The 72089-nt window shown below is 37.1% G+C and overlaps 5 protein-coding genes across 5 annotated transcripts; all 5 read right to left on the reverse strand.

Annotated features, from left to right (window-relative positions):
* Positions 1 to 1961: 1961 nt before the first annotated feature.
* On the reverse strand, positions 1962 to 3098 carry LOC139723352 (allatostatin-A receptor-like). The gene has a single exon (XM_071634609.1). It carries the CDS (start codon positions 3096 to 3098, stop codon positions 1962 to 1964), a length of 1137 nt encoding a protein of 378 aa, XP_071490710.1.
* An 11047-nt stretch (positions 3099 to 14145) lies between these two features.
* Positions 14146 to 15210, reverse strand: LOC139723353 (tachykinin-like peptides receptor 86C). Its single transcript, XM_071634610.1, has one exon. It carries the CDS (start codon positions 15208 to 15210, stop codon positions 14146 to 14148), a length of 1065 nt encoding a protein of 354 aa, XP_071490711.1.
* A 10400-nt stretch (positions 15211 to 25610) lies between these two features.
* LOC139723354 (cholecystokinin receptor-like) lies at positions 25611 to 34830 on the reverse strand. The gene is made up of 2 exons (XM_071634611.1): positions 34030 to 34830; positions 25611 to 26000 (listed from the first exon to the last, which is right to left on the reverse strand). Exons 1-2 carry the CDS (start codon positions 34828 to 34830, stop codon positions 25611 to 25613), a joined length of 1191 nt encoding a protein of 396 aa, XP_071490712.1.
* A 7876-nt stretch (positions 34831 to 42706) lies between these two features.
* LOC139723355 (allatostatin-A receptor-like) lies at positions 42707 to 43777 on the reverse strand. The gene has a single exon (XM_071634612.1). The coding sequence runs from the start codon at positions 43775 to 43777 to the stop codon at positions 42707 to 42709; it is 1071 nt and encodes a 356-aa protein (XP_071490713.1).
* Positions 43778 to 66724: 22947 nt separating this feature from the next.
* Positions 66725 to 67777, reverse strand: LOC139723356 (allatostatin-A receptor-like). The gene has a single exon (XM_071634613.1). It carries the CDS (start codon positions 67775 to 67777, stop codon positions 66725 to 66727), a length of 1053 nt encoding a protein of 350 aa, XP_071490714.1.
* Positions 67778 to 72089: the final 4312 nt, after the last annotated feature.

The raw sequence follows: 72089 nt of genomic DNA on the forward strand, positions 1-72089 counted from the left end.
AATAGGTGAAACAAAGAGATCCTAATAAGAGGCGTGGCCTGTCGCCTTTTATTATTATAACTCTTTTTGATATCTCAGCTATTTGAATACCAATTTTCGCCAAACAAACGTTGAATCCTTCTTAAAAATTACATGTTCTGTCATATTTTATAAGAGGTTTCTCATTATCTCACTTCGGAATGTTTAAAACATGAATCCCCACCTTAACCAGTACTGTACAGTCCCTCTAACTATAGCATAATTCCTCATAGTTAGAAAAAAGAAATAAGATTACAAAAAAAATAACCTCATTATTGCTAAGGAGTCAGTGACATAGATACGTCATATTGCTGTTTTATCTCATGAAAGTAACATTTTAAAGATCAATGATTTGTCGGGCCTACATTTTGCGCTTAAGGAAACTTATGTACAAACTTACAACCATTTCTCCCTCTTGTATTCCATCCCATGTTAATAAAAAGAAAAACAATGTCCATCACCTGGCAATGTAATCAATTTCACTTGCCTTTGAATGGAGCAATGTTTTGGCCTGATTTGCATTTCTGGCCCTACTTTTGGAGTTCCCCTGATAGCAGAATAAAAAGAAGCTTGAAGTTTTAATACTTTCACTTTCGAGTTTAGAGATTTTTTTTTCTTCAGAAATTTCCTTATAACAGTATCAATTATACCCTTGTTAGCCCTGATTTCATCTCTTTTAAATCATAATCGTTCATTGCCTTTTAGTAAAATGTATGTTCTATACCTCGATGAACCAATGCATCTCGTGCAACCCCTCGTCATTCGTTCCTTTTCTTCGTCCTCTTCCCATTATTCCTTCGACACTATTATTTGCTCTCTTTCTTTTTTTCAGTACAAAGCTGCCTTTCGTTTGTTTGTGTGTGTAATCCTTTTGGCCTTTTTGTTCTTTCTTTTACTAATCCTGTTTCAGCAATTAGATATCAATTATTGTTTATGAGGAAATTGCAAAGTACAACCCTCAATCCTCAATCAATTTTGGTTCGGCATTTGTCTTAAAGTCACAGCATGCATTCTGTTTCAGTTCACAGCACATTATTTTCCTTGATTACAATGTTGTAAAACTGATTTTTTTTTCTTATTAAGAGTACTAACATGTTACGGATTTAAGAATTTAGAAGTTATGAAGATTCTGCAACTGACCCCCCCCCCCCCCCATGCCCCCCCCCCATCCATATATGTGTGTATATAGACATATGTGATAAATTGCAAGAAAGCCTATTTATATAACGGATAATACCAACATTTCTAAGCGTTTTACAATAGATATGCATACACCTACTTAAACTTAACTGCAGTAAATTTGATACTCCAAGTCAATAAGCATGGATAACTTTGACGCTATGAAAATGCTTTAACAACTGAACAAGCACTACGAAAATCAGAATTACTTACTGAAAATCAAACTGATAAGTGGTGGAGTAAAGCAGAAAAGGTTACAGACATTATTTGACTGTTTCAAACGATGTGGATTTACGAACTGTATTTGGCAAATATTTCCAAACCTTGAGGCATACATCTACGGACAATAAAGATGAGTGCTGGCAGGCGATATAAACAAGAAAGGTCTTTCAAAGAATTACTCTTTCAAAACGCTGAAAGGGAATATTGATAACCAAATAAAAGGACAAAGCACCGAAAACCTGAAATGTGGTTTTAAAAAGCTGACGACTTGCAAGTCTTGTCATACGATGACTTCTAACCGTTTAACATTCTTTTGCGCCGCGATGGTCAATCCGCTTCATTCCGCCGCATTCACAGACCCGGGCGTATTGATTTAAATATATTTTAATCTGCTCTCAAAGACTCCGATGTTTAAAATAATGAAAACTAAATTGAAACCAGACGTGAAAAAAATAAAGTGCAAGGATCAGTCTGGTGCATTGTATCTCCTGCCAGTATTTGCTGCTCATAGATGTATGCTGCTTGTGGAGGTCTGCGTAGTTTTAATCAGCTGATCCCACGTTGGCGTGTTGGCATATCGACAACTCGATCGCGTGTGGCAAACGAAGATTTGATTTTTGCCGATGCTTTAAATGACTTTTCTCGAGTCGGTGTTGCAATTCCAAATCCTCAAATATTGGTGTATTCCTTTTGCTTTTGTTTCTGAAGAAGTGCCTCACGGCCTCACGGAATTGCGGGTGTCGAAGGGTATACACTATCGGGTTCACGCAGGAGTTACAAATGGCGAGGGCGATGACCACGCGTGCGAGAGTACTACGCACAAAGGAAGGAGTGAGACCTAGGTTGAAGGAGAGGAATGCTATTTGGTCTGGGGCCCAGCAGATGACGTAGATAAGGACAACCGTCAATGTTAGCGTGAGGACTCGAGAACGAGCGATTTGATGGAACGATGCCGTGGACTCATTCGACACGAAGCGGGCGGCTTCTCTTCGGAGAGAACGTGCAATGGCTATCTGGGTCACTACCATGAGGACGGTCGGGAGAGCGAAATGAACCACGAAGACATAAATCCCGAAGACGGTTTCGAGGCTTCGTGGCTGTCGTTGATACACGCACTTTCCCACTATGACGTCCGTAGTGTTGGTCCAGAAGATTCGAACCATAAAGACACAGGATCCTGCCCAAATAAGACAAACGATGCGATTGACGAGCCGACGAGTTGCGAATCGCATAAAATGGATTGGATAAATGACAGCGAAGAAGCGATCGAAAGACACTGCCACTAGGCTGTAGATCGATGCCGTAACCGCAGTCCACATGACATATTCGCCTTCCATGACTTTACAAAATAATGAACCCGTCCACGTATTTGGAATCGAGTTGACTGTTGGGTGCGGAATCAAGAAGACGGAGGTGACAAAATCAGCGATCGCCAGATTTCCGACGAGGATATCCGTTGAGCGATTCATGGAGCGACGGCCGAATACGACAACGATGACGAGAGCGTTGCCAGTGATCCCAAGAATTGCGATGACGAGCTCGCAGATCACATACCAAGACCATGCCATAGCTTCCCAAGACCACGAGATTAGTTCCTGCCCAACCACAGACGAAAGCATTTCGGTCACCACCACATCTATATCTACTTTTGCCGACATTCCAATAGGTGCTGCACTCATCGCTTTCAAAATGAATTTCTTGTATAGCCTGTCACTACTGGCAAGAGAAAGAAAAAAAAAACAAAGCAAGAAACAAAGTGAAATAAAATGAAATAAAAGATACAACTATGTCTTATCATTTAATGTCTTTCGGATCAAAAGAACATTGTGACGATAACAAAAAAGTAAAGTAAAATATTCAGTCTGATGATTACATTCCATCATTATTCAGATATATCATTATCAAGAGTATGTGTATATAGTTACCTTAAATTTATGTGATTTAACATTGTGCTTCATTATAGCTGCGTTTTCCGGACCTTTACATTTACCGCCATTGATAACAAGAACATTATAGTGAATCTTTTCTATTCAATGAGGATGTCCTTATACCTGCTTTCTCATTTCTATTGTTTTGAATAAATATTGAAGATTTGTCATGTTGTAAAGCAGAGACAAAGATTAGGACAAAACTATGATATATTCCAAAATTATAGACGTCTGAGTATTATAATTGTACAAAGGATTGAAATTTGGTATCTTAGATAACCATGGTCTTATTAGGTGAAAGTACAATTTCATGTTTTAATGAAATTGCGATTATTAAAAAAAAAGTGTCTTTAAGCTATTCTTGAAAACAAACCTTTGAAAAAAATGTATGTATATTATAAGTTGTTATTTTGAAAAGCCTTTCACACTTACACGCAGGACGCTTCATGCCACTTTAATTTTCGTTTCTTGCTGAAAGGTTGAAATGGGTAAACTTTAGACAGAAAAAATAGATACGCATATCAACACACAGTTCTTTACACTAGTAATCTCTTTATTTGGGACCCTGCATGACAAGACCCAACAAAAAGTCAGGATTTTTTTAGTTGAAAGGGTTGAAACAGCAGACTTTAAGTTTCAAAACGATGTATAACTCAATTAAAAAATATTCTCCAAACCTATCTGAACAAGGGACATGAAGCCACACTCGGGGGAAGTGTGTACATACTGGGAAAAGAGGCTTTGAAGTATAGCTTCTATTCAAGCACTTAATCTTACCAAGCCGTGCTAGCTGGGCCATGACTGGGACAGAAAAGTCCCCTGCGTATATGGCTAGAATTTACGTTTATCATCAGGTTTCCCATTTTCTTGAAAAGGACTGTCAGAACATTAATTGTAAGATAGTCAGAATTAAGGGCTACTATACAAAAGCAAGAGATGGAAGAAATAGTGCGAACCTGCCTTCGGATTTCTAAAGAAATAATCATGTTGACGATATTAGCCTGTTTTGATAGTAGAACACTGTTTCCATGATTGCTCAATTTATAACAACACTAGCGCTGACACAAACACCCACACACAGAGAGACCAACACACTTACCTCATGAAGAAGATCCGGTCTATCTCGCAGTGAACATCCAGAACGACGTAGTGGAACTTCGGAAAACTTCGACACTACTTTTATAGGAAAAGATCATTTGGGGAGTGCACTCCGAAAATACTAGAACGCTACAAAAGCAGAAACGGTTGAATGGGATTTCTGATCTAGTCTTGCAGCCACTTTGGAGTTCATGCAAAGTCAACTTGAACTCATCTCTCCCTATCTCTCTCCCTCTCTTTCATTTGTCATATTTTCAAGTTTTAAGAAGGGAATTCAAGAAGATTTCCTCAGGTGAAGATGACAAAGAAACGCATCAACATTTTTTTTTTTCGCTAATGAAATGCAATATCACGTTTATAACGGGCATTAATCCATGCATGAATTGCAGTGCCCAACGCTGGATGTGCAATACTATTTTTCCTTTGCGACAGAAAGGGATATCGATGTTTGGGTCTTTGTGAGGAACAGATCAATGGTGTAACAGAGTTCCTGTGGGCATTAGCTTATGAGGACATTGCATGTCTGTTTTTCTCTCTCTCTCTCTCTCTCTCTGACGTAAGTATGCGAGGAAATGTTCTCATGTCTATCTCAATTGTTCCCTGTACTGTTTATTCGATTTTTTTTCTATACATTTTCCTTGATACTTCGGTTTTCAGTGCAGGCCCGATGTACTTCTCAATTTTCTTCTGGTGTTTTGTACATGTCTACCAGTGTGTGAAGTGATCTTCTTTGCTTTCAAACTTGCGCTTCTTAAAAGGATATTGAGGGTTAACTTTGTATATTATACCTTCCCCGGAATTCTTGTTTCGTTTCCATACTTAAAGCAACATTTATTATGAGAAGAAGAAAATGAGGAAGAAGAGGGGAGGAAGAAGAAGCAGAAGATAAAGAAATGAGGAGAGCATAGACATAGGATCCAACGTAGGATCAAACTTTCCTGTTTTAGAATGAAAAACACATGTTCTTTTAAAGAAAATAATTTGTTGCCTTGGTAACGGCTGAAGACATCATTTAGAAAAGTGGCCATAGGTGGATTCCTTTTCAGCATCCCCAAAAGAGTAAAAAAAAAAGGGCCGACAAATTAAACTGTACAAAAATTGATTATTTATTTATCTAGTTTTTCTTTTACTGGGGTACTTCTCCTTTCTAGGGAAAAAAGTTGTTGCCATAGCAACGATAATAATGTGGCATGAACGTAGGGGAAAAAGCTGATAATTATCATAGCAATTTGTAATGAGTATGCTACTCAAACTTTTCATCTTTTCATGCTTTTTGATGAAAAAAAATCATTTTCTTTTAAAAATTAGCTGTTACCATGGCAACCGTTATTGCTATGACGTTGCTGTGACAGTCGGAAATTGTGAGTTTTAATTTGATTGAAGCGTGATATGTTTATAGTGACTTATTTTGGTGTTTTTAGCATGCTTTTGTGATGTTTAATGAAAAATACATGTTATTTCAACGAAAATAATTTGATGCCATGGCAACGGCTAAAGATGTCATTTAGAAATATGGCAATAGGTCGATTCGTGTTTGGCACCGACAAAATAAAGGAAATAGCTCAAAAAATCTCACTATACAGAAGTTTATCATCTATGGACGTATTCTTGCTTTTCTTTCAATCGCCGTTTGTAGCTATATTTTTTCGCTTTGAAAATTAAGGAAGGGGATTGAGCAGGAGAGCCCGTAACTATGAAAAAAAAAAGGAAAAGGGAAGATATTCTGAGGTGTTATTATGACCTTTGATCGTCTATTAGTGCATGCAATACGTTATTACCATGATGACTCATGGAAGGTACCAAATACTATTAGGGGAGATTTGTTATTGTTATGGATTATGACTTTAGCCATTATACTGCTAGTCAAAGAATGTCATGACAGGGGGGGGGGGGAGGGGGATTGAGCAGGAGAGCTTTTACTATGAAAAAAGAAAAGAAAAAGGGAAGATATCCTGAGGTGTTATTATGACCATTGATTGCCTAGTAGTGCAGGCAATACGTTATTACCATGATGACTCATGGAAGGTACCAAATACTATTAGGGGAGATTTGTTATTGTTATGGATTATGACTTTACCCATTATACTGCACCTTAGCTAGTCAAAGAATGTCATGACGGAGGGGGGGGGGGGGATTGAGCAGGTCATGGAGAGCCCGTACTATAACGAAAGAAAGAAAAAGGGAAGATATCCTGAGGTGTTATTATGACCATTGATTGTCTATTAGTGCAGGCAATACGTTATAACCATGATGACTCATGGAAGGTACCAAATGCGACCGTCCGGCTCAAAACAAAAACAAAAACAAAAACGGCAAAATAAGGTTCTCTGTATGAGAGAAATATATTATTCAGAGGGGTGAAGGTTCAGGTGCGAGTTTCTTCACTTTGTCTCCCTCTACAGATTAAATTTGTTAAGATTTCAACTGCTGATCTGTAAATTAACAAACATGTCGGAAAAAAAGAGCCAAATTAACAAATTTAATTTGTAGAGCGAGACAAAGTGAAGAAACTCGCACCTGAAGGTTCTCTGTAATCGAACAAATCATGCACTTTGGGTTGACCGAATCAAATCGTTGAAGGTTGTCATTAATACTAGGGGAACTAATCTTTTCTCTTCCTATACTGTCGAAATTTGAGGGCTTAACAAAACTGAAAATGACAAGTGAGCCGTTCTTTCTGGAGCAATATAATTTGTTTTCCTTGTTGTTGTTGATGTTCTTGTTGTTGTTTTTGGACATGCACTGCTTTCAATGTGAAATACTCTTCTGCAAAGCACGCCTGGGTGAACCTAATTCTATTTTTAAATCATCTTTTGTCCCTTTCTTTAAATGAAACTGCACCTCCTAACTGTCTTTATTATGCCAGTCGTTTTTATTGCTTAGGATAGTCCAATTTTAACAAGTTATTATCATTTTAAGTCCATTCACTTTTGGTTTTGGGGGCTTTTTTTTTTTAGCTGGGTGGTCTCAAATGCAAGATAAGATAAAATCAGCCAACCAGCAAACAAAAGCAGAATGTGAAGCAGACTAAAGTCTCCAAATTAGCACGAAATCAGAAAGAGTCTTTTGTTTCTTCATCCCACTGTAAGAAAGAAACAATTATATTATTCAACTTGTATAATTTTTTTCAGAATCAAGTGTTTATCCTAGGATTAATTTTTTTTCGGGTCGGTACTGTGATTCTAGATGCTCAAATATTGGTGTATTTCTTTTGCCTGTGTTCATGAAGAAATCCTTAACTGCTTCATGACATTGTTGGTGGCGAAGGGTGTACACTATTGGGTTCACACAGGAGTTACAAATGGCGAGTGCGACGAGAAAGCGTGCAAATGGACTGCGCACATATGAAGGAGTGAGTCCCAGGTTAAATGGCATATGCAATATATGATCTGGGGCCCAGCATATGATATAGATAAGGACAACCATTAATGTTAGCGTCAGAACTCGTGATCGGGCAACATTGTGGAATAATGCTGTGGACTCATTCGACATGAAGCAAGCGGCCTCCCGTCGAAGGGAACCCGCAATGTCTGCCTGGGTCATAATCATAAGAGCGGTCGGGATAGCAAACAGGATAACAAAGATGAAAATCCCTTAGACAACTTCAAGGATTCGTGGTGGTCGTTGATACACGCACTTTCCCACTACGACGTCTGTAGTGTTGGTTCAGATGATCTGAACCATCAAGATACATGATACCGCCCAAATAAGACAAATCGTGATATTCACGAATCGGCGATTGATCAAGCGCTTAAAATGGATCGGATAAACGACTGCGAAGAAGCGATCGAAGGACAGTGCCACCAGGCTGTATATCGACGCCGTAATTGTGGTCCACATCAAATATTCTCCTTCCAAGACTTTACAATATAATTCTCCCGTCCATGAATTGGGAATAGACTTGACGTTTGGGTACGGAATCAAGAAGATTGAAGTAAGAAAATAAGCTACCGCCAAATTTCCTACGAAGATATCCATTGAGCGACTCTTTCCGCGACTCTTCGATCGACGGCCGAACACCACGGCGATGACAAGGGCGTTGCCAGTGATCCCAAGAATTGAGATGACAAGCTCGCAGATCACATACGAAGACCACGTCATAACTTCCCATGACCATGTGATCAGGGGTGGCTCAGCTGCGGACGAAAAATTGCTATATTTCTCTTTGGCATTTAATTCGAAGGAGACTGTCAGCATTTCGGCCCCTACCTTTTTCAAGCATAGTTTTGGGGACACTCCAGTAAGCGTTGTATTCATTGTTTCGAAAATCGATTCCTTTTTCCCTGTAACATCAAATGAAAAAAAGTATTAATGAATAATTCAAAACAAGTGAATAAAAAAGTCTCACTATGTTGAGCCCCTGGGGTTAAGTCAACATAAGGTAGGTCACCGAAAATTGTTCACTTTCATACATAGAACAATTAATTATCCTTAGCCTTTTTTTTTTCATTATCATAATGATGTTGATAAGCAGTTATATAATCATTACAGAAAATGATTATGTTAATTTAACATTCTGCTTCGGTAAATCTTTGTGTTCGGAAACATTACATTTACCGCCAATGATAAGAAGAGCATAATGAATCTTCACTATTCAGTATGGGTGTTCCTTTATTAGTTCTCTCGTATTCGTTCCTTTGACACCATGTTACTTTTTGTATGAAGGACATAAAGTTCAGATCCTGAATGTGATATCTTCCGCAATTTCCAAAATTAATGATTCAGATTATGGTAAGCTAATAAAAACTGAATAAGCTAATCTGGTAGATAACCTTGTTGCTATCGAACATAATAAAGGGCATGCTGTTTGCATGAAATTGCGACAAAAAATGAGAATTGGTACTTTTTTGTCTTTAATAAAAGACTTCGATAAAGATACATATAAAAGACACAAATAAAATGGGAATATGCTTTATGATTGTACTACTTTATATCTTCTTGTCTGTATGGACACGATGTGTGCATGTGTGTGTGTTTTTGTACAATACACTTGCTATTTTGTAAAGCCTGTCCCAAGTTCATGCAAAAGCCTGGCATTAATTTTTGTTTGTGATTTAACGGTTCAGATGAATAACCTTGATAGAAAGCCAAATATACGTGTATACATGTATTTGTGCTCTATTTCATACACATGGCAGCCACATTCTGAAGTTTCATGTTAAAGTAAACTCGACTAGGAGTGGATTTTATTTCTAATAAAAACAAATTATCCGCTATAAAAATACTACGATTTTCTATTCCTCATGCTTCACTTCTGAAACCACTACAGGAACATTTTGTACGAGAGTAAAATGAGTTGTCCATAATAATGCAAAGCTCTGATTTTTAGTGGACCCCTCTCTCTTGAGATAGAGGATGGATAATCTATCATGTTACGTTGTATTTCTTTTAAATTCATAGTTACTTATAATTTTCATGGTACAGTTACATTTCTTGTCAGTTCTTTTCTTGGATATAATAATGATTATCTTCTGTTGAAGAAGCAACTGAAATATCAAGATTGAATTGAATTGAATTGAATTGAAATAATAAGGTCAACAAGAAACCAGAGAAGAAAACTGTCGAAGGAGCTCTTATTTAATAAGTTTAGTTTGAGCCTTCGTTTGGATTTCCAAAGTCAAACTTGCTGATGATAGCTATCTTCTGTAGTAGACGATAATAAAATTTCTTCAGGCCACTTTGATTGCCTGCAAACTCAGCTTGAATTCATTTGTTATGTATAATAGTATTCTAAGAAAGTTCCACTATTTTGCATAGAATTCAAGAAGATCTTTCTAATGGGCATAACAAAGAGACGCATTAACTTTGCAGTTTCTGCGCAAGCATACCACAATATCACGTCAGTAATCCATATATGGATTATATTAACGCTGATAGATGTGCAATAATCTTTTTATAGTATTTTTATTTATTCATTTATTCATTTCTGCCGAGGAAATCGAAAATCGATCATTCGGGTTTTTTCCCCCTCTTTGTTAGGAAAAGATCTATGGTATGACAGAGTTCGTAGGTGCACTGACTCATGCAAAGATTGCATCTCTGTCTTGTTGTCTTTCTTTTTCTCTCTCTCTCCTGCTCACTGACATGCGCACAGAAATATCCAACTGTCTTTCTCACTCGTTCTCTCTGCTCTTTGTCCGTTTTTTTCTCTCCCCCATTACAGATCTGAATGGTTTCAGTCCTTTTCTATTAGTGTGTAGTCGTCTTCTTTGCTTTCAGATTTGTGCTCCTAACTAGGCTACTATAAAATTGTACTATGCTCTCTGAAATTCTTGTTCTTTTAAAGCAACAATAAAAGCAACAATTATGATAAGACGAAGAAAAAGAGAAGAAGAAAATAGAAAAAAATCATAATAAAAGATTATAGATCATGCGCATGCGATAAATTCAAAGAATACCTGCGTGATTTTGTTTTTGTTTTTGGCTTTTCACTCTCTGCAATAAGCATTATACCGGTATCTACAAAAACGTTTGTTATAGAAAGCTAATTTCTACTTGTACATGTTTAACCATGGTTAAATGCAGTACCTATAGTCTTATATTTTCAACTCTTTTAGAACATTCAGTGGTTTGTGTGGATTATATTGAAATTTATGTTGCCAGTAGACCAAGTGCATTACATATGGCCAAACTATTCAATTCAGCTAATGCTTGCCATTTAAAAAAAAACAAAAACAAAAACAAAAAAACTAGCCAAATTGTTCAGGATAATGTTTCAATTTTCTTCAGATCCAAAGAAGAAAGACAATAGTTTTGGAGAAAGTAAAGTAGATGTGAATGTGTATGCATGTAGTGGTAGAGTAGTTAAACGTCCTTTACGCCTTGTTTTGTAAACACATTTATTTATATCTGTTATTTTCACATGTACATGTAAATTATCACTTACACTTTTGTATTCATATACTGTAAATATGTTTGTTCTCTCATACCCCGAGAGGGGGTCGATAGAGTCAATAAAATCTTACAAATCTTACAAATCTTACAAATCTTACAAATCTTACAAATCTTACTTAATCTTTGACACACAAGAAGCAAAGTTCAGGTAACATGACCTTAATATGATTGAATTGGATTTAATCAATTTTGATTTAATGACTTTTATTAAAATGTATTTTCATTTAAAAAATTTAATTTCACAATGAAATTGATTTTATTATCCATTCTGAATATGTTTGTATAGCCTAAAACACGTTTGTTGGGTCCCGTGTCTCTGTTATTATTGTTATGCAAGTCGAAGTTAATGTTCCTGTCAATGGTCGATGTCACTGCCCGTGTGCCTCTGTCTTTGTTTCTGTTCTTGTCTATGTCTATTGTGTCTGTCTTTGTCTTGTCCTTACCTCGGTTTTGCATTTCTACATAACATTTACTATAATACTTCATAGGGTCTATTCTGGAATCAAACACTCATTTATGTAAAGGGTGCACTCGTCAAGAGTTCCTGTACTTCTAGAGATGCGCCCCAGCGTTTTCAAATTGGCCGCATATTACTTGTACTTCCCATATTCAATGAAAATAAATGTCATTGAACCTGAACCTAATCTATCACTGAAGGGGTTCACCAAAATGTTTTTTTTTTTACAGTTTTCACAAAGGGAAGAAAATCGAATTCAGAGTGTCACATTAAGTCTAGCTTTTGGTTTTCCTTTCCTGAACATGATTATGGTATTGAAATGGTGCTTAATGATTCCACGAAGATTTTCTACTAATAAACAATGCGTTGGTTTTTCAGAGGATCAGCAAAGAGTCCGGGTAAAACGCAAATCTCACTTTTTCTCTGCTCAGTAATAGTTAAGATATTAATGATTTTCTTTTTTTTTTCTTTTTCTTTTTTGCAGGGGAGGGGCACAAAATTCGTTCATTTTTTTGCTTTTATTTATTGTTTTATGGTGCAATGCTGGTGCTTTTTTTTTTAAATGGTGCTTCTTTTAAAGGAGAAATGTGTGGAGGATAAAGACTGCGGGGGAAGAGCGCAAATATGTGTCATTGTTCATCACGTAGTCACGTGCTCATACATGCACGAGTATTATCCAGTCACAATTTATAATTTTGTTCTTAAACAACAACATTTCAAATACCTGACGTAAACGTTTTATCTTTATGGAGACAACAATAAGAAACAAAGAGACAAAAAAAAAGAAACAAAGAAAGATAAATATATGATAGTTATTATGATTTATGACATGTAATATAATATATGATATATTATATATATAGCCCTTGCCCCCTTCAAACAACACATTTGTTATCAATTGTTGATGATTCATTTTTTTTTTTCAAAGATGCAGTAAATTCAGAATTGACAATAGATTATCAGAATAAATTAACGCGACTAACGTATCATGAATCGAAATTAAACAAAAGGTATGTTTTTTGTTTTTTTGTCTTCAGTAATATACTATCAATTACTATGCCTGTTAATATGCTCCATGATAGAGTTATAAAAGAGGTAAATTAATTAAGATTTCTATGTTTGATTTTGGATGAACAGCTTTTGATGGCAGCCGCACATTGATAGCTAATGCCAAACAATTTCCCGCGAGATAGGTATTCTCAACAAATCAAAACTTGTTTTACTACGCATTTCAAGACGAATTTTTTCTCTAACGAAAGAAAATACATCCTATTATCTGTAATATTCCGTCTAAAACACACACTAATGCATTATTTTCTGAAAAAAAAATCTTAAAAGCGAAATAATTTATATTTATGTCAGGTGAGTCAATTCATGCATAGATTAAACTATAACATAATATCCACATGTATTTGACACTACTATGTTAAAAGAAACAAACAAATCCATCCACATTAAATACCAAGCATTTCATTTAAGTTTGACAAGCAAGGAGAAGATAAAAGGAATCAGAGGAGAGATATCCTGTGTGTGAGTGTTTTTTTTTAACTGTGGTATTGTCATAACGAGTGTCTATTAGTGCAGGCTATACGTTGTTGACGATTAATGTAAAATTAGCAAACGCAAAATATAATGAAACAAACAAGAAAACAAATACAAAAAGATTGAACAGGTTATATTCTGCAATTTATTCGAAATCAGAACAAAAAAAAAAAAGAGGGGCTTTTTATCATAATCCCATTCCCAAGAGTATACAGACATTGTTTACCTTCTAGATTTTTTTTGACAATCAGTTTAATTGACATAGAGTTGATAGAACTGTTTAGAATTTAGAGGCGTCGAAAATTCTTCGACCTAGACAAAGAATAACCATATACAAACATGAATAAGGCTTTAATGAAGACTTCTTACTGCTTTGAAACTCTGCCAATCAATATAAGGATCAAGATGTAAAAAGACAGCAGAAAAACAGAAATCAGGTTTCTAGAAATTGAAGGGTTGTAAAGGTCTTGTAATAGAAAGGTTTCTAATAGAAACTTTTGTGACAAAAGTATGTGCCATGGTGGTAACGTCCAATATTTCCACCGCAGTCATAAACTGCAACACATGTATGAAAAACAACAACAAAAGAATGTTGAAAGGTTGATATCTAAACGTACGCTTGCGTCATAAAGCAACATGTAAAACGACAAATGCACTACGAAGATTTTGTCTGGTGCCAATAATTCACAAACTTGGGGTTCATCCGTCCATAGAGCAGACGGTGCGGCTTATGACGCGGTTTTAAAGAGATGATTCCATACTTCTATTAGCATGCTAGTAAATTGACAACATGTGGCAATCAAAGAGTTACGCAATGTTTATCCTAGGATTACTTTTCTCGGGTCGGTATTGTGATTCCAGATCCTCAAATATTGGTGTATTTCTTTTGCCTCTGTTCATGAAGAAATCCTTAACGGCTTCACGGAATTGTTGGTGGCGAAGTGTGTACACTATTGGGTTCACACAGGAGTTACAAATGGCGAGTGCGACGAGAAAGCGTGCAAAAGGACTACGCACAAAGGAAGGAGTAAGCCCCAGGTTGAAAGTAAAATACGCTATTTGGTCTGGGGCCCAACAGATGACGTAGATGAGGACAACCGTTAATGTTAGTGTGAGGACTCGAGATCGAGCGACATTGTGGAACGATGCTGTGGACTCATTCGACACGAAGCGAGCGGCCTCCCGTCGAAGGGAACGCGCAATGGCTGTCTGGGTCCCAATCATAAGAGCAGTCGGGATAGTAAACAGGATAACAAAGATGTAAATCCCATAGACAACTTCAAGGATTCGTGGTGGTCGCTGATACACGCACTTTCCCACTACGACGTCTGTAGTGTTGGTTAAGATGATCTGAACCATCAAAATACATGATACCGCCCAAAGAAGACATATGATGATATTTACGAGTCGGCGATTGACCAAACGCTTAAAATGGATCGGATAAACGACAGCGAAGAAACGATCGAAGGACACTGCCACCAGGCTGTAGATCGACGCCGTAATCGTGGTCCACATCAAATATTCTCCTTCCAAGACTTTACAATATAATGCTCCTGCCCATGAATTGGGAATAGACTTGATGTTTGGGTACGGAATCAAAAGGATTGAAGTGAGAAAATCAGCTATCGCCAAATTTCCTACGAAGATATCCATTGAGCGACTCTTTCCGCGAGTCTTCGAGCGACGGCCAAACACCACGGCGATGACGAGAGCGTTGCCAGCGATCCCAAGAATTGCGATGACGAGCTCGCAGATCACATACGAAGACCACGTCATAACTTCCCATGACCATGTGACCAGGGGTTGCTCAGCTGCGGACGAAAAATCGCTATATTTCTCTTCGGCATCTAATTCGTAGGAGGCTGTTAGCATTTCGGTCCCTACCTCCTTTAAGTATAGTTTTGAGGACACTCCAGTAAGAGTTGCATTCATTGTTTAAAAAATCGATTCCTTTTTCCCTGTAATATCAAATGAGAAGAGTATATATGAATGGTTTAATACAAGAAAATTAAAAAAAAAGTCTCACTAAGTTGAGCCTCTATAGGGGTAAATCAACGTAATGGAGGTCACGGAAAATTGTTCACTTTCATATATACGATAATTCATTATCCTTAGCTTAATGTGTGTTGGGTTTTTTTTTTATTATCATGACGATGTTGATAATCGGTTATATAACTATTACCGAAAATGATTCAGTTGATTTAACATTCTGCTTCGGTAAATCTTTGTGTTCGGAAATTTACCGCCAAGATAAGAGGAACATAATGAATCTTCACTATTCAGTTTCGTTATTAGTTCTCTAATATTTGTCCTTTGACACCATGTTACTTTTTGTATGAAGGACATGGATGTGATATATTCCTGAATTTCCAACATTATTGATATCAGAATATTGTGAGGTGATGAAGACTGAATGAACCAGTCTGGCAGATAACCTCGCTGCTATCGAACAAAGATAGGGCATGCTGTTTGCATGAAATTGTGAAAGAAAGAAAAAAGAGAATTGGTACTTTTTTATCATTCAAAACAGACTTCTAAACGATGAATAAAAAAGTTATAATAGAATTGGAACAAGCTTTAAAATTGTACTTTATATTTTGTTGTTTTTTGTTTTTGTTTGTTTGTTTGTTTGTTTGTGTGTTTGTTTGTTTGTTTGTTTGTTTGTTTTGGGGGGGATACAATATGTGTATGTGCAAATACACTTGTTCTTTTTTAAAGCCTGCCACAAGTGTTTGCAAAAGCCTATAGGTGACATTATTTTTCGCTTGTGACTAAAAGGTTCAGATAACCTTAATAGAAAGCCAAATATATGTGTATACATACTTGTCTTTGTACTCTGTCTATCTGACACACATGGCAAATACATTACTGAGTATCATGTTCCAGTAGACCTGGTTAGGCGTGGGTCTTAACCGTTTTGTATATTACTAGGTCTTTCCCTGATTTTCTGGTTTTCAATTTTGCATGCTTCACTTTGGAAAGCACTACAGGAACATTCTGTACGAGACTGCAATGAGTTCTCCACGATATACAAGCTCTGACTTTTAGTGGACCCCTCTTTCCTTTAGATAGAGGATGGCTAATTTAACATGTAACAAGGTTTATATGTAACTATGTATTGCTTTTAAATCAAAAATTTCCTGTAATTTTCATGGTACAGTCAAGTATCTTTTGTCAGTTTTTTTTTTGTATGTGTGACCTGCACCTCAAAACAAACAAAAAGTCGCCAGACATGATTTTTTTTGTAAAGACTATATTCTGAAAGAGTAGACTTTAAGCATCAAATGGACTCTCCTAACCTATCTAAATATTGGAAAGAAAGCACAAACTCAGGAAAAGTGGGAACTGAGAAAAGAGGCTCTGAAGTATAGTGTCTATTCAAGCGCTTAGTCTTTACCAAACCGTGCTGGCTGTGCGATGAATGGGACAAAAAACAGGAAGTAAACCACCAGAGTAACAACACAAAAGGGATTATTAGATTAAACTGAAATTAGGCATGCCTCATTATCACATTCTGTCCATAATCAATGCCAACTTTCAAAGCAGCACCATTATCCTTTCAAAAGTTACTAGAGTTGAAAGTGAAGAGTGTGGTCAAAGTTTTTCAGAAATGAAAAAGGGATTCTAAAGACACACCTTATCACACTATTCTACCAAAAATGTTCGAGATAAACTGCTACAAAAACACACTTTCCTGCCCGTGTTATGATACCAAATTTTAGCATAATGTAAAAGAAGACCCGCTCTTTCAGAAAATATGAAAAAGTGAAGTTAGGCTAGGTTGACCCATTTCACTTATTTTCAGTCCTCACGCAAAATCAGTAAGCGCGACTTTATGTTCGTTTTGAGGTGAACGGTCACATATTATATTATCTCCTGTAGAAGAAGGAACTAAAATATCACTATTGAATTGAATTGAATTGAAACATTGAAACATAAGGTCAACAAGAAACAAGAGAAGAAAACTGTCGAAGGAGCTCATATAATACATTTAGTGTGAGCCTTCGTTTTGATTTCCAAAGTAAAATTTGCTGATGATAGCTACCTTGTTTATAAGTATGATATTCTTATGACTGATTGCTTAATTGTATCACCATACGAGTAAATACAAACACACACACACACACACACACACACACACACATAGCCTTACCTCATGAAGAAGATCACGTTGGTATCGCAGTGAGCTTCTTCCCGAACGACGTAGTGGAACTTCGGGAAACTTCGACACTACTTTTATATGAAAGCACATCGCTAGATCGTTTTGATAACGAGTGCACTCTGAAAGTAATCGAATGTCACAATTCAGAAAGGGTTGAGTGGAATCTATGAAATGACCTTCGAGTCGCTTTTGATTTTCATCAAACTCAGCTTGAACTCATTTGTTATTCTTATTTGTATTATTCTAAAGAAAGTTCCACTATTTTACAGCGAAACCAATCAAAGAATTTTCTCCTATAGACATAACAAAGAAACCCATTAACGTCGCAGTTTTCTGCCCAAGCATACCATAATGTTACATCTAAAGCGGTCATTACTCCGTGCATGGATTGAAGTAACGTCGGTGAAATTGCAATGTCGTTTTCTTTTTTTCTTCTCCTTCTTTTTTAGGAAAACAAAAATCGATCATTCGAGTTTTTTCCCCGCTTTTTTGTTAGGAAAAGATCAATTTTATGACAGAGTTCCTAGGTGCACTGATTCATGCAAAGATTGCATCTCTGTCTTGTTGACTTTCTCTCCTTCTCTCTCTCTCCTGCTCTCACTCTCTCTCTCTCTATTTCTTTCTCTCTCTCCTGCTCTCTGACATGCGCACAAAAATATCTAACTGTCTATGTCACTCGTTCTCTCTGCTCTTTGTCCGTTTTTATTTCTCTCCTCCATTACAGAATGCTCGCCAGTCTCTGTACTTCGGCATTTTATTGGTTTCCGGCCTTTTCTAGCAGTGTGAAGTCATCTTCTTTGCTTTCAGATTTGTACTTCTCCCTTGGCTATCATAAAATTGCATTACGCTCTCTGCAATTCTTGTTTCATTTCCTATATTTAAAGCAACAATTATGATAACAAGAAAAAAAAAAGAAGAAGCAGAAGATAAAGTAACGATTTATCATGATATAAAATAGTACTATAGATCGTGCGCATACGATGATACATTGAAAACCTGTTTTTCTCTCCCCCCCCCCTTTCTGCAATAAGCGGTATTCCGCTATCTACAAAAAGCATAGTAAGCTAGCTTCTTCATGTGTTGGTATGGGAAATGCAGTACCTATAGTCTTATATTTTCAACCCTTTTAGAACATTCAATTGTTTATATGAAATATATAAGAATTCATGTTGCTTTCTACCTAATCTTTGGCACATATGAAGCAAAGTTCTGGTTACATGAACTTAATTTGATTTAATTGGATTTAATCAATTTGATTTAATTACTTTTATTAACATGTATTTCCAATGTAATGAATTTAAAGAGTGTTTTCAGTTCTGGTCGAGGTGAGGATGTAGCTTTTAACGTTTTACGAGATATTCAGAAACCTCTCTATGAGATGTCAAAGAGCATGCAATTATAAGGGGTATCAAACGTTTATTTGATGAAATCGGTTTTGAAATGGCTGAGATATCCAAATACAAGGTGAAACAAAGAGATCCTAATAAAAGGCATAGCCTGTCTCCTTTTATTATCATCACTTTTTTGGATATCTCAGCCATTTTGGAAACCAATTTTCATCAAATAAACCTTGAATCCTTCTTAAAATTACATGCTCCGTTTTCATATTTCATAAGAGGTTTCTCATTATCCAGTACTGTACAGTCCCTTTAATTTTAGATTGGAATTAGTTTTATTGTCCACTTTGTATACTGTATAGCCTTTAGCACGTTTGTTGGTTCCCATGTCCCTCTTATTATTGTTATACAAGTCGAAGTTAGTGTTCCTGTCAATGTCACTGTCCGTATGTTCCTATCCGTATGTCCCTGTCTTTGTTTCTTTTGTTGTCTATGTTTCTGTTTCTGTCGTTGTTTTGTCCTTACCTTGGTTTTTTATTTTTTATATATTTACTCTGATGCTGCATAGTGCCCATTATGGAATTAAATACTCATTTTTGCTGAGGGCACACTCGTCAAAATTTTTTGTACTTCTAGAGATGTGCCTCCAGCATGTTACTTGTACTATTTCTATTCATATTCGCTGAAAATAAATGTCATTAAACCTCAACCAAATTTTTCACTAAAGTGTTCACCGAAATGTTTCAGTGATGTTGACAAAGTTCTTTCAAAGGAGAGAAAATAAAATTGAATTCAGAGTTTTATATTAGTAAAGACTAGCTTTTGTGTGTCCTTTGCTGAACATGGGCGATACCACGAAGACTTTCTATTAGTAAACATTACACTGATTTGTTTTTCTCTTTTTAGTATTGAATAGTGAAGATATCGTTGTTCTCGCTGTTGCGTTTTGTTTCGTTTTTGTTTTTGTGTTGTTGGTTTTTTTAAGGGGGAATACAGAATTCGCTAAATTTATTGTTTGTTTGTTTGTTTGTTTGTTTGTTTGTTTGTTTTTTGTCTTGTACAATTTGGAGCTTATCTAATTGGCTCTTGAAGGAGATACCTGTAGAGGATGAAGACGGCGCGGGATAAAAGCGGCTAATTCGCACCATTACATAACCCTATCACGCAATCACGTGACCAAATAAAAGCAGACAGTCATGCACGGGGACAATACAGTCACAACTTTTTAAAGACAATAAAGTTTCAAATACGTAACGTATACGTGACGTATTATGTTTTATCTCTACGAAGATTACAGTGAGATCAGAGAGACATTAAGCAATAAATAAAGATAAAGCATGCACTGTTCACACTAAACACACACATATGTATATAATGTATATTATATAGTATTATTCTATATGGTGTATGTTATATAATATATAAGAAAAAATGCAGGGTATTACCAATATGATATATAATATGTGACCGCGCCTCGCGAAACCAACTTAGAACTGAAAATAAGTGAAATGGGTCAACCAGCCAATTTTAGTTTCTCATATCTTATGAAAGAGCAATTCTTTTTCTTCATTGTTTTTAAGTTTGGGGTCTTGAAACGAATGGAAAATTGTGTTTTTAGCAGTTTCTCTGAACACTTTTTTTTGTAGAATGATGTGTTTTGGTGTGTCTTACAGAGGCCCCTTTCCATTTCTTAAAAACCCTTTGCAAAGTCTTCACTGTCAATTCTAATAACTTTTGAAAGGATAATGCCGCTGCTTTAAAACTTGGCATTAGTCATGAATAGAATGCGTTAATGTAGTATGTCTAATTTCAGCTAATTCGAATAATATCTTCATTGATTTTGCTATGGAGTTTTACATCCTATTTTTTTTTTTTTTTTTGTCCCATTCATTCATTTGCACAGAGAACGGCTTGGTAACCATTATGCACTTGAACGCACCCGCTACTTTACAGCATCTTTTCATAGGATATACTTTTCCAGACTGTGTGCTTTGTTTTCTATATTCAGATAGGTTAGGACAGTTTATTTGAATATTTTGAATATTTATCATAATGTATAATATGTAATATATAATATATTACAATATGTTAAAATAAACAATGCATAATACATTATATTAGATGGCTTAGACAGTTTCTGGTATGTGATTGGTCGAGAGTTCATCACGTGATGCTGTTTGCGAGGATCGCAAATGTTATATTTTCCCAGCTCGTTATATTGACCAACTGGTCAACTGAATATGTTTTTTCCATGTGTGTCGCCCTCTTACGGTTGAAAAACAAACAATTACACCAATATAAGGGTGTGGGACCACGTCGGTAACTGGGAGGAGCAAACGATTACTATCGATAACTGCAGTCTGGATCGATATAATCTGTTCCCACTCACCCCCCCCCCCCCCCCCCTCCGCACCACACACACACGATACGTGTGAGAGAGTAGAAGGCACGGCGCGGCGCGGAGTAGCGTCATGCGCTAGGCCTGCCTGGATGGAATTCGGGAAGCTAGGCTACCCAATGTACCGTTTACGTACGCACGTATCATTCGGCCTGCGAAGTTTGGATTCACACTTCAAAATGGAACCCCATTTTGTCTATAATAAACGACGACGAGCTCGATAATATTTTGGAGGATAAGGATTCTAACTCCACTTAACATGGCCTAAAACAAGCGAGTTAATTGTCTAGAGACATTTTGTTCAGTTCAGTTCTTAGAACGAGGGCAATTCATGCATCTTTGTATTGACGTAACTTAAAAGTTAGACTAACGTTAGATCCAGGCCTAACGTTACATCGAACAAACCACAAGTGGAGGACTAACTGTTACGACACCGAGCAGACTGGTTTGCAAATCACTGTGTTTCTACAATGTTCATCTCTGCAACAGAGGGGAAAAAGACTGATTTTGAAATTGCTGCAGATTCATGATGACAGAAGGTAGGCCTACGTCTATACCGGTCCTGGCACAAGACAAATTGATTGAAAATCACAGGGTAGGCCTAGAAAAATATGATGCACTGGACTGGGGAGCCAATTTGGACGCATGTGATGTAGCTAGGCCCTTCTAAACAGACACTAACATTAGGGTTAACTCTAACGTTAGACTTAACGTTAATTAATTAGAGAGTTTTAGATGTAAACTTGCCTAACATAGACTTACGTAACGCCAAATAACGTTAGACCGTGTAGATCTATATTCTTACGTTAGAACTCCCTAACGTTAGATCTAAATTAGGACTAACGACGAACGTTAGAACAGAGTCTATCAGTAGTAGGCCCTCCTGTAACATAATTAGAATCTAGACATAGGTTCTAACGTAAGGGCCTACCTGTGGCTGTAGAAACAAATGTCAAATGATTAAAATTGCCCATGTTGTAGGCCATCAAATAATGTTTAAGGCCTATTAAAGTTAGATTTGTTTTGTGAGTAGACCCTAAACATCTGCTGATCTTTTGGACCTGAGCCTAATTTAACTATAGGGCCCTAAAGCGTCATTACTTGACTTGAGCCTAAATGTTAACGTTAGTACTATATAGTAGGGCCTACCCTGTCGTTGATGAGCCTAGCAACTACAGTAACAAGTTACATGGCACAGTCCATCCAGTCGCCGCTGTATGTACAACTACAAAATCGTGACGGCGCGCACACGTAACACAGCGTCTGGTCGGGCTATGAGCGTATAAACGGTTAGGCTATACGTCGTTTAGTGTAGGCTCTTCTGTAAAGCACAATCAAGGGCAAGGCCATCTAATATAACAGATATCGACTGGTAGGGGGTGGAATGTAACAATCTTTGGAACGCCAGGGAGTTATATTTTCCCTCGTGATCATATTTTCCCTCAGCGCTGCGCGCTTCGGGAAAATATAATCCCTTGGGAAAATATAATTTCCTGGCGGTCCAAAGAATGTTATATTCCACCCCGTACCAGTCAATATCTGTATAATATTCAATATATAATAGCCCTTTTCCCCCTTCATACACACATTTGCTAGCAATTGCTGACAATTCAATTTTTTCATATGTGACCGTGCACCTCAAAACGAACATAAAGTCGCACACACTGATTTTGCGTGAGGACAAAAAATAAGTGAAATGGGTTAACCTAGCCTAACTTGACTTTTTCATATTTTCTGGAAGGGCGGGTCTTCTTTTATGCTAAAATTTGGTATCATAAAACTGGCAGGAAAGTGTGTTTTTTTAGCAGTTTATCTCGAACATTTTTTGGTAGAATAGTGTGATTAGGTGTGTCTTTAAAATCCCTTTTTTATTTCTGAAAAACCTTGTCCACACTCTTCACTTTCAACTCTAATAATTGTTAAAAGGATAGTGCTACTGCTTTGAAAGTTCGCATTAATTATGGACAGAATGTGTTAATTAGGCATGCTTAATTTCAGTTTAGTCTGATAATCCCTTTTGTGTTGTTACTCTGGTGGTTTACTTCCTGTTTTTTGTCCCATTCATCGCACAGCCAGCACGGTTTGGTAAAGATTAAGCGCATGAACAGGCACTGTACTTCAGAGCCTCTTTTCTCAGTTCACACTTTTCCTGAGTTTGTGCTTTCTTTCCAATATTTAGATAGGTTAGGAGAGTCCGTTTGATTTGAGTTATACATCATTTTAAAGCTTAAAGTCTGCTCTTTCAGAATATGGTCTTAACTAAAAATTCATGTCTGGCGACTTTTTGTTTGTTTTGAGGTGCAGAGTCACATATGTACAGTAAATTCAGGATTGACTACATTATCAGAATGGATTTACGGGAATAACTTATCATAACGCGAAGTTAAACAAACATACTGCTTATTTTCTTCAGTAATATATCGAATACTTTGCCTGTTAATATATTCCACAACAACATTAAAGAAGAGGTAAATTCATTAAAATATTTGGATTAAATTTTGAATCAACAACTTTTCCTGGCAGCCGCACATGCCGAACTATTTCCCGCAAGATATTATCAACAAAATTAAAGATTTGTTTTCCTACACATATTTAGATAATGTCATACTGTACTTTAATTCTACTGTATCTGAATCATAGCGTACATGAGAGGGGCAACACGCGTTCCTCGCATTTCAAGATCAAATTTTACTCTTACAAAAGAAAATACTTCCTAATATCTCTAATGTTCCTTCTAGATCACAAACTAATGTAATATTTTCTGAAAACAAGATAAATTATTTACATCGATTTCAGTTGAGGCAATTCGTCTATGAACTAAACAACAATTTATTACCACATGTATTTGATATAATAACAAACAAATAAACAAATCGGTCTGTAAATACCCTACATGTCGATCCAAAAAATTTACGGTATCTTCGACACGTACACTTTGTTAATCAGGTTTTGTCTCTATATAGAGACCCTGTTTTATCGATTTCATTGGATAATAACGCCAAATAATGTACATGTACTTAGTTTTAATACTCTCAAACTGACTCATCTGAGGCTCATCACTGTTGATACCAGTATGCTTGATACGATATACATACATTTTCCCTTTTCAGACAGAAACTGCCTTTCCCTCACAGCCCTCAAGCATTTTCCGCGCTGCGAACATCGTGTATATCACTTGTTTCTGGTTTGTCAACTACTGTGATGTTTTGTATTTCCTTTGTTTGTAATGTCTTTTAAGATTTCATCTTCTCCTCTCACCCCAATTTACTTCTGAATTTTTCTGAAAGCAGCACATTCAGAGCGCACTTTTTGCTATCATTTTTCTGTTCTTTATGAAGAAGCAAGGGTGGCTTACTTTTTTATATTTTTTTCTAACGCGGACTGCAATACGCAAGCTGAGTTTTAAGCAGTCCCATCCATTTCTAAATGCCTACTTGATTATTCATTATTTCATACAACATCAATTAATTATTCTTTATGACTAAGTTTAGATTATGTTACTTCGTCATATAACAATTCAGGTGCTTATGCACATATCTGAATATGTTGTATTGTGACAATTTTGTGGTTTTTATGATAGTGTAAACTCGTTTTTTTTTTTTTCGGGGGTGGGAAATGAATGAACTGAAATGATAAAAGAATACCAATAATTCTAGTAAGTTACCAGGCACCAAATTCAAAGTTATAAGATATTTTTAGGATCATTGAGCATTTACTCGTGCACGCGATACGTTGTCGTTATGATGAATCGTGGTATCATAGCAAATGCAAAATGAAACAGATTAAACAAACAAATGCAGAAGATAAAACAGGATAAATCATCCAAATTAGTGCAAAATTAAGGTCTTCTTTTATTCCATTTGAAGAAAAATACCAACACGTCTAACTGAAGAATCAGATTTTAGATTTAAAGATTTAGAGAAGTTGAAAATTTTTCAACCCAAACAAAGGAAAATAAACAAGAACGGCTTGATTGAAAATATACTGTTTTGATTCTTTTGGAAACACTGCCAATCGATAATAAGAATGAAATAATGAAAAAAACACCCCCAAAAATGGAAACGTCCTTTCAAGAAGTAATGTTATAGGATGGCTTCTAAACGTTTAACATGATAGATGTCAATGTTTAAACTTACGCTTGTGTTATGAAGGAAACCGTACAACAAAACAAAAGAAAGGTGAAGAAAGTCTGGTGCATTGTATCTCAGGTCAATACAACATTGTTTGTATCCATATGCTAGGTATGTGCTGTTTCATGTACTTGTTTTTGAATGTATTTTAATATGCTGATAGATTGATAACTGGTGTGAGTATGGCAAACGCAGAATTAAGCTTTGTCAATGTTTATGTGACTTTTCTTGGGTCGCTATTGGGATTACAGATCCTCAAATATTGGTGTGTTTTCTTTGCTTGTGTTCCTGAAAAAGTCCGTAACCGCTTCACGGAATTGCGGGTGACGAAGGGTGTACAGTATTGGGTTCACGCAGGAGTTACAGATGGCGAGTGCAGTGACTACGCGAGCAAAAGGACTACGCACAAAGGAAGGAGTAAGTCCGAGGTTGAAAGAAAAATAGGCTATCTGGTCTGGGGACCAGCAGATGAAGTAGATAAGGACAACAGCGAATGTTAGCGTGAGGACTCGAGATCGGGCTGTTTGGTGGAACGATGCTGTAGACTCATTTGACTCGAAGCGGGTGGCCTCCCGCCGAAGCGAGCGCACAATGGCTATCTGGGTCACAAGCATAAGGACGGCCGGGAGAGCGAACTGGACGACAAAAATATAAATCCCGTAGATGATTTCAAGTTTTCGCGGCGGTCGCTGATATATGCATTTTCCCACTTCCACGTTCGTAGTGTTGGTTAAGGGTATTTGAACCGTTAAGATGCATGACATCGCCCAAATAAGACAAACAATGAAATTTACTAGTCGACGATTGACAAAACGCTTAAAATGAATGGGATAAACAACAGCGAAGAAACGATCGAAGGACATTGCCACCAGGCTGTAGATCGACGCCGTAATCGTGGCCCACATCAAATAGTCTCCTTCCAAACCTTTACAATATAATGCTCCCGTCCACGAATTGGGAATAGAATTGACTGTTGGGTATGGAACCAGAAGAGTCGAAGTGAGGAAATCAGCTATCGCCAAATTTCCAACGAGGATATCCATTGAACGACCCTTCGAGCGACGGCCGAACACGACGGCGATGACGAGAGCGTTGCCGACGATCCCAATTATTGCTATAACAAGCTCGCAGATTACATACCAGGACCACGTCATAACTTTCCAAGACCACATGATTCGATTTTGCTCAGCCATGGACAAAACATTGGTATATTCCTCATCGCCAGTTGATTGGGAAGAGGCTGTTAGCATTTCGGTCACTACCTCATTAAAGTGTGGTTTTGCCGACATTCCAGTAAGCGTTGCATTCATTGTTTTGAAAATCAATTCCTTGTACTCTGCAAGTACAAAACAAAAGATAAAGTACATGACATGTCCTTATCGTATGATATGAAATTACGATCACTTCAAAATCATGGAAACCACAGGAAATTATTCAATGTGATGAGCACAATTACTTATAGTTTTCAGCATAAGATTTGTCATTATGAACATATCATATAATTGTATACCGACAATGAATTGATTTAACATTACGCTTACGTAAATCTGCGTATTGTATTTACCGTAAATGATATGAGGAGCATTCCAATATCCATTTTGACTATTCAGTACAGATATTCCTATGCAAGTTCTCTCATTTTCGTTGATTTTGAAGCACTTTCAAGTTGTGTTTACCACGAATAAAAGCAGGGCAAGCACATAATGAGTTTGTAATATCGAATGTATTCCACAATATTCTAAATCATTGATGTCAGAGTATTTAATACAAATCGAATAAATACATTAAATAGCGCTTGATGTTGTATGTCTACCTTATGACACTGAAAACTGGAAAAATGATACCTTTTTTCTGACGTTCATCAATTCAAAATAATGTATATCTTTGAACAATATAAAATATAATGGAAGCATATATGGGCATGTCTATATTTGACCTTGCATCACAAAACCAACAAAAAGCCTGCAGACAACTGTGTTAAGTTAAGGGCAGATTCTGAAAGAGCAGACTTTAAGCTTTAAAATGATGTATGACTCAATTCAAATGGATTTTCCTAACCTATCTTAAATAGTGATATTAAAGATAGTACACACTTTGGAAAAGTGTGTACTGAGAAAAGAGGTTCTGAAGATTAGGGTCTATTCAAGCGCCATGCTGTGTGCAATGAATGGGAAAAAAAAAAAAACTCCACAGCGACAATATTGAAGGGATTATCAGATGTAACTGAAAATGATCCTGCTCTATTAACATATTTTGTCCATGACTAATTCCAACATTAAAAGCAGTACCGCTATGCTTTTAAAAGTTTTAGTTTTTTGGTGTGTTTTTTACAGTTGAGAGTGATGAGTGTGTAAAAGGATTTTCAGAAATGAAAACGAGACTTACGACACACCTAATCACACTATTCTACAACAATATGTCCTAGAAAAAACTGCTCAAAACACAATATTTCCCCTACGTGTTCTGATCTCAAACTTTAGCATGATATAGAAGAATCGCTCTTTCTGAACATATGAGTCCACATGTAAAATCAGTGAGTGCGACCTTTTATTGGTTTTGTGATTGACGTTCACATACAGTATACGCTTGTTACTTTGAACAGAAGCTTGTCATACCCTTTCTGACAGAAAAATTCCAATGAATAATTTCATGTAGAAACACAAATATAATTATGTGTGTACATTTTTCTCTAGGGATATATATATATATATATATATATATATATATATATATATATATTATTACATATATATGGTAAACATGGTAAACACGTTCTGAAGTATCAGGTAGTTAGGAGTGGAATTTTTCCTCTGTGAAAAAAAAAAAAAATCCGCTGTGTAAATGACGGTTTTCATTGATCTCTGGTTTTCAGTTTTCCATGCTTCAATTAGGAGAACACTACCAGAACATTTTGTATGAGAGCCGAATATAAGTGCAGCTGGAAATATTAGAAAGAAAAAAAATTATAGTACAATGTTATATTTTGTGTTATCCTACCGTTGAATTAAACAAGAAAATACATGCTGATGATGTTAAAAATGTGTAGCAGTAGGATATTTGTATGACGGTTTAATTTTTGCAAACGAAGAAAATACAAACACGCGCAAACACTACCTTACCTCATGAAGAAAATCAGGTTGGTCTCCCAGTGAGCTGCGTCCAGAACGACTGGAATTAACTTGTGATTTGTGGAACTTCGGAAAACTTCGACATTACTTTTATATGACAGGACGTCGCTAGATCGTTAGCGAGTCCACTCTTAAAGTAACTGAATGTCATAAGTCACAAAGAGGCCACTTTTGAATTCCTGCAAACTCAGCTTGAGCTCATTTGTTATTGTTACATATATAATTTTAGAAGTCATACTACTTTACAGAAAATTCAAGAGGATCTTTTCGATCGATCGACATGACAAAGAAACGCATCAACATCGCAGTTTTCTGCGCAAACATCGCAATGTTACATCTACAACGGTCATTAATCCGTGCATGGATTGAAACGACGCTAATGGATGTGCAATGTAGTTTTTTTTTTTTTTTCCGAGAAAAAGAAAATACATCATTCGGGTTCTTTCCCTCTTTGTAGGAAAAAAGATCAACGATACGACAGAGTTCCTAGGTTCACTGACTCATGCGTAGATTGCATCTCTCTTTTTGTCTTTCTTTCCTTCTTTCTCCCTCTCTCTTTCTCATTCTCTCGTTCTCAAAGACATACGCGCAGAATTCACGAATGTCTACCTCATCAGTTTTCTCTGCTCTTTGTCCGTTTTTTTTTTTTCTTTCTTCCATCATGGTAGTTCCATGATAGATTGCTAGCAAGTCCCCTTACTTTTGCATTTTCTTATACTATAAAATTCAATTATATTCTCTGGGATTTCTGTTTCGTTTCCGATTCTTAAAGCAGCAATGATATAAGATGAAGAAAAAGGAGGAAAAGGAGACGAAGAAGAAGAAGAGTAACGATTTATCATAATGAAAGATATTATAATAAATGGTGCGCATACGACGGTAAACGGTATATGCCATTTTTTCTATTTGATTTTTTTTTGTTTTTGTTTAATGTTTCTTCATGCCTTTTTTTTTGGGGGGGGGGGGTATTTTCCTGTAAATAAAACAGTATATTTGATACCTTGATTTCATTTCTGTCTTCAATATATTCTTTAATCAGTTGTAATTTCTCTTGTTTTCTGGAGGCTCACACAGTCAGTTTGTAATTATTGTATCACTGTATCACATGTAGTATTTTTTCTTCTACTTTTGTGACTGTAATTTTGGTTTTGCATTGTACGAATGTTATTGTGTTTTTTGTCTTTTTGTATGAATAGCACCAGTGCGCTTAGAAACACCAGTATAAAGCGCCGTATAAATGCAATTCTTCTTCTTCTTTTTTCTTCTTGTTCTTCTTCTTCTTCTTCTTCTTCTTATTCTTCTTATTATTATTATTATTGTTATTATTATCATTGTTATTATTATGTTATTATGTTATTATTATTATTATTATTATGTTATTCATTATTATTATTATTATCATTATTATTATCATTATTCAATAAGCAGTACTGGTATCTACAAACATGTCTATGGCAGATGCAGTACAGTCTTATATTCCAACCCTTTCAGAACATCCGTGCTATATTTGCAATAAATATTATAATCAAGAACTATTGTTGCTTTCTACCTGATCTTAACTTAGAAGATTTCAAGTAGAATGAATTGAATATAGCAGTGAAGGGAATACCGATGTGTTTTCATTGGACTTCTAGTCTAGCTCAATCTGTGTGATGCATCAGGGACACTGACAGTAGAGTAGCTGGTCTCAGTAGCTGCAGTCAGCTGTGACACGGTCGTCCCCACTGCACAGCCCAGCACTGCACTCCAGGCCCCGTCCCTATAGTTTTCACGTCGTCATTGGTATGATAGTCAGCAGTGGAAAGCTTAATTGTCACATTAGCACTGACAGGGAACGACGAATTATTCCAAGTATTAAAGCAAGTACTTTGAATTTGAAGCTTTCTGTGGTTACTCCTGATTTTTTTTTTTTCGTCTAGAGATCTGTTAGATTCCTGTATGGAAGACAAAGACAGGACCTTGCTGATACTCACACTGTACTGTCATTCAAAATCCCCAAAGTTGGTCTGTTAGACCCCTGTATGGAAGACAAAGACAGCGCCTTGCTCGTAATGACAGTATACTGTCATTCAAAATCCCCCAAATTTGCGTGAATATGTTCTCACAATCATCACAAAGACTAAACATTCAATTGAGTATGAAACCTTATTGTACCTGTAACGTAGCTATAGGTTAGATTTATTTTGTGATCTGTAGTCTATATCCAGACTAGATTTTTTTATACTGATTGGATGATACTTGCAAGGGTAATATAAAGCTGTCCAGATTTAGACCCATGCTGTGTGCTACAGAATTATACATGTTAGGCCTTTAATAGTAAAGGCCTAAAATACTAGTAGCACAAAGAGAGAGAGAGAGAGAGACAGACAGACAAACAGACACATTCACAGAAAGGTCCATAGAGCGTGCTTTGTACACACTCAAGCACACAAGCACATGTTTATAATTCATCATACTGCAATCATTATAATACCATATATCCGCAAACATATGGATATCAAGTGTGTGTGTATGTGTAGGTATATATAATAGCAATGGAATTGTGTTATGTTATGATAGCATCCATAGTCAAAATTTCTGAGTGTCCATAAAGGCCTTAGAAATAAGGACGATGACAGTCTCATTGGCAGCCGTTCACAGGGATTGCATGAAGAGGCAACGATTAGACGTTACGAGGCAATAATCAAGGCAATAACTTTTTTTTTTTTTCAAATTTTCCATCTGACAAAATGGCTAGATAATCCATATACAGCTGCAAGAGTTGGTTTGCGATGGGGTCCGGTGGTACTTGTTTATATACCAGCTCTCCAGACCAGCTAATGCAGCTGAATATGATATCCAGCCATCTTCTAAGATGGGAAATGAAAGCAAGCAAACACCAACCAAACAAACAAACAAACAAACAAACAAACAAACAAGTTTCGGACTAACGAGAGCCTTTTGCATTGAATAGCGTTACACAGGTATTATGTTATTGTTATAATTTTGACGAGGAGGATGAATTCCCCACTAGCACACCTCTCATTTCGGCCAAAACTCAAACAAAACAAGGCTACATCATTGTGAGGTTTATGACAAAGCGTCAATCAACTTTACTCAGTATTTCCCAATCACTATGTGCGTCTCCCGAAACTATCGATGCTTCCACCGTGTGAGCTCTGCATACGTACATAATTTGCAAAATTGTATGCATATTCATGACACTATAATGACTTGTGCAAACGTGAGGGGTGTGGAATTGTGAATAGGAGCGAGATCAATACATTCAAGTTTCGGACATTTTGTTGATGTTGCTGTTGTTTTCGGTGCAATTCAATGCGACAAAACAGCCATGACGATAGAGAACATTACGCCTGAGAAACGATCAACCCGAAACCGATTGGAATCCATTGTACTGCGGTATTTGGCGATTTATCGATCTATTTTGCGGGTTTGTGCATTTGAGTAGTATATGCGAACTTAGCACGCTATCGACTGAGTCGGAGGTGCGAACGTGACGCATAAAGAGTTAATAGAAAACAGTGAAGTTTGACGAAAATCTGAGAATCTGCTCAAAAGTAAAAAAAAAAAAAAAAAAAATTTTTTTAATGTCTGTAGCACCATGGCTGGATTGGAACACTACAACACTTCTTGAGGTCACGCATATATTAGAGAGAATATAAAGCATTCGAAAATAAGATGGGTTTCTTGAGGGTACGACACGAATCGCCTATAGTTGTCAATTATTACTTTATTAACGTAGAATGTCTTATTTTATTGATACTAATAGGTGACGCAATTAGCACAAGCTGAAACATGGTCATTACACATCTTGATGTCCATGTTGGTGACAATTGTGAGACATTTTGATTAGTTAAAACAATTGTATCAACCTTAAATTTCCAGCTCGTGTGATGACATCGGCCATGAGACATATTCAGATATTTCATGCATGGATTACCACTAGGGTGGCCATTTTGGATTCTATCAGGGGTTATTTGAGAAGTTCGCTGAAGTGGAATTCAAAAAGAAATATGTGACCGTGCATCACAAAAGGAACAAAAAGTCGCACCCCTTGATTTTACGTGACCTACTCAAAAAAAGGTGAATGGGTCAACCGAGTCAATCTTGAGTTTTTCATATTTTCTGAAAGAGCTGTCCTTCTTCTATATTATTCTTGAGTTTGGGATCATAACATGAATGGGAAAGTGTGTTTTCAGCAGTTTTTCTACAACCCTTTTATGGGGGAGAATAGAATGATCTGGTACATGTATGTCTTTAGAGTCCCCTTTTCATTTCTTGAAAGTCTAATAACTTTTGAAAGGATATTTCTACTGCTTTGAAACTTGGCATTACTCATGGATAGAATGTGTTAATAGAACATATTTGATTTCAGTGTAATCTGATAATCCCTCCATTGTTGCTGCTCCGGTGGTTTACATCCTGTGTTTTGTCCCTTTCATCGCACAGCTAGCACGGCTTGGTGAAGATTAAACACTTGAATCGACCTTGTAATTCAGAGGCTCTTTTCTCAGCTCACACTTTTTCCAGAGTGTGTGCTTTTTTTAATATAATTAAGATAGACTAGGGGAGTCCATTTCAATTGAGTTATTCATCAATTTAGAGCTAAGAGGCTGCTCCTTCAGAATCTGCTCTTAACTAAAAATCCATATCTGGCGACTTTTTGTTGGTTTTGTGATGCAGGGTCACGTATAAATTATTGGTTTTCGCACTTGGTCCCCAAATTCCCTAAACTACTTCCGGACATAATTTCCCCCATTTATAAGGAATCAGCATCCTGAAAATAGGGTTACAACCATGCAAAATCATTAGGCGTGTTGTAAAATAGGGTTAAGCCTTTAGCAGCCTTACTACAACCCACTACATTCAATTACCACCTGTATGACACCTGTATGAAATGAATTCGAATCTGCTCTCTAGTTTGTTGTTATTCGATCTTCACGAACTTTTATCATGAAACGAAAGTCAAAAAGTGCGAAGATCAATCCAGTGCATTGTATTACATGTCCAGGGCCCCTTTTATCAAAAGATATAATCGATTATAGATTTCCTTGCCACACAGGCTGCCATAGACTTTATGATATAAATCAGCCATCAGGTATGTAATCGATTGTAACGCTTCATAAAACAGGCCCCATATATATCTATGTCCATAACAGGTGCATGATGCTTAGTGTATTATGGTTTTGAAGAACTATCTGGATATGCTGGCACATTGTCAACGCATGCTAACATCAGAGATTTATGATATATCAATGCTTTGATGATTTTTCCCTGGTCGAATAGATAATTCCAGATCCTCAAATACTGGTGTATTTCTTTTGCTTGTTTTTCTGAAAAAGTCTTTAACGGCTTCACGAAATTGCCGGTGTCGGAGAGTGTACAGTATCGGGTTCACACAAGAGTTACAAATGGCAAGTGCGGTCAATAGGCGGGCAAAAGGACTACTCAGAAAAGAGGGAGTGACGATCCCAAGGTTAAAACAGATGAACACTATCTGGTCTGGTGTCCAACAGATGACATAAATCAGAATAACTGTCAATGTTAGCGTGAGGACTCGAGATCGGGCGATTTGGTGGAACGATGCCGTGGACTCATTCGACGCGAAGCGGGCGGCCTCTCGCCGGAGCGAGCGCGCGATAGCTGTCTGGGTCACAAGCATTAGGACGGTCGGGAGAGCGAGTCGGATGACGAAGACGTAAATGCCGTACACGATTTGCTGGTTTCTTGGAGGTCGTCGATACGCGCACTTTCCTATTACCACGCTCGTAGTGTTGGTCAAGAGGATTCGAATCATTAAGATACTCGATCCCACCCAAATGAGACAAACAATGCAATTCACAAGTCGGCGATTGGCGAAGCGCTTGAAATGGATGGGATAAACGACAGCAAAGAAGCGATCGAGGGACACTACGACCAGACTGTAGATCGAAGCTGTGACCGTAGTCCATAACAAATAGGTGTCTTCCATGACTTTACAATATAATTCTCCAGTCCACGTATTGGGAATAGATTTGACTTTTGGGTACGGAATCAAAAGGATCGAAGTAAGAAAATCAGCTATCGCCAGATTTCCTACGAAGATATCAGTTGAGCGACTCTTAGAGCGACGGCCGAACACGACAGCGATGACGATAACGTTGCCAATAATCCCTAGAATTGCAATCAAAAGCTCGCAGACCACATACCAAGACCACGTCGTTACTTCCCAGGACCATGTGATAAGGCTCTGCCCTGCCACGGACGAAAAGTTGCTGTATTCCTCACCGCCACCTGCTTCAGAAGCGGCTGCTATAACTTCGGTCACCACCACATTTAAGTGTGGTTGCGTCGACATTGCAGTGAGAGTTTTGCTCAGTGTTTTTTAAAAATTCTTGAAAATGAAAATTTCCCGTATGCTGTCACTAGAATAAAGAAACAATGCAAGACAAATCAACATCATATCTTATTTCTTTCTGATCGAATTAATATCATAGAGATTACTGATGATTACATAATGAAATAAACATGATAAATGAATTCTGTGCGCCATTATTCTTCCGTCAGTTATCATAGTCATGAGAATATGAATTTAATTACCATATCTTTAATGTGATTTGACATAACATTCCCGTAACTTTAATGTGCGTTTTCCCAAACTTTGTATTTACCGCCAATGATGGGAAACATGTATATGAATGGATGAATCTTCATTCCACAGTACTGTTGTCCTTTAGCTCTTTCATGTTCGATATTGCTTGATTGTTTATTTGTCTGTTTGTTTTTGAAGTTCTGTTCAGGATATCAAGAATAATAGCCAGCCAACCTCCCCTAAATCGACCTCGCAAGAGTCGGAGAAATGGTTAGGAAAAATTCCATCCCGGACGGATATTCTGTAAAACTGTGTTATTTCTATAGCATAATTCGACATCGTGTAGATTCAAAGGGTTTTCTCTCGTCTCCTTGGATCCGACCTCGGCGAAGTTGAATGCTTTGTTATGAGAATGCACTGTTATCAGAATATTAAACATCTTTCAATCTATGAAATAGTTGTAAGGAAATCTCTTTGATAAAAGCCCTTCTGTTGTAACACAATAAGTTGGCACATAAATTAGCGTCATGAAATTGGAAAATGAAAATATGAATAAAAATAAAGGTCATTGTCTATGTTTGCCGTCAAAATTTCATAATTATCATATTTTCAATCTAAAAAAAAAAAGTCACCTCTATACCAAAAATCCGACTTAACATTAACGCTTTGCCTCAAGGGTTGAAAATAAAGTAATTTTGATGGAAATTAACTTTTGCCTTACGCGCAGCTTTATAGTTTGTGATTAATTCTAATGTATAAACGTGGTTACCACTATCTGAGGAATAATGTTGGGGTACAAGTGTTAGAATTGATTAAAAAAGAGCTAAAACAGCTTACCGTGTGTTGTAGCTGATAGCTATTCGCATGATGCCAAAGTCTATCACAACAGAAACACACTTACCTCGTGAAGAAGTTTGAGAGGTAAAATCACGCTGAGTCTCGCACGGAGTATCCAGAGAAACGCAGTGAAAGTTCGGAAAACTTCGCTACTTCTTTTATATGAAATGACATCTCTAGATCACTTGACGAGTTCGCTATAAAAAAACAACAACTGAATGTCACAGATCAGATAAGGATGAATAGAATTCATGATGTAACCTTAACTCAAGGCACTTTGAATGCCCTATGAAGCTAACCTGGGCTGGACTTTTGTTATTTACGATACTAAAGTAAGTTTCTTTATTTCACTGTGAATTCAATGAGACTCTGAAGACAGCAAAGAACGAATCAAATACTGCAAAAGAAGGATTTTAACGGTTGTGCGAATGAATTGAAGTGCCCAGCGGTAATGGATGTGGCAATTATTTTTTTTTCTTTTTGCCGATGAAATTCAACATCGATGGTTTTGTGATTTTTTTTTTTTTGCTTCTATAGTCATGAAGACGGTGTTATTGAGGACTTTGATACATTAACTCTCTAAAAGGTTGTCTCTCTTCCTTCATCTCTTTCTCATCTCCCTCCTCCATCTTTTCGATTATCTTTCTGTTTTCTCTATCTTGTGTTTTCTATCTCTGTTTTTTTTTTCTCTCTCTGTATCTAGATTTTTTTTCCCCTAATGGTTTCCTCTCATGTCTGTGTACTACAGCATCCCCCGGGTTTTTATTTTTTGAAATATTTTAGGTGGTATGTGATCATCTTCTTTGCTTTCAGCTTTGCGTTTCTTCGTAGGATTTGGTGAAAGTACATTGCATTTTCTGGATTTTTTTTTTCATATCACAAGCAACATGCACGATAATAAGAAGGTAAATTATCCCTTGGGAACACAATTATAGAAGAGGTAAAAGTCGTTAAGACAGTTAGGTTTTATTTTTGGATAATAAAATGTCCTGGGAACCGTTCATTGATAGCTTAAATATGCCGAAATACTGGCCAACATATAGGTATCATCAACAAAATTCAGATTTTTTTTTTTAATACATATACGTTATCAATGCTATGCTCTATTTTAATTATACCGTATCTAAATAACGAAGTACTTGCGCGGGGTTCTTCATATAAAGATTAAAGTTTACTCTGACAATATATATATATGTGACACTGCACCTCAAAACAAACAAAAAGTCGCCAAATATGAATTTTTAGTTAAGACCATATTCTGAAAGAGCAGACTTTAAGCTTTAAAATGATGTATAACTCAAATCAAATGGACTCTCCTAGCCTATCTAAATAGTGGAAAGAAAGCACAAACTCAGGAAAACTGTGAACTGAGAAAAGAGGCTCTGAAGTACAGTGTCTATTCAAGCGCTTAATCTTTACGAAACCCTGCTGGCTGTGCGATGAATGGGACAAAAAACAGGAAGTAAACCACCAGAGTAACAAAAATGAAGGGATTATCAAATTAAACTGAAATTAAGCATGCCTCATTAACACATTCTGTCCATAATCAATGCCAACTTTCAAAGCAGTAGCACTATTCTTTCAAAAGTTATTAGAGTTGAAAGTGAAGAGTGTGGACAAGGTTTTTCAGAAATGAAAAAGGGATTCTAAAGACACACCTAATTACACTATTCTACCAAAAATGTTCGAGATAAACTGCTAAAAAAACACACTTTCCCGCCCGTTTTATGATATTAAATTTTAGCATAATGTAAAAGAAGACCCGCTCTTTCAGAAAATATGAAAAAGTCAAGTTGGGCTGGGTTGACCCATTTCACTTATTTTCAGTCCTCACGCAAAATCAGTGTGTGCGACTTTATGTTCGTTTTGAGGTGCACGGTCACATATATATATATATATATATATATATATATGTATATATATATATATATATATATATATATATATATATATATTTATGATATGCATGTTTATTTCGAATTATCTTACATTTTCCTTCCGGATCACACGTGTACACTAATGTGTTATTTCTGAAAACAGATTGTTAAGATGAGTGATTTATGTTTATTTCGACTGGGCGAATCTATGTATAAATTTAACAATAATACTTTAAACCACGTGTTTTTGTTTTTCATATTATTTTCTAAAAACATGAATCTACTAACAAATACCCAATACGTCTATCGAAGGAATGTCATGCACGTTCAACAGGCATATTTGTATATATATTTTTTTTACAAATTTGATTTTAGCAGCCCTGTGTTCTAGACTTCCCTGACTCTAAGCATTATCTTCCCTGCGAAGATCATGTACCACTTATTTCTGTTTTGTCAACTTCTGTCTTGTATTTCCACTGTTCGTAATATCTTTCCAGTTTCCAACTACCCTCCACCCCCCTCCCCCCCCCCCCCAATACGATTTTCACGAATGCGGCATGCATTTATATTATTCATTTTGCGATGTTGGTGCTTATTTGGTTTTCGAGTGAGTGTTGTTGTTGGTTTTTTTTTCAAGATAATGCCTATCTTTGAAATAGCAGAGGGATCGCATGATACACTGTCGCATGCGGCAAAATCGCGTACTTACGTCATTCATATTCATAAACACGCATTTGAGCGCATAACAGCAGTTGATAAGAGAAAAACAAAAATAATTCACAATTCATGCCCAAGACCATCAGAGTCTCTCTCTCTCTCTCTCTCTCTCTCTCTCTCTCTCTATATATATATATATATATATATATATATATATATATATATAATTGATACAAATTTTTTTCCGCCTTTATGTTTCTTTTTTTCGGCAAGCTCACATATTGCTAGGAATTACACGACATGAGGAATATTTGCGTTTCATCTTTTTACTAAGACAGTTTGTGTACCCTGGTACAGGTTTTGTTTTCTATATAGAACTCTTTAATTTATTTTTTCTGACACTTTACTTCACATTAGTTTGTATCAAATTCGCCGATACATGTTCTGCTTTTGATAAAAAGGAAATCTGAATTTCACATTGCTTTATAGGCAGTTTATTAATGTTTATTACTGTTTATAGGCAGGCCATCATAATGGTAAGACGTCCAGCGGGCAACCTCAATGATGCTAAGCACGTCCAAGAAGCGTTTTTACCATACCCCTGTATTTTGATCAATCGCCAATTTTCTACCTATTTGGGCTATAGCTCTCTTTCTACTATAAAGGATAGTGCAACTGCATTGGTATACAGACTGTCAGATATAGTTAAACTGCAAATTGCAAGTTGAATTTTAAGAACAATGCGTAATTTATCACACGTTGTGCGATATCATTATTTTTTGGTCCTCTTTTCGGTACCGTACAGTTATTTCTGCCAATATTGTAAAGTGTTTTATATAATGGAACCATTCCGTCAAGACAATGATGATGATGATGAAGTTTTGTATAGCGCCGGTATCCGCCAAGTCAGGCGCTCATGGCGCTTGCTCCAAAATAAATACATAATTCAGCTTAGATTTCATGGGTGCACCGCTTGTGATATGACAGTTAAAATAAAAAGAAATAGTTCCAGGAAGTAATTGTCTCCAAATGTGTAAACATACATTCTTCCACATTGGCTAGTTTTTCAATTTGAAGAGATGGGTCTTGAGGGCTGTTTTAAAAGATTCTGTGGTAAGAGCTCTGCGGATAGACTGTGGAAGGCCATTCCATATCTTTGCAGCAGCCACGCGGAATGAACGAGCTCCCCAAGAGTTGTGTGCTCTGTGTTCCACCAGCAGGTACTTGTCTGCAGAACGTAGATTTTCTCTTGCTGGGACATATGGCTCTAGTAGATCACATATGTGACTCTGCACCTCAAAACAAACAAAAAATAGCCAGACATGAATTTTTAGTTAAGACCATATTCTGAAAGAACAGACTTTAAGCTTTAAAATGATGTATAACTCAAATCAAATGGACTCCCCTAACCTATCTAAATATTAGAAAGAAAGCACAAACTCAGGAAAAGTGTGAACTGAGAAAACAGGCTCTGAAGTACAGTGTCTATTCAAGCGCTTAATCTTTACCAAACCGTGCTGGCTGTGCGATGAATGGGACAAAAAACAGGAAGTGAACCACCAGAGTAACAACAATGAACGGATTATTAGATTAAACTGAAATCAAGGAAGCCTCATTAACACATTCTGTCCATAATTAATGCTTATTTTCAAAGCAGTAGCACTATCCTTTCAAAAGTTATTAGAGTTGAAAGTGAAGAGTGTGGACAAGGTTTTTCTGAAATGAAAAAGGGATTCTAAAGACACACTAAATCACACTATTCTGCCAAAAATATTCTAAAAAAACACACTTTCCTGCCCGTTTTATGATACCAAATTTTAGCATAATGTAAAAGAAGACCTGCTCTTTCAGAAAATATGAAAAAGTCAAGTTCGGCTGGTTGACCCATTTCACTTATTTTCAGTCCTCACGCAAAATCAGTGTGCGCGACTTTATGTTCGTTTTGAGGTGCACGGTCACATATATATGATGGAGAACTGCCATTCAGTGCCTTGTACACAACCAAACTGATCTTATACTCAATCCTCTGTTCAACACATAGCCAATGTAGCTTTTCCAGAAGAGAGTTGATGCTTGTACTCTTCCTGGACATGGTGACAATACACAGCAACTGGGGAATATATGACGACTTTTTTCAGATCACAAATACAACTTTACCTAAATTCAAAGAAGTGCTCGGACGATAGTTTACTCTGTGGACATCGGACAGGCCTACTAGACTGCAATTTAAGATATTTTACAATATCAGGATCATAAAAAATGTAACACCATCTTCACAGAAGCTCTAACTTATGTATTACTACACACAAGAAGCATACATATTCTGCTATGGCGTATTTTTCTTTTTATTGCCATTCCTATTTTATGCACCCAGGTTTAACAGCATTCTATTCATGACTGTGTCAATTAAGTAACAAAGCTACTGTTGAAAGATTTTAAATATTTCATGTGACATATGTGTAGGGCCTACACTTTCAGATACCTTTCTTTTTTGTTTGTTTCAAGATTTTGTTTCATGCATTTTTCTTTTTGTTTGCATTTACACCGGGGTTTTGACAGGACACATTATCACTTGTCAAATCAATACATTTATGGAGTCAGCGCAACTAACTGTAAAATGGGTTATAACAATTACAGATTTTGTTCTTTAATGTTCTTGTCTTCATTTTCTCTTTCAAGCCAACCGTTTGACCGACACTATATCTGCCTTACCTTATACGCTACCATTGCCATTTCAGACGAGCCGTGCCAGCCTTCAGACTTTATCTCACCGAGCTCTCAACGTACATGCACACACACACACAAACACAAAACAAAAAGAGGTAAAAGGAACAAAAAAAAATCATGTCTGTCTTTTTCAAATACACTGAATCACTCTTTAATGTTTGTTTGAATAACAAAGATAGGATTTAAAAGTGTAACGAAATTATCAGATTAACTTACAACTTAATATACTTATTAACAACATTGTATTTACATTTTTTTTAAAGTACCAAAGCTATACTTTTTAAAGATCTTAAGTATTTCATGTGGCATAATGTGTACACTTTCAGGTACCCAATCTGAGATCGAGGCCATATCAAATTGGCAAGCGATAAATTTGCATCGAAAAACCACTAACTGTTAAAGCATAACCTGTAGGTTATACTTCGTTTACTGCTTTCAAATAAAAAAAAAAAAAAAAAACGTGAACGGCATGGGGCAACTCTAATGGAAAGTGCCTAAACCCACAATCAATCATTAAGCCAGTTTACCCAACGTGTATATTTTCAGGCTTAATTGGGGAAACTAACTTTTAAGATGTTTTATGAAGATTCCTAGTGCAGGGACAATATTGTCGGCATTCCTCCTCTACCCTTATATTTTTTTTTCATTTTCTTAATTGTATGTGGGAGTGTGCGTGTGATCGTATCTGTGTGTTTGTGTGCCAGAAAAGAAAGGCCTGTAGGATTAAATTTGAAATATCTATTCGCCGAAGTACATACCTTGTTTTAAGATTGTATTCTTTTTTAATGTTACCCTGCGTAACAAGACCAACAAAGAGTCGCCAGACATGGATTTTAATTAAGAGCAGATGCTGAAAAAGCATACTCTAATCTTTAAAATGATGAATAAATCAATTCAAATGGATTCTTTTAATCTATCTGAATACTGGAAACATACCACATACTCTGGGAAAAAAATGTGAACTGAGAAAAGAGGCTCTGAAGTACAGGGTCTATTCAAGCACTTGGCCTAACCTTTTCCTAGCCGTGTTAACTGTGCGATGAATGGGACAAAAAATAGAATGTAAGCCACAGCAGCGACTACAACGAAGAGATTATCAGATTAAGTTGAAATTGACCAAGCTTTATTCCAACACTTCCTGTCCATGATAGATATCAACTTTCAAAGCAGTAAGAGTTGAAATTGAGGAGTGTGTAAAGGATTTTTAAGAAATGAAAAGGGAACTCTAATCACAACTAATGTACCAAAAAGGAGGTAGTAAAAAAAAATAACTATCTCATTCGTTTTCTGATCCCAAACTCAAGAATATTGTAGAATAATAGCCCTTTCAGGGATTACGAAAAACTCAAGATTAACTTGCTTGACGCACTTCACCCTTTAAAGTCCTCACAAAGAATCAAGTGGTGCAACTTTTTGTTGGTTTTGTAATGTACGGTCAAATACGGTGAACTGTATAGGGCATACACATTATTGGTTTGTACACGTCTTGAAAACGTTCTGTACAAAGAGTCTACAAGCACGACATCAGATCCTGACTTCAACCTCTAAGTTTTCAGAGATTCCAGATCCTCAAATATTGGCCTTGCAGTACTCGGGCTTGATCTGAAGAACTCCCGGACCGCTTTCCGGAACTGAGGGTGCCGCAACGTGTACAAGATCGGGTTCACGCAGGAGTTACAGAAGGCAATGACAGTTAGCAAGCGGTGAGGAGGGCTGCGCAGATAGGAAGCAGGGATGATTCCAAGATTGAAAAACATGAAGGCAATTTGGTTTGGCGCCCAGCACAAGATATAGATGAGAACGACTGTGAACATGAGTTTGATGATTCGACTGCGAGCGACGCTGTGAAAGGATGCCGCGATCGAGTTTGATATTTCCGCAGACTTAAACCGAGCGGCCTCTCGGTGAAGCGATCGAGCGATGACGAGCTGGGTGGAGAGCATGACGACGGTAGGGAGAGCCAGACGGACGACGAATACGAACATGCCGTAAGAGATTTGATGTTCTGCGGACGGACGCTGAAAAATGCATTGGCCTTCCACCGCGTCAGTAGTATTTGTCACAAGAATCCGAGTAACTAAGAGAGCTGAGCCCACCCAGATGAGAGCAACTACGAAACCCATGAGTCTACGATTTACGAAACGTTTAAAGTACATCGGATATACAACGGCAAAGAAACGATCGAAGGAGATAGCAACCAGAGTATATATTGACGCTGTCACCGACGTCCACATCAGGTAATTTCCCTTCATGATTTTACAGAATATTGCTCCCGCCCAAGTATTCGGAATAGACTTGACTTGGGGGTAAGGAATCAAAAGGACGGAGGTAAGAAAATCAGCAATCGCAAGATTCCCCACCAGGATATCCGTGGATCGACACTTTGCTCGGCGACCAAACACGACGACGATTACCAACAGGTTTCCAGCTATACCAACGACAGCAGTTACCAATTCGCATATCACATACCATGACCACAGCTTTGCATCCCACGACCAGCGGATCGGATCCGTTCCAAGCCAAGACGTCATGGTAAGATTGACATCGACGTTAGAAGCTTCGTAGTCGATAGTGTAAGCGTCTACCGGCACGTTTTCATTATCTGTTCCATTCATGTCGTTTCAAGTCACTATTACCTTCGCCTACCAAAGAGTTCTTACAATACTTCCACTACGGTAGACGCACTCACACCTAAAAATCAGAACGACATAAAAGGAGGTGTGAAAGGAAATTTGTACTTCCCACAGCTTGACATCTGTCTTTAAGCACATATTGACGGTCAAAATTAAAGAATCAAAGAAATTAAAGCTTTACAACTTCTCTTCACAGAAAGTATTCCGACGTTTTGTCCATGTAAGAATTGCCATTTTCCAATGAATTCAGAGATGTAAGATTAAGGTAAAAGAATAGTTTTGATGTTTCTGTTTAAATGCTGTATTGAAGCTAGCAAAACAATCCCTTGTACCAGTTCAGTGTACCTCATGTTTATACATCAGGGTTTAAAATACCAATTACAGAAGTGACAATTTATTTAGTGTGTCAGTACATTCGTATTGGTAAAGACGAATGGCTCAAAATTAGGATGTGCACTGCCAGAAACTTGTCCACTTGTACACTGAAATCCAACTAATTCTATTAACTAGGCTTGCGTTTCCGTTTATCTTTAATGACCTCAAAGATATTGGAAACTGCTTTGTTCTTATTGTTAGTCTCTATAAGGACCATGATGAATAACACACATGACCTTCTAACTAGCAGAATCATAATAAAGCAAAATGGCGCTCACTGCATTAAAAACGATGACAACAAGGAGAGTCGGGCAATGATATACCAGTTTGTAGGGTCACCATGAAAGTCATACAATAATGTGATTTTCTTTTGTTTTATCTGCATAGGTAATATTAAGATTTAAAAAAAAGAAAACATCAAAGAGTATTCATATTGATAGAGATTCCAAGATCTCCATTTCAATGTTAGCTTTGCGTATTGTTCCTGTTGGTTCATTCCTGTATACTGACGATGCAGTCAGCACCTGGAAAACACGTTACCTGATCAAGGGTTAAGACACCCATCCAAATCAAATTAAGCCGATAAGTATTCAGGTGGATATAAACCAAATTTCTATATGTGACCGTGCACCTCAAAACGAACATAAAGTCGCACACACTGATTTTGCGTGAGGACTGAAAACAAGTGAAATGGGTCAACCTAGCCGAACTTGACTTTTTCATATTTTCTGAAAGAGCAGGTCTTCTTTTACATTATGCTAAAATTTGGTATCATAAAACGGGCAGGAAAGTGTGTTTTTTAGCAGTTTATCTCGAACATTTTTGATAGAATAGTGTGATTAGGTGTGTCTTCAGAATCCCTTTTTCATTTCTGAAAAACCTTGTCCACACTCTTCACTTTCAACTCTAATAACTTTTGCAAGGATAGTGCTACTGCTTTGAAAGTTGGCATTAATTATGGACAGAATGTGTTAATGAGACATGCTTAATTTCAGTTTAATCTGATAATCCCTTCATTGTTGTTACTCCGGTGGTTTACTTCCTGTTTTTTGTCCCATTCATCGCACAGCCAGCACGGTTTGGTAAAGATTAAGCGCTTGAATAGACACTGTACTTCAGAGCCTCTTTTCTCAGTTCACACTTTTTCTGAGGTTGTGCTTTCTTTCCAATATTTAGATAGGTTAGGAGAGTCCATTTGATTTGAGTTATACATCATTTTAAAGCTGTCACATATACTCTACAATAATTATTAATGATTATATGTGACCCTGTACCTCAAACCAAACAAAAAGTCGCCAGACATGAATTTTTAGTTAAGACCATATTCTGAAAGAGCAGACTTTAAGCTTTAAAATGATGTATAACTCAAATCAAATGGACTCTCCTAACCTATCTAAATATTGGAAAGAAAGCACAAACTCAGGAAAAGTGGGAACTGAGAAAAGAGGCTCTGATGTACAGTGTCTGTTCAAGCGCTTAATCTTTACGAAACCGTGCTGGCTGTGCGATGAATGGGACAAAAAACAGGAAGTAAACCACCAGAGTAACAACAATGAAGGGATTATCAAATTAAACTGAAATTAAGCATGCCTCATTAACACATTCTGTCCATAATTAATGCCAACTTTCAAAGCAGTAGAACTATCCTTTCAAAATTTATTAGAGTTGAAAGTGAAGAGTGTGGACAAGGATTTTTAGAAATGAAAAAGGGATTCTAAACACACACCTAATCACACTATTCTACCAAAAATGTTCGAGATAAACTGCTAAAAAAACACACTTTCCTGCCCGTTTTATGATACCAAATTTTAGCATAATGTGAAAGAAGACCCGCTCTTTTAGAAAATATGAACAAGTAAAGTTCGACTGGGTTGACCCATTTCACTTATTTTCAGTCCTCAAGCAATATCAGTGTGTGCGACTTTATGTTCGTTTTGAGGTGCACGGTCACATATATAATGTTATATATTGTACGAAACCAACGAAAAGTCGCCAGACATGGATTTTTAGTTAAGGGCAGATTCTGAAAGAGTAGGAAGCTTCAAGATGATGTATAACTCAGTTCGAATGTTCGAATCTAAATATTAGAAAGAAAACACACTCTGAAAAGGTGTGCACTGAGAAAAGAAGCTCTGACTTACAGGGTCTAACCAATTTAATCGTTGATAAGTCGTGCTAGCTGCCGGATGAATGGGACAAAAACAGGGTGTAAACCACCGTCGCAACAACAATGAAGGCATTATCAGATTAAGCTGAAATTAAAGATGTTTTTCGAATACATTTTTTCCATGATTAATGTCACTTTCAAAGCAGTAGCATGTTCCTTTCAAACGTTATGAGTTGAGAGTGAAGAATATGCAAAGGATTTTCAAGAATTGAAAAGGGGCCTCTAGGACAAACCCGGTCACACTACTCTACCAAAAAAAAAAAAAAAAAGGTTGTAGAAAAACTCCCGAAACCCACTTTCCCATTCATTCTATGGTCCCAAATTCAAGAATTATATGGAAGAAGAATAGGTCTTTCAGAAAATATGAAAAACTAAAAATTGACTTGGTTGACGCGTTTCACCTCTCTTGAGTCCTCACGTAAAATTAAGGGATGCGACTTTTTGTTGGTTTTGTGATGCGCGGTCACAAATACACTTCTTGTACAAAAATTTGCAGTCCAACGCCTTATCTTAAAATTAATTTCGAAATTTATCGCTACATATCTATTGTCAAAGTTACTCATGGCCCATAATTTGATTACGAAATAACTATTCAAAAATCAACCTCCTCTAGGATTATCCTTGGCGATGAAAAACTGAAAACAAAATTATTCTCAATGAACCAACAAGTGGTTGTATATTACGACTGAACTAGTAGTTGAAATGGTGTCCTTACCTTTGCAACAGATTTTGGCAAAAGCACACGTGTGGTGAAGTGGAAGAGTAACTGCATTTGCTAAAGTCGAAGGTACTGCATAACCTTCTCCTGCGCCTTCGATCTTATACTCTACAGGGTAGTCAAATAGGTAACGTAACTCATAACTGGAAGTTCGCAAATATCTTTGTTAACTGTGTTTGCTTCCGGCTAGCATTTGGATGAAACGTATTACATGTAGTTGGCTAACACAAATCACGTGATGGAAAAAAAAAATTGAAGGATATGAAAAAAAAAAATGTTGTAACCAAAGTCAAAGTTTTTGGTCGTAATATCGCCTAATAATCTTGTAAAAGCTGAAAGACTTATTCTCAAAGAAAAAAAAATCGATATGTCAACGTCCCTCCATTAACAATTTACTCTATTTATATCGGAGTATTTTACTTTGGTTTTATCGATTCGTGTGTGACTTTGCGGGAGTGTGTGTGTGTGTGTGTTATGTTGCATGGGTTTGTGTTTATGTGTGTGTGTGTGTGTGGGGGGGGGGGGGGCGTATATCTCCAACCTCTTATTAATGTTCTTGTCTTCATTTTCTCTTTCAAGCCAACCGTTTGACTGACACTATAGCTGCTTTACCTTATACGCTACCATTGCCATTTCAGACGAGCCGTGCCAGCCTTCAGACTTTATCTCACCGAGCTCTCAACGTACATGCACACACACACACACACACACACACACACACACACACCTTAACAAACAGACGTGCATGAGTTTATCATGAACTCCGATCACACCGACCTTAATTAAACACTCTCTCAACAAGCGTCAGCGTAAGTATCGTCGGACACACATAGATACAAAAGTGACAGGAGTGCATTACGAACGTCAAGAGGTATAACACAACATTTGTGTATACCTTTGCGCATTTAATACGCAAATGTGCACGTCAAATCTCGTGCAATGTTAGATGATTGAAGGGTTGCTTCGATAACAAGTACAAATATCGTCATAAGAACGCATATACTGTCATTTTAATCATAGTATCCACGTAAAAGTCACGTACTGCTGCAAACATAATCATGATGGCGAGACATTAGAAGATGACGAAATGATGTGTCACACTCTTAAAAGGAAAGTTTAAACCCATTACATTATTTCAAAACGAATGATACAATTTGCTCCTTGGCAAAATTGTAAGTCATCTCAGATGAAAAACAAACAAACAAACTGCATCCATCTTCCGCTGTTGGTGGCTTGTTTTAGAATAAAATAAACTTTCGGTCCTGAATTAGCATACAAAATGTTAACACGTGTGACTGTGTGTGTGTGTTTGTGTGTGTGTGTGTGTGTGTATATATATATATATATATATAATATTGTATGATTATTATTTAAATGTGTGTGTGTGTGTCTTTTGCAGTCGGATAATGTATGTCTGTAGCATTTTCATCTTCGTTTACGTCAGATCCAAATTGATAGACAATCTCCTAACACACATCACGTTATCTGTATTGGTTCAACTGCACCAAAATATATACTCAACAGAGCGTATAGATGTCATTTTCCAATCAACGTTTGACATTCCCGGACTAGCCTCTGAATTCCTTGTTATTCTCTGTCTCCTCAAGCGAGACATTCATCCCCCCTCCACCCCCCCCCCCACACACACACGCACTACATCATCATCGTCGTCGTCGTCGTCATTATCGATCTTATTGTCACACACAGGCACATACGCACATCATTTGCAAACAAGTCTGCTAAGGAATCAGGGAATAAGAACGTTAAGGGTAGGGGAAAGGAAGAAACAAACAACCACAAAGACTCTAGTGGTGATAACTAGAAGGCCGAAATCAATTTGATTACAGTAATCAAAATAACTAAAAATGAAAACCAACAGACAGACAAACAGCAACAAACCAATAGACTTTCTATCAAGCACGTGATAATCATGTGAAATATTTCAAGAACTCAGCAGGGGCCTATAATGATGACAGCAGCAGCCCTCGATCTGGTGACACATTTCACAAAGAAATCGCCGTCCTAATTCTTTGATTGTCAACGGTATTGCATATTGGTTCACCTTATTTTCAGAGTTGCATACGAATTAGTTTAGAGGACTTATGATGGGTCAAAAGGCGTTGCCTAAGACTTATGATCTTGGTGAGGGAGTATCGTATATGGGTAACAATACTTTTGGCTATAAACTTTGTCCCCAAGCACCCTATTTTTTTTCTACCAGTGCAGATGCTTTTGATTTGTAGTTTACTGCATTTTCGAGAGTCTGCGAATAACTTTGCACTAGAAATATGGTGGGCTGATCGTAAAAAGAGAGTAATACTCCATAGATTGTCATTTATATCATCGCATTTTTAATCATCGATACGATCTACATTATACCAACTTAGATACCAAATCACCTTTGTGTTTCTCAAAAGACAAAATGAATTATTCAATAATTAATCAAGGGCTTCACTCAAAACATGGTAGTCCGTGAAATTCTACATGAAATGCACACCTATCATAGGCTATCATAAAGTTTTAAAAATTCATATCTTTTCTCCGGACCTTTTGAAAGAGTTTTGACATTTTCGACATGGCCTCAGGAGGACAGTCGTTGGTTTCATGAGGTCGATGCAAAATGTGCAATACCAGTTGTTTAGACAATATAATTGCATGTCGGCATTCTTGAAATGATATTGCGCTATTTGCAATCAACACGAAATAATCATCAAATAAATAAAACTGTTTTAATCGACTTGTTGTCGATCCAATATCCATTTTCTAATAAGAGCTAGGATAAAAAAAAAAAAAACTTATAGGCCTATTAAAAAGGAATCAGGGAAATCCTAATTGTGTGTTATTTTCCCCTATTAAACCATAATGAAGGAAGTGCTTATAAATATTGATGACATATAGTTGCAGAATGTCAGAATACAGTCAAATGTAACTTTTTGAAAACTTTGCAGAAACAAATGAAAATAGAGTTTTATGTGCGTCCACTTTATTTTTATTCGGGAGCAATCCAGAAAGGGCTTTTTACACTTGCAAATTTTTGCTTAGGCCCGTACCAACGGTGGGGCTAAGGAGGGGGGCTTAGTCCCACCGTTGGTACCGGACTTTCCTTAGCCCACTTACTGTTTACACTTGTTTTTGCCAAAGTGGGCTAGCCCCACCGATAATCCCGTACTATCTGGCCCTGCAAAATAGCAGGGTTAGCACCGGTGCCAAGCAATTGTGTGTAAACAGAACGAAAACATAATCCGGGGCTAAGCGACGGAGACGAAGTCCGACCCCCCACTGATCAATCAGAAACGAGGTAATCAAGTGCTGCCGGTGTACTTGTACAGTGCACAGCGTAATCATGAATATTCATGTGGTTTGGAAAGTACGGCACTAAGAAATACGAATGTAAAAAGGTCAGTTTTCTCCTTAGCCCAGGACAAGAGCTTAGTAAGGGATCTATTGGCGAGTGTAAAGAGCTGAAAAATTGGTACGGGACTAACGATAGTCCTGGGTCAGAGTAAGTACGGGGTTAAGAAACACAAGTGTAAAAAGGGCTTTAGTGAGAAAGTGACAGAACACTTTTTCGGGGTTTTGTTTGTTTGTAATGTCATTTATTACTACCATTTCATTAGCATGAGTCCTAACCATAGTGTTGCAAAATCATGTTTGTTTTTTGTGTTTTTTTCGCACACCTTGCTTTTGGAATTAGAAATATTTTTGTCAAGTTATATCAATCATATATATTCTTGCTTCTCTTCATATCAGTTGCGGTATCAATCCTTTTAATGCTTTTTGCAGCTTATTAATGCTGTCGATGTTTTAAATGTTTCACATGCTTTGTTATGACAATAATCTTCAATTTTGACCCCAAAACACTGAAATTTGCTTTCCGTCAATATGCACAGCCATGCAGTCAGCTCCGGGCAAGTCGACTGCGTGTATGTCGAATAATCCGTTTAGTCGATGACCCCCCCCCCCCCCCCCCCAAAAAAAAAAAAAAAAAAAAAAGGGGGGGGGGGCAACTTACTTTCATGGCCTCACGAGTGTTATTACTGTGTAATACGGAGAAGGTGAATGTCGCTTAAAGGGATGATGTAGTTCGGGTTGACATGGGGATTCATGTTTGAAATTTCTGCGAGATAATTAGAAACTACAACGTGTTTCAAAAATCATTTTCCACTTTTGATCATTAATAGATCAAAAACTATTCATCCGATAAAACTGTCATTGATATGAGTAATAGCTGAAGAGTGCACAATTTTGTTGAAGGTAATTTGATTGTGAAAGCATAAATCAGTTTCATTAAATCTAAGATTGATTTTGAAGTAAGGTTTCAGATTTTGGTCAAATTTTAACCCTCTGTACAAAAATTGAACTTTGCACAGAAATCAATAATGTGTATGTGAGTGTGTGCTGACAATGTCCCTGAAGAAGGGACATGCCTGAACCACCTGTTGACTAGGCGTCAGTCTCGCGTTCCCACGCAAATTAATGCTTAATTGATAATTCACGTGGATTGCCCTGGGCACTGCTAGTCTGAATTCATGCACGGTAAAGGGTAAAATGCATGCACATGGAAAAAGTAAGCACATGTTTCCATGTGCTTGCAAACACCACATTTCATTCCAGCTGGTAATCATTTTCAAATTTTGCTGCACATATCACTAAATTTGGGATATGAATAAGCATAAATGTGACCGTGCACCACAAAACGAACAAAAAGACGCACACACTGATTTTGCGTGAGGACTGAAAATAAGTGAAATGAGTCAACCTAGCCGATCTTGACTTTTTCATATTTTCTGAAAGAGCAGGTATTCTTTTACATTATGCTAAAATTTGGGATCATTAAACGGGCGGAAAATGTGTTTTTTAGCAGTTTATCTCGAACATTTTTGGTAGAAGAGTGTGATTAGGTTTGTCTTTAGAGTCCCTCTTTCATTTCTGAAAATCCTTGTACACACTCTTCACTTTCAACTCTAATAACTTTTGAAAGGATAGGGCTACTGCTTTGAAAGTTGGCGTTAACTATGGACAGAATGTGTTAATGAGGCATGTTTATTCCAGTTTAATCTGATAATCCATTCATTATTGTTACTCTGATGGTTTACTTCCTGTTTTTTGTCCCATTCATCGCACGGCCAGCACAGTTTGGTAAAGATCAAGCGCTTGAATAGACACTGTACTTCAGAGCCTCTTTTCTCAGTTCACACTTTTCCTGAGTTTGTGCTTTCTTTCCAATATTTAGATAGGATAGGAGAGTCCAGTTGAGTTGAGTTATACATCATTTTAAAGCTTAAAGTCTGCTCTTTGAGAATATGGTCTTAAATAAAAATTCATATCTGTCGACTTTTTGTTGTTTTGTGGTGCAAGGTCACAAATGATCTCGAGTTCTTCATTTTAATACAACTGTCTACTAATAGTCTGACAAATTTGTCGCTTTTTCGATAAAAAGAGATCATTTTTGGTAAAGAGTTCAGCAGCATTTTTCATGGGGGGGGGGGGATCTGTTTCACAGTAGATTTATTTAAGGCTCCATATACACAAGTGTATACTCTAATTGATTTTCTTTGCTTCCTGTCTCCATGTTTACGACCGAACAGAAGGTATGTATTCATTGTAATTTCGTTTTTCAGAAGTTGGGAGAGCACTGTCGCGACTCAACGACAGTATCGGCAGGCGTTTGACTTTACACAGATACTGCCAGAGGCAGAATAAAGACTAGTTGTGATAGTGGAATTTCTCATGAATAGATAATGAAGCATTCAAACCCTGGCCATTGTTCAGGACCATTGTCAGGGTGTTAACCACACACTCCCATACACACCCATTGACTCCTTTGCAAAGTGACAGTTTTGTACAGAGGGTTGAAAATAGAGCAAATTCTGGAACCTAACTGTGAAATTAATCATGGATTTCATGAAAATGATTTATGCTTTCATATTTAAACCACCTTCAACAAAATTGTACACTATTCAGCTATCACTCATATTAATGACAGTGTTATCTAATATATACTTTTTGAATTATTAAGAATCAAAAGTGGAAAATGTTTTTTGAAACACGTAGTACGTAGGTGAAATGTTAAAGTACATACAATTCTATGAGGATGATATCCAAAAGCAAAGAAAAACAAAGTGGTCCAAATAAAAGGTGGGACCCACTTTTGAATTCCTCTTACAACTTTATGCTTTTTAACATCAAATTGTGATATAATGGGTTTATTATTATCTCGCAAAAAGTTAAACCTGAATTTCTATCTCATGCAACCAAAAAACAATGTCAGCCTGGTTGTAAAGAACTCCCGGAGACGAGTCTCTATGTACAATGTAGGGACTCCATGTTCCCGGCGGCCACGTGCGACTGCAGCCCTATTTGCCCGAAACGTAGTTCGCCGTGGGTAGATGAGACATTCTCCTGTCCCCCCCCCCCCCCCCCCCTTCGCATTCTAGTCTTCTCCGATTCAGTCCTCGCCACGGTGAACAAATTGCTATCAGACGCTGTTCTCACGGCGTCTGGGCAGGCTACACTATCAGTGTTTTCAGTCGCGTCCCGCTACGGACAGCCCCCAAGTTTTGTTACGGCCTATTACGTGCCGCCCCGTTTGGTTACTTTCATCCCGTTTTATTGCTGCATATTAGATTCCTCATTAGCACCGGGACTGCCGTGGCAAATTGTTTGACAGTAGAATATCCGACACGGCATCCACGGCAATCACGGTCTGTCACGTTTGCCTATTTCGTCTCAAGGCGTTGTTTCAAGTCCATCCTGTTTTGTCCACGCTGGCCTAAAACGGGGCTGCCGGGGTCGCCGGGAACATAGTGTAAACGCAGGTTAAAATATTGAATAGGGAACATGAGGAACGAACCTACAGGCGGTTCGAATAAACCCGTAGGACTTGCCTTGGCGAAAGCAAAACTCATTTAGTGTTTTTGTTTTGTTCTTTCTTCTTCTTCTTTTTTTTTTTGCATGTACTTGTGGTGGAGGAGGTAGCAAAAAATTCTCGAAAGTCTAAGCTCTTCAATGTTTTTATCTCATAGCCTGGTATATCTTAAACCATTAACTGCATAATAAACATGATGCATTTCGCAGATCACTTCAAACTTTTTTACATTTATTAGACCCTGTTGTCGGTAGTTCCATCTCCAAAATGACATCGTGATGTTTTGCATGTACTTAACTTTAGAGGGAAAAAAAGAACGCAAAAAAAAAGCAAAGAGGAAGAACATAACAAAAGAGGAAAAATTCTAAAGAAGATGGAGGGGGAGATTTCTGAAAAAAAAATCGATATTCGCGGCGCTCGTCCATTAGCTATTCATTGGCAAAATTGAATGTAGACGCAATTCAGCATTTTGCTTGTATTTCTCTTATCTCTCCAGCTTATTTTGCATCTTGTTTCCTTATATCGCCATCATTTCTTGTCAGTTATTTTCTTTTTTTTATATTCCTCTCCAACATTTCATCTTTCAGCTCCGCCCCCTTGAAATAACTTAAAAAAAGAAAATCTGGAACAACGCGTCATTGTTTGCTGCACTACTATCGAAATGTTCCTCTTAATAACAACAAGACATTTATTCAAATCGATATGCCATTGGACGAATCAAGAAAGCATATTTTCCCACACTGACACTGCGACATGTATATATATCTGGATAAGTATACATATATACATATACATACATATATATATATATATATATATATATATATATGTATATATATATATATGTTTATATATATATATATATATGTATATATATGTATATATATACATATGTATATATACATATATATATATATATATATATGTATGTATATATGTATATATGTTATATAGGATTACATATTTTCACACACTGTCATCGCCACTGACACATACACGATTGCTCATACATTTCGACTGGTACTCACCTGTGTACAGCGCACTCGTACTCAAACATGTATTGTAAAATACACGTGCATGTGCCAAAATCTTAAACCAACGACTTTTATACTCTTTGGCCCGAATTCAAGAAGGTGGTACAATTGAAACCATGGTTCAAACCATGGACAAAGACCGTAGTTTTGTATGGGGCGCCAAGTGTCTCATGGCCTATTTCATTACGAAATCAGTCATTTCGTCCACGAAATGTTAACATTTCGTAACGAAATTAGCATTTTGTCGACGAAATGAAAAATGACTATTTTGTAACGAACTGTGTCCATGGTTTAAACCACGGTTTCAATTGAACCACCTTCTTGAATTCGGGCCTAAGCGTCGGTCGACAAAAACATATCATCGCGTGCACGCGCACGGCGAATGCGCGCGAACACACACATTTACACACACACACACCCACACACACACACACACATTCACAAGAACGTGTGAGTACACGTGTGTAAGCACTCACCAGATACATGTCACTAGCACGTATAAAGGATAAGTATGCAACCTCTATGGCACTCAGTTTAGATATATGGCCCATGGATTTCATGTGCAATTTTTCGATTGCGTACATGCACGTGACCGCCATGTACGCCATTTTAAATGGACACCAAATAGCAAACGAGGGTTGACAGGCGCTTGTGTTGGATACGCATATCTCTCGCTTGTTTTCGATTGTGGACGAAATTTGAGCAGCGGATTGATTTAGATTATTTTTATGTGAACACGGTCCAATTTACGTTACTTCTACGACTTGCAAACGCTGAAAATCGTGAAGGCTTGTCCATTTATCCCTCGATTACGATGGTTGCTGAGGGGCACGTAAGCCTATTACACTTCGAGACAATGGACAACATATGTGACCGTGCACCTCAAAACGAACATAAAGTCGCACACACTGATTTTGCGTGAGGACTGAAAATAAGTGAAATGGATCAACCCAGCCGAACTTGACTTTTTCATACTTTCTGAAAGAGCGGGTCTTCTTTTACGTTATGCTAAAATTTGGTATCATAAAACGGGCAGGAAAGTGTGTTTTTTAGCAATTCATATCGAACACTTTTGGCAGAATAGTGTGATTAGGTGTGTCTTTAGAATCCCTTTTTCATTTCTGAAAAACCTTGTCCACACTCTTCACTTTCAACTCTAATAACTTTTGAAGGGATAGTGCTACTGCTTTGAAAGTTGGCATTAATTATGGACAGAATGTGTTAATGAGGCATGCTTAATTTCAGTTTAATCTGATAATCCCTTCATTGTTGTTACTCTGGTGGTTTACTTCCTGTTTTTTTGTCCCATTCATCGCACAGCCAGCACGGTTTGGTAAAGATTAAGCGCTTGAATAGACACTGTACTTTAGAGCCTCTTTTCTCAGTTCACACTTTTCCTGAGTTTGTGCTTTCTTTCCAATATTTAGATAGGTTAGGAGAGTCCATTTGATTTGAGTTATACATCATTTTAAAGCTTAAAGTCTGCTCTTTCAGAATATGGTCTTAACTGAAAATTCATGTCTGGCGACTTTTTGTTTGTTTTGAGGTGCAGGGTCACATATTATACAGACACACGCACACACACACAAATCTCAAATAAGCCTTTTAGGATTGGATTGTTGTGTTATACACGTAAGTGGTTCTTTCATGGCAATACTGGTGCTATTGTTGTGTAAAACATTACTTCCATTTCTTTTAATGTCTTGATTCATACAAATATATACATATAAAAGCTCAATTGCTGTAATGTTTTCACCTTATTACAGACACTAATAATTTTGGTAATAGTGCATATACATGATGTAAATACAATGGTACATGTACGCGAATATACAAAATATACACATATTATACTTCCATTTTTGTTCGTATAATCAACACGCGTTTCACATTTAACATTCTACCAGTCGTCCGCAATTTAGCTTGACTGTTCTCATACCAACAATTTACACAACTTTTATTTTCGCTTGACTAGCCAATTATTTTGGGGGATGTTTTATTCATTTCATTAATTTAATTTCATTTCCAAAAACGTTATCTAAGGGATTCAGCTGAACCTGATATTTGCCTGTTCAAACGAACTATAGAATTATGTGCATTAAGATCAACACAACAGTGCGTGATATTACATGAAACTTTTTGTTGCTGTATCTTGTCTAATAGAGTATCCATATATTAAATTAATCGGAGTGAGTGGTCACACATTGCAATGATTATACTTTATTATTTGAAAATTAATCGTAGCGATAATCGCATGATACATGGTATACGTACAATGGCAAAGTGTTGTTTCATAAAATCGAGCTCTGGGTCTGTTTTATGGATCTTCATTATGGCTTCCATGACGAACGAAAGAAAAAAAAAACCGGTTTTTTTTCTAAAGTTCTACATGATTTCTATATACCACAGATTATACAATGCCTACTGAAAGTTATTTACATATTGAGATGTGAAGATAATTACAAGAACCGCAATGACCACTGTGGTCTCTTGAACTATACACCTTTTATAGATATCATTACTTCACATCCGAATTATTTTCCACCTACATAATTATTTTTGAGCTAATGTATACTGTTTTCTACACACATACGCATACGTATGAGTGATATCTAACTTCCTACGTATTTTTGTACTACGTATGTGTCTATGTATCAATTATACAATTCATAATAATCGGTACGATCTCCCATCGAATATAAAATCACATGGTAATTCAGATAGACCCACAGGGGTATTTGATGTCTAAGCGTGTATAAGATGTGGGAAAAAAACGATTTGATAACAACGACAAAATCATCTCTGAAACCTCCCTTTTAAACTTGTAGTAAGTATGGTGAACTGCAATCTTGGGTTTAGTGAAAGTGAAATAAAGGTTACAGGCATGACCGACAAGTTTGATAACATCAGTCACTTGCACATATTCTTGCGCGGACTCTGCCCATTGTGAGTACGTTCATACGAGTAAAAATCTCATTAGGGATAACTCAATGAAATGATTAAGACAAGGAAGAAAAAAAGTTGTTTTAAACAGATTAGACAGTTTAGACTGATGTGAAGTTAAAAAAGACGAAGAAACACGAATTTGTATTGTCAAAGGTCATCACAATCTCAGAATTATATTGAACTACATTTATATAAAGTAGTAATTGAAAGTACTAATCTTTAGATATACTGTTAGGATGTATAGTCGTCATTTTTTTTATGTATAACTCCGAGCGTGTTGCTTGAAAATTTGCAATTAGATTTTGGTTTTAACGTTGGTGACTTCCAGAATCAACAGGGGCCCTGACATCTAAGACGTGCTATCTTTTTCACGCGCAATTGATAGCATGTGTAGTTCTGTGTTACCACAACATGAAAAGCCTGTCATCTGATGTAAAATTTACTCTATTTGTGGTTGTTGTTGTAAGGAGCGTATACAGAATATAGAATTAGTGCCTAACAGGACCGGCTGACACCAGAAATATAGGAACGAGAAGTACCCCCATGGAAGTGGCATCTAGGTTCTCATGAATTTAATCATTGGATTTAGTGCTTTGCTCAAGTGCATTTACAAGAAAGATAATCCGAACAATCTTATTAAAATCTATGTTAATTGATAGTTGCTAATGTCTATTTCAACGTCATCTAGTATCTCAAGCAGTGCCTCATACAGTACGTAGATGTTCGGTAATCCGAACAATGATCATTCGTGCCGTTCGTTATTCCGAATATTTGTCACTTCAGAAGTGATATAAAATTCGTAGTTTTGAAAATGAAAAGAGGGTGAGTAATAGCGTACCGACGGAAATACGCACATTATTTCGTTTGCCACCGTGTTTGGGGATTCTGAATGACTTTTTTTTTAATATTCGTATTAACGATCCTTTGGAATAATAAACCTTAAAAAAGAACTGCAACTGTTATGACTGCAGAATGAAAATAAATATTCAAAATTCCTCTGTGATTTTAACTTGCTTGTACCATCAAAACCATCCCACTCAGCCCAAACCTTATACTTTTAGAGTACACAAAAAACAACAAAAACAAGATTGTATGCCTGTAGGCGTACTGTTTTGAACATAAGGAATGCTAATAATTTTGAGGAAATTATAGAGAGCGATTCCAAATATTTCAAACATCCCCTACGAAGATAATTTTGAATTTTTAAACGAACACTAGTGCAGGACACCTCTCCAGTGCCACATCTCAGTTCATTTTTTTTTCAGCTCAATAAACTGAGCATTTTAAGACAATTCCCGACTGATCATATCAAATTCAACTTTAGTATAAAACATCGAAACGTGTGGTGAATGTTCGTAATATATGTGTGAGCATTCAGATCAAAGATCGAATATTACGTTTCCTTTTTTTTTCATACGGATTGTTTCCTTTTCAAACTAGTATCTCCCCACGTGACTTGTCTATAGGTAACCCAACTTTATAGTTTGATATGACAGATCGATCGCGTTCAAATGTGTTATTTCCATACATGTATAAAATGTGACTGTGCATCGCAAAACAAACAAAAAGTCGCACCCCTTGATTTTACGTGAAGACCTAAAAAAAGTGAAAATTGTTCAACCAAGTCAATCTCGAGTGTTTCTTTCTGAAAGAGCTATCCTTTTACATTATTTTTCAGTTTGGGATCTTAACATGCATGGAAAAGTGTGTTTTTAGCAGTTTTTTTTTTTCTACAACCCCTTTTTAAGGGAAGAGTAGAACGATCAGGTATGTCTTCGATGCCACTTTTCATGTCTTGAAATCCTTCGTACACCCTTCACTTTCAAGTCTAATAACTTTTGAAAGAATGATGCTACTGCTTGAAAGTTGGCATTAATCATGGACAGAATGTGTTGATAGAATATGCTCAAGTTTAGCTTAATCTGATAATCCCTTCATTGTTGTTGCTCCGGTGGTTTACATCCTGTCTTTTGTCCCTTTCATGTCACAGCTAGCACGGCTTGGTAAAGATTAAGCGCTTGAATACACAGTTTACTTCAGAGCCTCTTTTCTCAGTTCGCACTTTTCCAGAGTGTGTGCATTCTTTCCGGTATTTAGGTAGATTAGGGGAGGCCATTTGAATTGAGTTACACATCAGTTTAAAGCTCAGAGTCTGCTCTTTCAGAATCTGCCCTTAACTGAAAATTCATATCTGGCGACTTTTTGTTGGTTTTGTGGTGCAGGGTCACAAATATGCTTTAGTGATAACAAAGATCGTCAGGAAGTAGATCAAATGATAGTTGTCAGAGTAATTTAGAGGGACCTATTCCATATCAAAATCATGTGCATATTGAAGGAAAGGTCATTTTGTTAGTTTCCACTGTCTGATCTTGAACTGCTTCAAAGAATACACCTGTTTAAAATTTTGTTGTTTTCAGAAGATATGGTTTGCTTAGATTACCTATGTTTGTATATTATACAACGTCGTCACCCGGTAGTAATCCCTACCGGCGATGTATAGAAATTATAAGTGAAGTTTATTTCCATCTGATCTTATCCAAGATTCACATTGATTTTCGTTCAATTTCTACGCTTTCTGAGATTCATAATCCCCAAATATTGGCCATGCAGAGCTTGATCTGGTTCTAAGAAAGTCCAGGACAGCTTTCCGGAATTGAGGGTGGCGCAGGGTGTATATGATTGGGTTCACACATGAGTTAAAGAACGCAATTGCTGTAAGCAAGCGATGATACGGACTGAACAAGTATGATCGTGGGATAACCCCGAGATTGAAACATATGAAAGCGACCTGGTTTGGAGCCCAGCAGACGATGTATATGAGAACGACCGTTAATGTAAGCCTGATAATTCGACCTCTAGCGACGTTGTGCAATGATGCTGCCTTGGAGTTTGATATCTCCGCCGACGAAAAGCGAGCGGCCTCGCGGTGGAGCGCCCTCGCGATGGCGAACTGGGTAAAAAGCATGATAACAGTTGGGAGAGCGAGTCTGGCAACGAATACAAATATTCCGTAGGCAATTTGAATTTTCGTCGGCATTGACTGAAAGACACACTTCCCCCTAACAGCGCTTGTAGTATTAGTCAGAAGATTGGGAACGACAACAAATGCTGAGCTTGACCAAATGAAAATAACGACGGCATTCACAAGTCGTCGATTGACGAACCTCTTAAAGCGGATGGGATAGACCACAGCGAAGAAACGATCAACGGAAACGGCTAAAAGTGAGTATATGGACGCCGTTACTGACGTCCACATCAGATAGTCCCCTTTTATAACTTTACAGAACGCTGCTCCAGTCCACGTATTCGGAATAGATAAGACTCGGGGGAAAGGGATTAGAAGGACTGAAGTGAGAAAATCAGCTATAGCAAGATTTCCCACCAAAATATCCGTCGAATGGCCCTTCACTCCGCGACCAAACACAACGATGATCACCAAAAGGTTACCTATTATCCCAAGCACGGCTGTAAAAAGCTCGCAGATTTCATACCACGGCCATGACATCCTGTCTAAGGACCATGGAATGGAATCCCATTCGCCCGGCGTTGTGAGGCTTGGAAACTCGTCGATTGCAGTGACTTCGTGCTTTATCGGGTACGTTTCTGTAAGTTCGCTTGGAAGGGAACGTTCTGACTGGAAGTACGCACTAGGATTCATCTTGTCGAATGACACAATCTTTCTCCAACCTATGAATTGCTTCTTTCTTGATGATGGTCTTATGTACGAGCTATAAAAAAAAAAGTGTGAGTAAAATTCCAAACATCGGTTATAATGTACATCTTAAGAGTACAGTAAAGACATTTTCAACCTAACTCGCGGCAACGTGCTCATATAGTGTGTGGTGGTGTTTCTTTAAGACGAGTTCCTGGTTATACATTATCGTTGTTCGCTTCTAGAAAAGTAGTCCACTCTGCAAAAGACAATCGTATGTTTTGGTTACTGCGCACTACATTAGTTTGAACTCCATTGACTTTTAAGTGAGTTTTGAAAAATGCATACTCAAATAATCATATGTTCTGTTGGCACGATACCATGATGAAAGTCGCATATACTAACAAGTGAATCTTAGCAAAAAGTGTTTGACACATTTACTATTTCCTGACTATTTTTAAAAATGTTTAGACTTTCGAAATATTGTTAGGTTGCATAAGGAGATTTTTGTATAAAACTCACGTAATGTGTGAACACTACCCAGTCTCTTACATTTTCAATTCCATTTTAAGTTAACATCAGACTCACGGCAAACTGTGTTTTCATGTTTGCGTGTTTTAAAAGACTTATGCGACAAGTTACATATGATTTCGAGATCAAGAGTCTAAATAGGTTGAAAACAATACAACCATGGATTAACAAAAAAAGTTGTGTTAGGTAATCATCAAATGGAGCATGGATCGGTAATCTACATTACGCGCTGTCACCACTTACCTGTTCTTGACAAATTCACGAGATTGAGCCAAAACACGACGTGACGCTCTATAAGCATAGACGCAAAGAGTAGTGCAGGCAAACATTGGGTACGAGGCAATTATATATGCTTGGTACAGCGCAACCAGAAAAAAAAAAGATATATATGAACAATGATAAAGTTTCAATAGGCCAAGTTCTACATGATACGATTGCACTTCAGTTAGAGCTTTCCAAGTGAGGGCAGTAGAAATTTTCGCCATTTTCTCACAACAACCAATGACAAACCGTTGCGAAGTGCCTTTACTACTCGGGTAGGCTTTTTAGAAGATATCGCCCTTACAACGCCAGAAATATATGAAAAGGCAGCCATGCCCATAGAATCCTTGAGATGAATGGATCGATGCCAGGAAGAAAAACAAAATAACTGTATAGGTTTCAAATTATTTTACCCACTCTCTATCTTTAAGGGGTGCTTTTAATACCTTTCCAAGCGTCGCAGATGACATAACTTTGCAATTCTATTTACTATGATATTGCATTATCGGATGTTATATTTATTTATGTGAAGGGCACGCAAGTTTTTTTTTTCTCTTTTTTTTTTTGAGTTGAGACCCCAGAATGTTCAAATTGATCGCATGTTACTTGAATATTTATATGTATTTTTCAGTTGCTGGAAATATTTTTTTTTTCAAGGAGATTACTTATCTTTCAAAACTCTCCTTAAATGGCAGTTTTCGTCGCGAAATAAGTGTCGTTTTCCACGTTTTCTTATGTTTGAAAGAATGCTGCTCAGCAATAAGACACATTTTGAGATTATGGGAAAAAATGAAAAAGAATTGTTTTTAAGCCTCTTAATATCTCCAGTAACTGACAAATTTGTTAGGAAGTTAGGAAGTCGTCAACCTATTGCCAAATGTTTAACATTAATGCTGATGTCTAATAGGATCAATGGGGTAGAGACTTCCAAGGTAAATTTAAATGTTCGTATTGATTATGCGTAATTAATGTAATATTTGGTTTTTATCTTTGTTCATAGAGGGAAACAGCTTTCGTGTTCTTTTAGCCTGACACATATTCTATTTCAACTGCATATTGCATGAATATGCAGATTAGATATCAATTAATATAATAATACATTTCTTCATACTTAAGAAATATTGTGTTCCCTTAAACAAGTACGCTATCTTTTTTTTTCTGTATGTACCTCCCCTTACGGTATGAAGTAGATTAATGGAAACAGATATGTGCTATTTTTTATACGTTTCAGAATGTACTCGCCGGTGTTAGCAAAGATCGGTCACAAGAGGAACACAACTTTATAAAGTAACAAAATAATTTTTTTTTAGAACTACTCGAGAAAACATTTGTATGAAAACTAACCATTTCCTTACTTTTATTTTCGTAAGCTCGTTTTATACTTTCATGGATCGCGTCACTGATCCACCCGGGTCATCACTCCGGGATCATCCGCGTCCGGTGTGATTCAGGCATATCCTTTAAAATAATAAAAAAAGAAGAAAAGAAATAAGCTTTCTCAGATTTTCGTTCCACAGTCCACGGATAAAAATAAACACAAACCGTAAAAACGAACCGTACTCTACCTTGGGTTCACCGTCTACCTCCGTGTAGCTTCCGAATACATCTAGGAGCCTCCGAATATGTTCGGGATACTCAGCGAAGACCCTAAGAATTCCGTATTAACACCGGTGTCATTAGAGTTTGATATTCAATGTATTTTGTTAATACAAATTTGTATATAATCCTAGTGTAAAATTGCAAACATGATTGAAATAGATGTTCGTGTTTTATTGTTTTGAAAACAGCGACAGCGGGCGTGCCAATTAAAATGCCTTTGATGAGATGCTGAAGATGTCCAGGAACACAAATCATGGTAAACCTGCGAACCTATAGTGAATCCAAGGAACCCAACGAGCTACCTTCTGGTAGCAACAACGCCTCAGCCATCAGAGCCCACTTTTAAAAACAATAATTGAAAGGCAATCTTCGAATCAACCATGTCCGAAACATGAGAAGACAACAGCCCTGCACCTTTCTGAGGTGCAGGAACAGGTTGTTATAGACTGGCAGAGGTCAAACTGCTGTGCGGCGTAGTTAGTCTTTCCTGAAATTGACAGCAGATTGTCAAGTTGGGCCGAAACTTGGTCGAAAACTAATCAACAGCAGAGGCAAGTAAGATCCCTACGGAATGTCAAACGATAGGACCAGAACCACTCACGAAGGCTATGCGAAGATTTGTATGTTAAAGCAGTTTGCCAAAATGACACGCGAAGGAAATACATGTATAATACTATTATGGCTACACGAGGAAGTTGCTGATGGAGCCTTAGAAACTCCACGGGAGGTCATACGATGGCTCAATTTCGGGACAGTGTGCGGTATAATAATTCACCCATTAAACATGACAGTGATATGCCAGTAGAAAACGTACACCTGTGTTCACTGTGTATTGAAGGACTAAGGATTTTCATAAGAACACCGTCGAGTTCATTAAGCAAGAGATATAATGTACAAACACTCTTTAAAAGGAATATGAACATTATTTTTTTTAGTTGCACACATCTGTCATATTATGGCCCAAATAACCCTCAACTCAGTGGCTCAACTAAACTCCGGACCCTATTTTACAATAACATTCCTACGGTCTGCTAAAATTACGAGAGATTATCATATGAAGCTGAAAATTGGTCCCCAAACAACACGATGCTTTTGTATCATTATTTCGTAAAGATTATAAAGTTAATTTCTGTAGTAAAAAAAAAAATTGCGAAGATACTGATATCTTTTTTTTTTCTCCAGAAATCAGATAAAGAAACAAAAAGCAAATTTTCTCTGTATACCTAGCATTATTTAGTTTTATACAATATTCATATCATATAGATCGAATTATATGCCTTTTGAGATTCAAAATCCTTAAATATTGGTCATGAAGAGCTTGACCTGGATCTAAATAAGTCCTGGGCATCTTCCCCGAATTGAGGTCGGCGCAGTGTTTATCATGATGTGATTCAAACATGAGTTAAAGAATCAAATACTATTAAAGCAACCGGTGGTACAGGCATAATAACTATGACGAGGATATAACCCCGAGATTGAAAACAAAACAGAAAAAAGAAGAAAGCGACCTGTTTTGCAGCAAGCAGACGGCGTAGATGAGAGTTACAGTAAACATCTTCGTTTGATGATTTCAATTCTGGCTACGTCGTGCAATGATGCCGTCATCGAGTTCTTTTTTTCTGCCTATAGCGGTGGAGCGCCATCGGCGCGATGGTGTGCTGGTTATTAAGGACCATGACGAGGGTTTGGAGAGCGAGTCGGGTAACGGTCGTGAAATTTCCGTTGGCAATTTTCATATTCGTTGGAATTGATTGAAAATACATTTCCTTCTAATACCGCTCGAACCATGTAGTCAAAAGATTGTTACAGACTACAGATTAATGTTGAGCCTGACCTGAACAACGGCAGCTTTCACATGTCGACTATTAGCAGACTGCTTGAAGAAGCTGGGATAATTTACAACAACATCAACAACAACAACAACAACGACAAAAAAAAAGATCAAAGGAAACGGCTCGGAGTTATTATACGGATGCAATTAACAACGTCCAAGTTAAGTACTCCCATTTTATGATTTTACATGACAATGTTCCAGTCAATGTATTCGGGAATAGATATTAAAGACTAGGGAAGGAAAATTATTGAAGAGGACTCAGATGAGGAAACTAGCTATCGACAGATTTCCCACTAAGAAATCCTTTGATCCTTTCACCGTTCAATCGGCGACTGATATTAAACGACGATGATTACCAGCAAACCCCTCTACTGTTTGTCATCAGAAGTATGTGTTCATAGTAGATGTAACTGAAGCAGCTGTGTGGCCACCTTGCTGGGTCCAGTGTTCTTTCATCCTGGCCTTTTGAAAGGCCGTTGCTTTTATCCAGCATACTTATGGATTTAATCCCTGTTAATGAATCATCCCATGCATCAACTGTTTTAAATGCTCCTAGTTTAAAACATTTAACAATCTCCTGCGGGACATTAATCTGCTGAACACAACATTTCATATTCATTTTATTTGATGAGATGAAAAGAACCCGAAAATGTATTTTCGGGGACATTTACCTCCTTCGTTTTAAGAATTGATATCGTCTAATATAAATTTGCAGGATATTACAGAAATATTAATCACTATCGATTTCACATTTTTAATATCAAAGTTTCGTTGACAGTGGGGTAATGCTCGGAAGTAACCGTTACTATCATGGGTTATGGGTGCCCGTGTAATGAGGACCGTATTTGGTTCTCAGACTATTCAAAAAAACCATTAGGTTTGTATTTTTCAGGGGAAAAGTGCTGGTGTTATGCAAGATCTACAGGGTTGTGTTCCGGTGAGCGCTAGACTGGGTTTTTCTCGGGAACGAATTCTTCAAATATCGGCGAGCTGCTTGAGGTAGCTCCTTTGAAGAAATCTTTAACAGCTCTCCGAAATTGTTGGTGACGAAAAGTGTAAAGGATGGGGTTAGCACAAGAGTTGCAAAAGGCGAGAACCACTAGGATGCGATGGAGAGGACTTGCAAAATGGGAGCGGGGAACTAGACCGAGGTTGAAGGAGAGAAAAGCGATTTGGTCAGGGGCCCAGCAAACTATATACACCAGCACAACCAGGAACAGAAGTTGGAGAACGCGGGCTCTTGCGACGTCGTGGAAAGACGCCGTAGACTGCGTCGATTTCTGTGACTTGAAACGGAAAGCTTCCCGTCGAAGGACGCGAACGATAGTGACCTGTGTGAAGATCATGATGGTTGTGGGAATAGCAAGACGAATGATGAACGTGAAAAAGCCGTAAGCGACCTGGAGCTTCGGAAACGGTAGGTGAAATATGCATTTTCCAGGGATAACGTCTGCGTTGTTGATCAAAAGTATCGGGATCATGAGAACGGAGGCACCTAGCCAAATCATGGCGACAACCGCAATGACGAGTCGGCGGCTGATGAAACGCTTAAAATGCAATGGATACACGACAGCAAAGTAGCGATCAATCGATATGGCCGATAGGATGTATATGGACGCAGTCACCGATGTCCACATCAAGTAATTCCCTTTGAAGACCTTGCAGAATAAGGTTCCAAACCATGTGTATGGGATGGTGTTTAGTTCGGGATATGGAACCAGGAACAGCGACGTCAGTAGGTCTGCACATGCCAGGTGACCTACCAGAATATCGGTGGATCTACTCTTCGAACGGCGACAGAATATGACGACGATCACGAGGAGGTTGCCCATGATTCCAAGAATGGCGGTTCCCAGCTCGCCAATGATATACCACGACCACGGCAAGGGGTGCCAGGACCATGTCATTTTTTGCTCGCCGAGTTCTGTCACTTCAATATCAGTTGTGTACATCTCCCGTTGATTCTCCCAATGTGAACTGTTGAGTACGGTATTCATCTTCTTGTTAGCGTCTCTGGTAGATGTAACGCAGCTACCTCAAAACAAATAGTGTATTGTCCAAACTGCAAGAAATATGAGATGAATCACGAATGAAACTAGTGAGTGCACATAATTTCCAAACGTTCCTTCTCATTCAAAAGAGACGAAAGGTATTCAGGCTGAAGGGAATTAAACATGGGGAATAACGAGCCGTATAGCAGGAGTGTTACGCTGTTCAGGGTTAGAAATGAAATTATTTTCGATTTTGAATTATCAAAATCTTTTTGATTTGACACATACTAGGTGTTTCAAAAAACATTTCCCACTTTTGATCATTAATAGCTCAAAAACTATTCATTTGATAAAACTGTCACGGACATAAATAATAGCTGAATAGCGTACAATTTGGTTGGAGGTAATTTGAATGTGAAAGCATAAATCAGTTTCATTAAATCTAAGATTGATTTTGAAGTAAGGTTTCAGATTTTGGTCAAATTTTAACCCTCTGTACAAAAATTGAACCTTGCACAGGAACCAATGATGTGTATATGAGTGTGTGCTGACAATGGCCCTGAACAATGGACATGCCTGAACCACCTGTTGACTAGGCGTCAGTCTCGTGCTCCCAGGCACATGAATGCTTAATCAATAATTCATGTGGATTGTCCTGGGCACTGCTAGTCTGGATTCATGCACGGTAAAGGGTAAACTGCATGCACATGGAAAAAGGAAGCACACGTATCCATGTGCTTGCAAACACCACATTCCATTCCACCTGGCAATCATTTTCAGTTTTTTTCTTGACATATCTCTAAATTTGGGATATAAATAATCATAAATGAATGAAAGTTCCTCATTTTAATACAACTGTCTACTGATTAAATAGTCTGACAAATTTTCGCTTTTTGATAAAAAGAAATCATTTTAATTGGTAAAGAGTTCAGCAGCATTTATCATTGGGGCGATATGTTTCACAGTAGATTTATTTAAGGCTCCATTTACACAAGTGTATACTGTAATTGATCTTCTTTGCTTCCTGTCACCATGTTTACGATAGAACAGAAGGTATTCGTTGTAATTTCGTTTTTCAGAAGTAGGGAGAGCACTGTCGAGACCCAACGACAGTATCGGCAGGCGTTTGACTTTACACAGATACTGCCAGACGCTGAATAAAGACTAGTTGTGATAGTGGAATTTCTCATGAATAAATAATGAAGCATTCAAACCCTAACCATTGTTTAGGACCATTGTCAGGGTGTTAACCACACACTCCCATACACACCCATTGACCCCTGTGCAAAGTGAAATTTTGTACAGAGGGTTGAAAATAGAGCAAAATCTGGAACCTAACTGTGAAATTAATCATGGATTTCATGAAACTGATTTATGTTTTCATTTTCAAACCACCTCCAACCAAATTGTACACTATTCAGCTATTACTCATATCAATGACAGTGTTATTTGATATATAGTTTATGAATTATTAAGAATTAAAAGTGGAAAATGTTTTTTGAAACACCTAGTACTATACATGATATACTGTCCATTTCGCAAGTAGGTTAACTGTTTATTATTATTTAGGTCTGATCATTCTAAAACTGAACCTTCTTCTTTCCTCTCTTCCTCTTTCTCAGCGTTTAGAGACATTTTTTTTTAATCTAATAAGCGCTTTGTAAATATTGTGAATTATTATTATTATTATTATTATTATCATTATTGTCATTATTATCAAGAAAGCACGTTGAGAATCGAAACAGATTAACTGAAGCAAATTACTACGACATTCTTATCTTTTATTATCTATTAAAATTCCTCGACTTAATCTACATTGTAATGAATTTCTCAAAATTGTGTTTATTTTCAGCAGTTTTTCAACCTTTCTCTGAGTTATTTTGGATAGAGAAAAAAAATGTTTCAACAAATCATTTCAAAGTACAGATTTTAAGTTCTAGAAAATGCTTCAATATCGAAATCAGAAAACCTCATACTTTTCCGTAACATTTTAAGGTTTTCCTTGTGACAGATATGAAATATTTATGAGAATCATTATCTTACCAGAAATAACTCATTTCGATATTGTTTTCTTTTGCAACTGTAATATCACGGCAGCTATGAGAGCTACTAGATTTTGCAGGTAGGCCTATTACCGATTTTTGCGACAGTTTATAAAAACTCTATCTTGTGATCTCGTAAAGGGGCAGTGCGAAAACTAAAATAACGTCAACTTCGGGGATGTCATGTTGAAGTAAAACAACAGAGAAAAGTTTAAAGCTGGATTCTGAGAGAAAATAGTTCATGTGCTATGTCTTATTAGATATTACGTGGCATCGCAATAATGATCATATTACTTTGGTGATGCAAGGGAATCATAATGATATGTGGTTTCTAGATTCAAGATAATCGGTTTTAAATAAAGATTTACATTAGCTCATGCGGTTAAATGAGGATCCCAAACATTGTTTTATTATCCAATAAATAAAGTCAAACGTAGCTTGGTTTTCCGATTGACTCTCTTAATTATTAGAAAACGTGAATGAACTAGAACTTCAAACTTACCCCTCAGTGACAACTCCTGTTCGCATAGCAGAAAACCCTTCCGAAGAGTGCAATGATGGTGAGACGGGACCATGCGACGTTTCGACGAGATGTATATCACCGTGAGTATTACCCCACTACTTATAGTCAGGTAAGCAAGGAATCGTAAAACAGCACTATTGTTTCATACCTAAACAAGACAAGATTTGGGGGTGGGAGGGTGACAGACGAGTACTTATACTTGCCCGACAAATTTTTGTTTGTTGTTATCAGAATTAAAAGAATTGATTTTCCGCAAATATTTAATGCTTTAAACTGACGTCTTATTCTAATTTCTTTTGTGTAATTTCAGTTTATTTTTTTACTTGTTTGCTTTCCTGTTTTCCTTTTTTTTTCCAAACTTTAATTTAATTTCTACAGTTCGCCCATTATATTCCGTGTGCTTTGAGGTAATTGGCCAGTTCAGTAGAGAAAGAAAGGACTGCGCTCTGAAGGCCACTTAAACTTCCTAGTACCTTACTGCACTTGATACTAATCGATATTTCCTGGTGGAAAATCGCAAACTCATAATAGATGATGGATTTTCTTTACAAATCAATGTACAATGCACTTCCCCGCTACGGCTGCTAAAGCTACATGTAGATTTTTCCAATATCACCCGAAGAAAAAGGCTCTTTTTTAGTGGGAAGGGGGAGAAGGGATAAATCATCATTCCTTCGTAATCGTCTATCTTTACATCCTGACTCCCTATTCATGTATGTATTTGATGGATCACATGAACTTTTCAACTTAAAGAGAATAATATAGTGATGTTGAGTGCTATACAGTTTGAGTTTATTTGAGCCTATTAATGTTAGTCAGCAAGACATATCACAGAGTTGTGTTTTTTTTTTTCCTACTGTTTCTGAATAAGATCGTATGCTTTTATAATGAATACCACGTGGGAAAAAAAAGAAATATCTTCGGATTTGCAGCCATGAAATTTACACAATGATTTTCCTTCTTTGAATCATTAACTTGTAACCTGCTTACTGATATTCCATGTGATAGTACTGAAAATAATCTTGATATATATATGAAATTGTGTTGGAGGAAAAATAAATCAAACAAACAATTACAAACAAACAAATTACAAACAACAACAACAACAACAAGAAAACTCTATATCAATTAAAGTAAACCCTCCGCAAAACAAATTCTCTTCATTCTGCTATGATCCTTACAAAAAATGTATGTCATTGTGTTATTGACATTGTCAAGTAGACTGCAGGGCAAAGGTCCCTATACATGACAACGCATTGCATTTGTAATGCACACTCTTATATGCAATGCATAGCAATCCCCATGAAACTGTGATAACTATAACTTATTTTGTGTGATCGTCATTCTACACAAGCGTATACATGAATATTATTGTGAAACTTCTAAACAGAAGTTTCACTTGTTTACGTTGGAGCCTGTTGGTGTCATAGTTATTACTCTCTTATATATTTTCTCTGCTTCTTAAAGGCATAACTTACCATTGGCAGATGAAACAAAAAACCAGCATTAGTGCTTTATAATAGTTTTGAAATGGGAATTTGGGATAGAAACAACCACTGTAAAATTATGAATCCGTATAATCGATGTTAAGTATTGATAAATGTGACCGTGCACCTCAAAACGACATAAAGTCGCACACACTGATTTTGCGTGAGGCCTTAAAATAAGTGAAATGGGTCAACCTAGCCGAACTTGACTTTTTCATATTTTCTGAAAGAGCGGGTCTTCTTTTACATTATGCTAAAATTTGGTA

The sequence above is a fragment of the Diadema antillarum genome, unplaced genomic scaffold, assembly GCF_040938485.1.
Source record: "Diadema antillarum isolate AM-2024a unplaced genomic scaffold, OU_Dant_1.0 scf00000187, whole genome shotgun sequence".
Taxonomy (NCBI): domain Eukaryota; kingdom Metazoa; phylum Echinodermata; class Echinoidea; order Diadematoida; family Diadematidae; genus Diadema; species Diadema antillarum.

What these genes read in the sequence shown, in the direction of transcription:
- LOC139723352 (XM_071634609.1), bottom strand. Translation starts at nt 3,098, where the DNA reads ATGAGTGCAGCACCTATTGGAATGTCGGCAAAAGTAGATATAGATGTG.
- LOC139723353 (XM_071634610.1), bottom strand. Translation starts at nt 15,210, where the DNA reads ATGCTAACAGCCTCCTACGAATTAGATGCCGAAGAGAAATATAGCGAT.
- LOC139723354 (XM_071634611.1), bottom strand. Translation starts at nt 34,830, where the DNA reads ATGTCGACGCAACCACACTTAAATGTGGTGGTGACCGAAGTTATAGCA. An exon ending in TCCTCACGCTAACATTGACA is followed by an intron (nt 26,001 to 34,029) that starts GTTATTCTGATT and finishes TTTGTCGTCCAG; the next exon opens with TTCGCTCTCCCGGCCGTCCT.
- LOC139723355 (XM_071634612.1), bottom strand. Translation starts at nt 43,777, where the DNA reads ATGAATGGAACAGATAATGAAAACGTGCCGGTAGACGCTTACACTATC.
- LOC139723356 (XM_071634613.1), bottom strand. Translation starts at nt 67,777, where the DNA reads ATGAATACCGTACTCAACAGTTCACATTGGGAGAATCAACGGGAGATG.